General features: G+C 53.1%; 4 protein-coding genes across 4 annotated transcripts; all 4 read left to right on the top strand.

Annotated features, from left to right (window-relative positions):
- The first annotated feature begins 1,039 nt into the window (after window positions 1-1,039).
- On the top strand, window positions 1,040-5,556 carry LOC104567194 (stomatin-like protein 2, mitochondrial). Its single transcript, XM_088520581.1, has 9 exons — window positions 1,040-1,153; window positions 1,222-1,321; window positions 2,012-2,070; window positions 2,408-2,509; window positions 3,087-3,221; window positions 3,890-4,034; window positions 4,338-4,417; window positions 4,624-4,752; window positions 5,420-5,556. Exons 1-9 carry the CDS (start codon window positions 1,124-1,126, stop codon window positions 5,549-5,551), a joined length of 912 nt encoding a protein of 303 aa, XP_088376707.1. The 5' UTR covers window positions 1,040-1,123; the 3' UTR covers window positions 5,552-5,556.
- An 863-nt stretch (window positions 5,557-6,419) lies between these two features.
- LOC104567193 (GPI ethanolamine phosphate transferase 3, catalytic subunit) lies at window positions 6,420-16,705 on the top strand. Its single transcript, XM_088520583.1, has 10 exons — window positions 6,420-6,912; window positions 7,948-8,091; window positions 8,595-8,718; window positions 9,301-9,460; window positions 9,931-10,104; window positions 12,251-13,823; window positions 14,358-14,561; window positions 14,802-15,004; window positions 15,732-15,802; window positions 16,475-16,705. The coding sequence occupies exons 1-10, from the start codon at window positions 6,420-6,422 to the stop codon at window positions 16,593-16,595; spliced, it is 3,267 nt and encodes a 1,088-aa protein (XP_088376709.1). The 3' UTR covers window positions 16,596-16,705.
- A 7,535-nt stretch (window positions 16,706-24,240) lies between these two features.
- Window positions 24,241-32,833, top strand: LOC104567192 (FA complementation group G). Its single transcript, XM_088520580.1, has 13 exons — window positions 24,241-24,300; window positions 24,999-25,130; window positions 25,655-25,848; window positions 26,724-26,877; window positions 28,059-28,189; window positions 28,325-28,471; window positions 29,062-29,222; window positions 29,451-29,517; window positions 29,980-30,317; window positions 30,435-30,490; window positions 31,208-31,345; window positions 32,062-32,194; window positions 32,562-32,833. Exons 1-13 carry the CDS (start codon window positions 24,294-24,296, stop codon window positions 32,665-32,667), a joined length of 1,764 nt encoding a protein of 587 aa, XP_088376706.1. The 5' UTR covers window positions 24,241-24,293; the 3' UTR covers window positions 32,668-32,833.
- A 2,457-nt stretch (window positions 32,834-35,290) lies between these two features.
- LOC104567191 (transitional endoplasmic reticulum ATPase-like) lies at window positions 35,291-56,656 on the top strand. Its single transcript, XM_088520574.1, has 17 exons — window positions 35,291-35,328; window positions 40,147-40,258; window positions 40,627-40,799; window positions 42,952-43,094; window positions 45,175-45,305; window positions 46,532-46,663; window positions 47,097-47,199; window positions 48,808-48,941; window positions 49,186-49,321; window positions 50,398-50,510; window positions 51,146-51,310; window positions 51,419-51,541; window positions 52,464-52,676; window positions 53,850-54,158; window positions 55,219-55,374; window positions 55,692-55,846; window positions 56,208-56,656. Exons 1-17 carry the CDS (start codon window positions 35,312-35,314, stop codon window positions 56,311-56,313), a joined length of 2,421 nt encoding a protein of 806 aa, XP_088376700.1. The 5' UTR covers window positions 35,291-35,311; the 3' UTR covers window positions 56,314-56,656.
- The last annotated feature ends 2,967 nt before the right edge of the window (window positions 56,657-59,623 follow it).

The following is a 59,623-nucleotide window of genomic DNA, read 5'->3' as shown; positions in this document are numbered from 1 at the left end:
GGAGGGTGCTGATCTTCTCCCCTGGCCCTCCTGGCTAGGCAGGCCCTGGATGATGTCCCCAGGCAGGGGCAGGCACTGCGACACTGTCGGCTATGTGTCACCCTCTCCTCCCTGTCCCTAAATTGGGGGGGTGTCCCCTGCCTCGGGGCTGTGTTAAAAGCTGGGGGGAGGCTGGGCAGCCCCTGCTTGGGGCGGCTTGGACTTGCCCTGTCACCCTGTCTGGGCCAGGCTCGTCCCAAGAAGTCGGGGCTGGGAGGGCTGGGGCTGTCGCGCAGAGGGCTGGGACAGTCCCTGGAAAGGCAGGGGCAGCACTTCCATGAAGGGCAGCTGGAGGCTGCAGGAGAAGGTGGAGATCACCACGGGCTCTCGGCCTGGCGCTGCCCGTGTATGTGTGGGTGAATCCTATTGCCCTTTCAGCTGCCAGGAACGTCCTTGGGGCAAGGACAGGCCAAGAGGGGGATCCAGGGTGGGCAGAGGAGGCCAGGCAGGGCTGGCAGAGCAGGGGCATGAGAGGGAGCAGCAGGATTTGAACCATCACCCTGGGGCTGGAGGGGAAGGGGGCTCCAGGCTCGAGAGAGGGGGACAGGGTGGAGGAGAGGCAGGTGCCAAGGAAAAGCAGCCTCGGAGGCCCTGGCCTTTCCCTCGAGGATCCCGGTGGGGCAGCCCCATCCCGGCTGCCCCCGGGACAGGGAGCGGGGCCGGGTCCCGGGCGCGGGCAGCGGGTCGCGTGCTCGTTTCTCGCTCAATAAACGCTGCTTTGGACACCGAGCCCCGCCTCTGCGCCCGCCTCTGCGCCCGCCTCTGCGCCCGCCTCCGCGCGCGGAAGCGCCGGCCGGGGCCGCCCCCGAGCGCCGGGCCCTTCCCCGCGGCTTCCGGCGGCGGCGGCGCGGGGCGATGCTGGCGCGGGCGGCGCGCGGGGCGACGCGGGGGCTGCCGCAGGTGCGGGCGGCGGCCGGAGCGGGGCGGCCGGAGCGGGGCTCCCCGCGCCGCCTCACGCGCCTCCTCTCCCCCGCAGCGCTGCCAGGGGCCGGCGCGGCCCGCGCCGCGGCGCGGCGCCTCGGGCCTGCCCGTCAACGTGGGCGTGCTCTTCGTGCCGCAGCAGGAGGCCTGGGTCGTGGAGCGCATGGGCCGCTTCCACCGCATCCTGGAGCCCGTAAGGAGCCGCGGCGCCCGCGCGCGCGTGGGGAGCCGACCCGCGCTTAACCGCTGCTCTCCCGCCAGGGCCTGAACTTCCTCATCCCGCTGCTCGACCGGATCCGCTACGTGCAAAGCCTCAAGGAAATTGTCATCAACGTCCCCGAGCAGTCCGCCGTCACGCTGGGTAAGGAAAAGCCCTGGCCCGCGCCTCCCCTCCTGCTCCGCGGAGAGCCAGAGGCAGCGCAGGGAAGAGCGGCACTGTCCAGGGAAGAGCGGCACTGTCCAGGGAAGAGCGTTGCTATCCCGGCATTGTACCCTCAGCCCCAGCCCTGGGGTCTGCGCTGGTGGCCCTGTGCCTATGGGGTCCCTTTTGCCCTCACCCCGGCAGCTGCTGCCTCCTTTTGCTGGGGTGAATAGAGCTGTGCAGGAAGCCGTGTGCCAGATCTGAAATGTTTTCCTGCCCTGAACCAGGAAAAGCATGTTCTCAGTTTCCATACATGTAAAAACTTCAAGTGTGTTTAATTGTTAGCTCTGTTTTAGTTCTAGTATTAAGGCTTTTGCTCTTCATATGTGTTTGTTTCTTTAATTTTTTAAACCATTTGCGGTATAAAATGTCTTGATCTAGAAACTTGAGACTTCATGCACTAAAAATATCAAAATGAGATATTTTGCAAACAACGATAGGGTCATTTTTACGAAGCCGTTCATACAAGGAGGTCTGTTTGAGCGGCCTCTTCAGTGTGTGCCACGCTGCTGACACTGGGAAGGAAGGGGATGGCCCTGGCCAGCTCTGCTAATCTGTTGGGGAGGAGGGTGTTTGCCTCTGCTTTTCCTTACTGCTCTAGTGACAGGATGTGCCTTTCTTTCCCGGCAGATAACGTCACCCTGCAGATCGATGGCGTGCTCTATCTGCGGGTCATGGACCCTTACAAGGTACCGTCGCTGTCCTGCTGAGTCCTGGACTGGGGGCACGAGGCGACTTTCAGCCCCCAGGAGTCCGGGGCTGCTCTGGCCGCCTTGGGCCCAGCACACAAAGCTCTCCTGGCCCCCTCTGCTGTGCGCTGCGAGGCAGGGGCCAAGCACCCCGCTCCCCGCGGTCCCTCTGCGAGAGGGAAGAGGGAAAGGCAGATCTCGGCCAGGGTTCTGCTTTTCCTGAGGGGGGTGTCTATGGTAGCATTTTGTCTTAGTGCTCTTGGTGAATTCTGCCTCTTTCGGAATCTGTTTCAGCAACTCCACGTTTTTTTTTGTTTTTTCTGCTCCTGCTGTGCAGGCCAGTTATGGGGTGGAGGATCCTGAGTACGCGGTGACCCAGTTGGCCCAGACTACCATGAGATCTGAACTGGGCAAACTCTCCCTCGACAGAGTCTTCCGGGTGAGCTGGGGAGAGGGATCGCAGAGCTGCCAGCATCCAGCAGCATCTCCTGGGCTCTGCGGGGCTTGTGCAGGCAGTCCGATGCACTTAACAGCCAAACTGCCTTTTCTTGGAGCGCTCCTGGCATCCTTTTCTGTCAGCCTTTGGACCTGGGTCTTGCTTTGGTGATTTTCTTTGATGGGAGGTGGTTTTACTCTTAGTCAGAAAAGATGATGGGTGATGTGCACCTGGATGCAGCTGTTTGGCTGCGGGACTCTGCCCCAGGCCCAGGGATTAGTGTCCTAGCTCCCCGAGCTCAGCCCCTTGTGCTGCGTTTGCTGGAGAGAAGCAGGAGCTGTTTGCCCTCCTGGGAAATGTTTGTACGCAGATGTTCACCAGGTGTTTGCTTCTCACCAATTGCATCTTTGGGCAGTGCTGCACTAGGGAGAATGTGACCCCTGCTCACATGAGCCTCAGGAAGGGTTGGCCCTGCCCTGTGTCTGTGGAGTTGGAGTTTTCTGACTGACCTTGGCCCATGAAGGGAGGAGTCTGACTGTTTCCTCTCTTTCCCCGGTGTTATTTCTGTTGTGTCTTGCAGGAGCGCGAATCTCTCAACGCCAGCATTGTGGATGCCATCAACCAGGCTTCAGACTGCTGGGGCATCCGGTGCCTGCGCTACGAGATCAAGGACATCCACGTGCCCCCTCGTGTGAAGGAATCCATGCAGATGCAGGTTTGGTGGTTTGGGGCAGGCCGGAACGAGAGCGAAGCCTCCTGTCCCATGCAGCATGGCTGGTCTCCTTCCAGAGTGTCAGCACGGGGCCCTCCTGCTGTGAGGGGAGCTGTGGGCTCTTTGACTGCAAACAAGTGATCATTACTATCCTTATTTATGCAGCGATGGCCCGTACCTCACACTCAGAGGCCTGCCAGCTCGCCCTGAAATCCCTAGGGCTCTAATGGGAAGCAAATCCCAGTGCTCTGAGGGTCTCCCTTGGGAAAACCTGGGAGCCAGACCCCAGGGCAAGTGTTGTGCTTGAGCTGCCAGCCTTGCTGGAAGGAGCTGGGGGGAAGGCCAAACCAAAAGCAGTTTCTTCTTGCTGTGAGCTGGTGGTGCCAGCACTGCTATGGGAAGCACCCTGCAGTCAGTCACCGTGGCTGACAGGAGGCAGGAGACACCCCTCAGCGTGGCAGGTTGTGGTCTGGGCTCCTCACTGCAGCGAGCAGAGCCCGAGAAGGAGATCCAGCCTGCACAGGCTCGCTCAGCGCTTCCTGTCCGCACTCTTGTCCCTTGCTCTGCCCTGCTTACCAAGGCAGGGCCATGGGAGCGCGTCCTTGCTGTGCTTGCACCGCGGATGTCCCCGGACTGGCCATGGCAAATGGACATCCAACCTGTGTTTGCAGGTGGAGGCAGAGCGACGGAAGCGGGCGACAGTGCTGGAGTCGGAGGGCACCCGGGAATCTGCCATCAACGTGGCCGAGGGGCAGAAGCAGGCCCAGATCCTGGCGTCGGAAGCTCAAAAGGCCGAACAGATCAACAAAGCTGCTGGTAGAGCCTCAGTGTAGAACGTGCCACAGGCTCCAGGGCCTGAGGGCCCTGTAGCCCTCGAGTGAGGGCGGTTGCTCTCTGGCAGCAGATTGTGTCACTGTGTGCTCTGCAAGCTGCGTTCTGCCCCGACTGCTGTGGCCTCCCTGCCAGGGCCCTGGGTCCAGATTCCAGCTGCTGGTGCTGCCCTGCAGGCTACGGCGGCAGGAGGGGGTTGCGGGGAGGATCCTTGTGCTGCTCTTCGAGAAGGGGAGACTTTGGGGGAGCGAAGCGGCGCTTCTGACACGTGCTTTGCTGTGCTTCCAGGAGAAGCCAACGCCATGCTGGTCAAGGCCCGGGCGAAGGCTGAGGCTATTCAGCTCCTGGCAGCTGCTCTGGCGCAGCAGGTGGGTGCAGGGAGTCCCACGTCCTTGGGGCAGCCAAAATATTGGTGCTAGTGAAGGGAGGGGTGGACGCGAAGCTGGGGCAGCGCCCAGCTTTCCCTGGTACCCTCCTTGCCAGCGTTTTTGGCAGCAAGGAGCTGTGCAGCCCTGAAGGCAGGTGCCGGGCACAGGTGTTGGCACATCCTCCCTGACGAGCCCTCTGTCCCCAGCACGGCAGCGCAGCCGCCTCTCTCTCTGTGGCCGAGCAGTACGTGAGCGCCTTCTCCAAACTGGCCAAGGACTCCAACACGGTCCTGCTGCCAGCCAGCACCGGCGACGTCACCAACATGGTTGCGCAGGTCAGTCTGCTCAGAGGAACCGCCTCCTTTCCCAGCGGTAGCTGGAGCCTGAGGGATGTGGAGGGCACAGTCCAGCAGCCCTGAGCTGCTGTGGAGCAGGTGGTAGTGCTGTTAGATAGTGAAGAGGAGGAATTTGGCCCAGATAATTAATTAATTTCCCAGCTGTGGGCTGGAATGTGTTTCACAGCCCTTGGACAACAGGCAGGTCTCTGCTCCGGCAATCTGAGGCTGGGCCTGAGAGCTGGTTGTGGCGATAGCAGACAGCTGGTTGTGGCGATAGCAGACAGGACCCTTCCCTCCAACCCAAGATAAGATGGCTGGAGGACAAGGCTGACTTTCTAGCTGTTTCTTTTGGATGTACATTTGCTGCTATCTTGTCCATCTCCCTGCCCCGAACAAGGGTTCAGGTCACCTCCTGAAGGCACCTTGGTGCTGTGGCAGGACGTGCTCTCAGTGGGGCTTTCTCACATTGCAACATAGCACGGAAACATCGAGGCCTTGAACACAGGCCCTTTAGAGGCTGTTGTGTCCCTGTCGTGTGCCTGTGTTGTCACAGTCCTGCTGCGTGTCCTGTCCCATCCCTGCCATTCCGCATGGCCCTCTCCAGAGGCAGGCTGCTCCCCTGTGCTTCTCCTCTCTTCCCTGATGGCTCTTTGACTTCCCGCAGGCGCTGGGCATCTACAGCACGCTGACCAAGCCGCAAGCCCTGAAGACCCAGGACGAGAAGCCTCCAGCCCCCAAGGACCCGCAGGTGCCCAGCACGGAGGTGCCGAAGGCGGAGCAGGGGAACTCCAGCTAGCAGGGCTGAAGGGACACTGGACGTGCTGCTGTGGCAGCCCCAGGAAGGGCATCTGGGCTCAGTGCCTGCCCAACTGCAGGGGATCCTGTTCTGCTGCTGCTTTCTCCAGTCAGACACTTTTCTTCCTCTTTTTGGTTCTTATTTTGTATGGGGATTTAATCATGTAATAAAGGTGATGGGTACTGGGGATACAGCATGTCCTCATGGCACTTGGGAACGGGACCTGCCCGTGGGCAAAATGCACAGGGTGAGACTGGATCCATCCTAATCCTGCCAGGGCTGCACAGGGAGAGGATCCCTAGTGGGGAGGGGGGCTCCTGGTTGCCTCCCAGTGTGTTCCCGCACATCCTGGCCGGTGCCCTCAGCTCCTGCTGCTGTCGCTCAGAGAAGCCGCAGGGACCGCTTCGCCTGTCAGTTATTTCTGTCCGGGGGCGCTGGGGCCGCTCCAGGCGGGAGCAGCTCGCTTGGACCGGGCCTGGCCCGTTGCCCGCCGCTCGGAGCAGCGCGGCCCCCCCGCCGCATGGGGGCGCCGCTGGGGACGGCAACGGCGGCCGGGAGGAACCGGGAGCGGGGCCCGCCCCGCCGCGCGCCTCCCGGCCGGCAGGGGGCGCCGCCGCGCGCGCCGCTTCCGGGCCGGGGAGGCGGCTCGCGCCGGGCCGCGGCGGCCGCAGGTAGCGCGGGCGGCGGCCGCGGAGGGGCCGGGGCGGCGGGGCCCGCGCGGGGGACGGCGGCGAAGGGGCCCCGGGGGGCGCCGCGGCCTGGCAGGGGGCGCTCCGGGGGTGGCGGGGCGCTCTGTGGGGCGGGGACGGCGCTCCGGGCGCGCCGGGGCAGGTGGCTGCGTGCCGAGCCCGGCCCTGCTCCCCGCAGGATGCAGCGCTGGCCCGTGCTGCTCTTCCTGGCCTGGGTCTCGCTGCTCTTCTTGGCCGGGCTCGGGCTCTTCATGAGCGGCTTCCTGCTCACGCGCATCGAGCTCGCGCACAGCAGCTCCTGCGCGGACGCGCTCGCGCCGCCGCCGTGGGACGGGCAGAGCCTCCCGCCGCGCTCCTGCTGGCTGCCCCGGCGCTTCGCCAAGGCCGTGCTCGTCCTCATCGACGCCCTCCGCTTCGAGTTCGCCTCCTTCGACCCGGCCAACGCGAGCCCGCTGCCCTACCAGAACAAGCTGAGCTTCCTGCACCACCTGGCGGCCTCGCAGCCCCGCCACGGCCGCCTGTACCGCTTCCGAGCCGACCCTCCCACGGCCACCATGCAGCGCATCAAGGGCCTCACCACCGGCTCGCTGCCCACCTTCATCGACGTGGGCAGCAACTTCGCCACCTACGCCATCCAGGAGGACAACCTGCTGGCGCAGCTGGTGCAGAACGGTGCGTATGCGCGCCGGGGGCCTCCAGCACCAGTCGGCGTTTGAGTGGGAGCTTTGCTTTTCTCTTTCCCTGGAAAGGGGACTATTTGCAACATCCCCGCCCTTTCAAGCAATTATTTGAAAATAATTACCATGCAGCTGGAGCATGGGTAGAATTTCCTCAAAGATGATGAGAAAACAGGTAGTAATGGCCGTGCTAGTAGTGACTGGCACAAGGCGAGCACCAGGAGTGGCTCTAGGAGGCCAAGGGCATTGCGGGTCGGTCGTGTTTGCGTTCCAGGGAGCAGCGCAGGGGAAGGTGGTGGCGCCAGGTACGGTGGTGGTGCTTGCAGCCGCTGGATTACTCCTTCGTCTCGTTTGCTGTGTGATCCGGCTCTGCGTGCGTGTGTTTGGAGAACGCAGCCTTCAGGAGCATCTGTAAGGAGAGGGGGACAGGGCGCAGTTCTTCCTGCCGGGGCTCTACGTGGTACAACCACCTGGGTTGGGGTGACACTACTGAGTTGTCAGCACCTCACATGCGAGGGGAAGAAGAGCAAATGCAGTAAATGATCCGTGGTGGAAAATGCTGGAAGGAGGTTCCGTGCTGTGGCAGCAGCTGCAGAGGAAACGGTTCCTGCTCCCAGGCTGCGGAGACTCTCTGGAAGCCCGGAGGGGGTGGCTGGTGTGGGATAGGGGAAAGCAGAGCAAGGGCAATTGGAAATATCAGCACTTTTCCCTTCTCTGCATTTGAAAAGGCACCACTGCTGTGGTCAAATTTTGAGCCTAGGACTCAAAGCTTCTGCTCAGCCACTCTCTGTCCATAGACCTCTTTTGTCTAGTGTTTTACAGTAGGATTGTGAGGCCTTTGGTGGGGACATTCAGACATGCTAACAACCAGTGGGAGATTTTAATTTTTGGTCACTCGGAGTGTGGACTGGAAAACAGCCAGTGCTCCAGCCCCTCTCCTGAACCTGCTGAGACTCTTTGCATTAGTTTGGCTAAGAGCATGACTCTGTTGTGCTCCTTGCTCCCGTTAATTCCTTCCTTGCTTCCCCAGGAAGAAGAGTGGTCTTCATGGGAGATGATACTTGGGAAGGACTCTTCCCCAAGAAGTTTTTCCGCTCCTATTTCTTCCCTTCTTTTAATGTGAAGGATCTTCATACTGTTGATGATGGGATCCTACAGCATCTCTATCCAACTGGTAAGTAGCTCTTTCCCCAGGGATCGGCTGAATCTTTATGTTGCGCTGAGGTCCTAGTGCAAGAGTTTGAAGTAGAAATGAAGAGGTTTGGGGTGTGGGTGGTTGTTTTTTTTGTTTTGTTTTTTGTTTCTCTGGAACGGCAGTGGACGCTCTTACCTGTTTGTTTGTTTGTGGCTGTAGCCCATGGACTACAGTGCTCTAGCTGGATTTCCCCCTCTTTTGGGAGTTAGAAACCATTTCTCTAAACACCCTTCTTTCATTTGGGAGAAGGCCTGGCTTGGTGGAATTCATCCACAGCTTAGGCTTCTATAGCCTTAGAAATGCACTGCTGGGGTGGAGCAGAAGGGCCATCTCTTCCTTCAAGCTTAACCTTGGATCAGTGGCTGCCTGGGCAGCCCCAGGGCCTTCTGGAGCAGCTACTGGATTTGGGAGACCCAGGCACCCAGCAGGATATTTGAGGCTCCCGATCTTGGGGAGAGGGTGAAGTTGCTCTTGTTCCGCAGTGGATGGTGGCGAATGGGACCTGCTCATTGCTCATTTCCTTGGTGTGGACCACTGTGGGCACAAACATGGACCTGACCATCCTGAAATGGCTAAGAAGCTCGTCCAGATGAATGAGATGCTCAGGTGATCATTGTGGTTGTGGTTGCCTCTGCTGGTGCCCAGGCTGGTGGGGGGTTCCTGGAGCATTTACAGGTACAGAAAGCAACAGGGAATGCTCCTACTTTGACAGCTGGTGCAAGGAATGGTCCTGAGCAGCAGCACAGCTGTGCCACAGGGCAATGTCAGTGCATGAATGTCCACGGGGGAACCGCAAACTCCCAAAAGATCAGCCTGGAACTTGTTCCTGCTGGAAATATCCCTCTGAATTGTATTTTGTATAGGCAAAAATAATAGCTGCCATTTGTGGGGGATCTGGGCAAGAACAATCTACTCTAAGAGCTGTGGCTGTTCAGTTTGTTTCTGAAACACGTGTTGCCCTGGGACTTGGGCATTCATTCTGCTGGATGCATCCACAGGGGCTTTTGTCAGTTTGAGTGGGGAAAAAAGGCAGATTCCTGCTTCCCTTGTTGTGGCTCTGCAGCAGCATGTAGTTTTGCTCACCTGCTTGTGCCAGCTTCACCTCCATGGTGCATGCAGGCTTGGTGGATGTCTTGTCCTCTCCCACCTCCCAGAGGCCTGGGGCTGACCTTCTTATCTTGGCAACAGGTCCTTGGTAGATCATCTGGGAAATGACACCCTGCTTCTGGTGGCTGGGGACCATGGCATGACGGACACTGGAGACCATGGTGGGGACAGCGAGAAAGAAGTGAATGCAGCACTGTTTGTGTACAGCAAAACACCCCTATTTGGCACTGCCCCTCCTGAGGTGAGAGGATGTTGGTCCTTGGAGGGAATTTAGCTCATTGCCCGAGGTGACCTCCAGGGAGAAAACTGCATTGTGGGGATACAGAGAATGATGGAGAGACTGAAGGCCAGGGAATCTGTTACCCTCCCGGAGGTGGGGGTAAAGTCGGGCACAGAGTACAGGTATTGTAAGTTTAAAAGACAGGAATATGACCAGTATCAGCTTGTTTCAAGCAAAATCCAACTTATAGGAAAAAAAATCACAAAAATCAGACTGCAGCTGGGATGGATGCCGGTTCTGTTGGACCATTTCACTTCTTCAGTGAATCTCCATGCCTTGTCTTGCTGCAGGGGCCGAGTGCGTGGCAGGGCAGGCAACTCCCCCTGCCTCCAGGGAGGAGTGGGATGTGGCCAGGGTGCCGTCCGTGCCCTTCCCAATGGCCTGGGTGTAAAGCCGTTCCTGAGCATCCCGTTCCTCCCATGTCTGTCCAGGAGCCCGAGGCCGTTCCCCAGGTGAACCTGGTGCCCACCGTGGCCTTGCTGCTGGGAGTGCCCATCCCCTACAGCAGCATCGGCGAGGTGATGGCCGAGCTCTTCTCCGGGGACGGCGACTCCGTGTCCGCAGCCTTGCAGCAGCTCTCGGTCTATCACGTCAACGCCAAGCAGGTACGACCAGGCTCCCACCGAGCTCTCGTGTGGGTGGGTGAGACCCAGAAGGCTGAGACCTGCTGGCAGCCACGGGGCAGTGCCAAGGGCTGGCCTGTGGGGTCCTGGCTCTTCTGGGAATTCGCTGTCTGCTGGTTCTCACATAGGGGCTCTCGGACAAGCTCTGTGACGCTGGTTGATGGCAATGCTAGGTAGGACCTACTGCAGGCCTGTGTGCTGAACGAGAGGGCAAGGGGAGATTGAAACCAAACTTTTTAAGTTTGTTTAGTTTCTTCTGTTCAATGGGGATGAGACAGTTATCTTCATGGGGAACTTAATTAAGAGTTTCTTCCTTGTGCAGTTTGCTCCAGCAGAAGGCAGCACTGGTCTCCAAAAGAGATCTGGGAGATCCAGTTTCGTACTTGGTGATGAGCTGTGGTTCAGGAAATCACTGGCCTGGGCACCCATGTGTATTTCTGGATAAGGATTGGCCCCAGCTGGTCAGAGGTGGGTTTGGTTATTTGGGAAGGCAGGTTCCTCAAAGCTCAGGAAGATTATGGGCAAGTTTCATTAGTGGAGATTCAAGAGTAAAAAGTTTTGATTCTGCTTCAGAATTTCTGCTTCAGAAATGTTTTTAGCTGAAAACTGTTCCAACACAGTGACAGAAGGAAAACAGCAATGAAGGATTAAATAAAACAAACACTAAGTAATAGCAGAGAATAAATCGGGATGATAGACTGGGATCAGCTTGTGCCAAGTGCTGCAGAATATACAACCCCACAGCTGAATGTCATTTGGATGGCTGGAAGGGCCAAGATTTTTGAGTGATTTGGAATACACTAGGCATGAAAGAAGCCCGAACAATGGAGCAAAGCCATGTGCAGGTCTGCCTGGTTTTGGGGAGCACTGCCTGGTGCCACGCCAGGCTTGTCACAGCAGATCTGCTGCACGTCCTTTGCGTTATAGAGCCTGTTTCTCAGGTAAGACCCTGCCTGCCTTTGAGAGACCTCTGCATTGCTAGAATCATGCTCCTGGCCCCAAAATAACTCCTTCAGCCCCCAGGCAGCTCCCTGCTGTACCCGGGGGCTGTGCAAAGAAGAAGCCAAACCAGTGTGGGCCCTGTTTTGGGTCCAGTAGCTTGGATACAACCTGTGATGTGTAGGTTGGGCGTTACTGGGGCAAGGTAGTGAAGAGCAGAAGACCATATGATTGCTGGTGCGAAGGCAGACGTATTCACCATCTCTGCTGGGTATTTATAGAGGAAAAGGGTGCTTTGTCATTTAAGGATGATGCCAGTGTACTCTCCTGTCTATTAGTCACCACAAATATTGATTATCATGTGTTAGAAGTTAATGTCATCCAGCCCTGCGGGTTTGAATGTTTGCACTTAGTCATCTGAGGAGGTTTCTGGCTTGGTGGCCTTGGTTTTGAATGCAGCATGGCAGCGGGCTCGTGCCAGCCTGAGGGAGAGCTAGAGGGTCTGTCTGGTGCATGGGCTGATTCTGCCTGCGCTCTGAGGCGGCGGGAAGGCACATGGACGTGTAAGGTTTGTGCTGGTGTACGTTGCTAGATGTTTGTGCAGGTGCTGGGCTCTGGTAGTGCCCGTTGCAACATCACGGCTCTGTTCCTGCTGACTTGAAGCAGAGGCAGAATTAGCTTTTCTCAGCTTATGGCACAGTGGGTTAATGCACCCGTGTTCAAAAATAGAGAACAGTCTGGTTTGATCACCTGAAAGCTGTTTAATTTGCTGTATGTCCTCAGAAAAATAAGGAAAAGACTAACAGAGGATTCAGATTAACAGCTAGTAATGACTTAAACTTCTTAGAGAAGTTTCCCTCATTGTTACTCAAGACTCTGCCAAAACCCCTTAGCAATGGGTACTGTTAACAAAAATGCCCCCAGCAAGTTAAGAACTGGGTATCTGAGAAATGTGGATGTATTTGTCAGGGTGGATACGTCAAGGTGAGTTCCCTTAGCCAGAGCTCTACTTCTTGCTGGCCACACGTTGTGTTTGGCTGCTCAGCCCAGGCCACACTGCCAGGGACAGGGCAGGGCTTGGCACATCAGGGCTGCCTCCGTGCTGAAGGGCTCTGCAGGGCGAGGGGCAGTGAAGTTCCTTTCTCAGCGGCCCCAGTGCTGCCGTCTCATCTTGTCCCCTGTCCTGTAGGTGGACCGATTCCTGCGCTCCTACTCGCTGGTGGCCCAGGACCTGCCGGCGGAGCAGCTGCAGCACCTGCAGGGGATCTTCTCCAGCGCCGTGGAGGAGCACGCTCAGCTCTTGGCCCGCGTGCGAGAGGCAAAGCCGGTGTCTCCGGAGCTGGAGGCCAGGCTGGGCGACCTGCTGGGTCGCTTCCAGCGCTACCTGCGGGAGGCACGGGCTGTGTGCGCCCGGAGCTGGGCCCGCTTCCACCCGCTGCGGATGGCGGCGGGCTGCGCCCTCATTGCTGCTTCCTGCCTGCTCTGCTACGTCACCTCGGGGCTGCCCACGGCGTCGGACTCCTTCTATCGCAGCTGCCTCCTGTACCCGCTGCTCTGGGGCCTGATTGCGGCCGTGCTGCTTGGGCTGGCCTGTACGTTCATCCAGGAGGGGCTGGATCTCCTCCTGGTGTCGTCATGGGCAGCTGCAGTTTCTCAGGTGGCCTTTTTCTGGTGCTGGTGGGGCCGGCAGCCCAAGCGAGCCCATTTAGCAAGTAGCCATCCCCCCTTGGCCAGCATTGGCCTGAGGCAGCATCTGCAAGCATGGCTGGGGATGGCCTTTCCTATGGGGATCCTCCTCTTCCGCTGCGGAGCCATGTTCTCCGATAGCTTCGTGGTGGCCGAAGCCCGGGTTGCCCCATTCCTGCTGGCCTCACTGGTCGTGTTGCTGGTGGGGAAACTCCACTGGGACGGTCGCTTGACGGTTCCTGAAGGCCCCAAGCAGCAGCTCCTCGGTTTTTCCTCTTACCGTAGGGAGAGCTGGCCCCTGCTGTACTTCGTGGCCGCGCTTCTGCTCTGCGTGCGCCTCTCCGCTGTTTTCCACCAGTGCCGTGAGGAAATCCCCCAGTGCCGGCCCTCCCTGTTCCTCGCCCCCCTCGCCAGCCTGCGCAACGCGCGGGCCAAGAACCTCTTCTACCTCGTGTGCGTGGCCTCGCTCGTGGGGCTGGTGTGCGCCGTGCGGCGCTGGCTGCGCCACCACGGCAACCTCAACAGCGCCGGCCCCGCCGTGCTCTTCGTGCGCTGGGGCTTCCCGCTGGTCGCCGTCTTCATCGCCTGCTACTGGGCCGTGGCCTCCAGCACCGAGGACTCGCTGGGCAAGCTGCAGGAGCTGGTGCACGTGGCGCTCGTTGCCTTTCCATGGGCCGTCTACGGGCTCGTGGCCGTGGGGCTGTTGCTCTTGCTGTGCAACCCCGTGACAGTGTTTGCGAAGGACACGCGGGAGTCGGCGGGGCCCATTGTCACCCCGTACCTGGGTGTTGCTGGCTCGGAAGCAGAATTCCTGCACGTCATCCCTCAGATCTACAAGAGGATGCAGGAGTCTCTGAAAAGCCGCCTGGAGCGGGGCAGCTGCAAGGCCACGGTGGCGGCCTACGGGCTGGGCAGCGTGTACTCGGCAGCCTTGGTCATAGCGCTGACCCTGCTGGGCTTCCTCTTGCTGCTGCTGCACAGCGAGCGGCTCAGTCTCGCCTTCCTGCTCCTCTTCCTGGAGGCCTTCGTGCTGCTGCACATCCACGCCCGTGCCAGGAGCCTTGCTGGAGACGCGGGTGAGTTGGGGCTCAGCAGAGCATGCTCTGGGTCTGCCTTGGGCTGTGGCCTGGGCTGTGTCTCCAGTGGCCTCTTCCTTTCTCCATTGGAAGTGGGAGGGGGCAGTCTCTGCTCCCAAGGAATGGGATGCACTGATCGCTCCTGTGTTTACAAGAGCTGCTTAAATCCCCTAAAAATGCCTATGCAGCAGGGATGCAGTGTGGGAGGGGAGCCCCTTGTGTCAGGAAAGGGACTTTTTCACCCAAATCCGCTTGGGAGGAAGAGGAGTCCGGTGCGTCAGGGAAGGGATTTTTTATTCACCCATTTCCTCTCCCTACACTGTGAGAAGCCACTGAACCTCAGTGCTGCTGACAGGGCCCTGGGAGCAGGGCAGAGCGTGGAGGGGATGTCTGACTACCTGCCATTCCCTGTGCTGGGAGCCTGCTAGGTTGTGTGGGAAGGGAAACTGGGAAGAAAGACAATGTGCTGTTTTAGACTGTGGATCTCTTTGTTTCCTCAGTGCTGATCTCTCTGTGTCTCTCTCTGTCTTTCAGAGCCTTTTTTGGTGCCCTGGTATGCAGTCCTCTCCTGGCTCCTTGCTGCTTCCCAGTTCTTCTATTCCACAGGCCACCAGCCCATCTTCCCAGCCATCCATTGGAATGCAGCCTTTGTGGGCTTCCACCTCGACCACAGCACTAACATCCTGCCTGCTGTCCTGGTGGGCGCCAACACGTTTGCCTCCCACATCCTCTTTGCAGGTAAATCAATTTATTCCCGGGCCACTAAGCCTAGGCTGGCAGAGCTCCCACCTTGTTTTTGGCCAGCCCAAGAGCAACATTTTTACTGTCCACTCCTGTGGCCACTGTTGCCTGCAGGCTCCGTGAAACTGGGTTAAACTGGAATGGAGTATGTGCTTCCTGCATGCCCAGAGCGCAGTGTCTGAGCACTCCTCACCCTCGGGCTCCCTGTAACTCCCTGTGCCTTTGTCCTCGAGGCAGTTGGCTGCCCTCTGCTCCTGCTCTGGCCCTTTGTGTGTGAGACGCCCAGCGCACAGAGGAAGAAGTCCAGGAAGGAGCCCCGGGAGGAGCTGCTGGAAGAAGAGGAGCACATGATGGAGATGAGGCTGCGGGAGGCCCCGGAGAGGTTCTCTGCAGCTCTGCTGCAGCTGGGACTGAAGTACCTCTTCATCCTGGGCATGCAGGTATGGGCAGAGGCAGATGGGAAGGACTGCTCAAGAGGAGAGGGGTGGTCAGAGCCCAGGGCACCTCGACATAATGAGGACTCAGCCAGAGCAGAGAGAGGGCCAGGGCTGACGTGTCTGGGTGCAGGTGGAAGGGCAGCTGCACAGATCCTCTCCTCAGCAACACCTTTGCTTCAGGAAAGGTTCCAAGTGAAAGCAGTGGTGCAGATTAGGCTGCCTTTCAGATCCATCTTTGCAGAGTGGGGGCATCTGCTCAGAAGCTGCAGAATTGTAATCCTGCTTCCCCTCTTCCCGACCTTGCACTAGCTGACTCATCTGACTAGCTGACATTTGCACTAGCTGACTCATCTGACCCATATTGTGATGGTGTAGATAGCTAAACAGCAGAAAACTTATCTCATGAAAGATGTGAATAGCTCTCAGGGAGTTAGCCCATCAAATCATCTCTCTGAGTGGTCATTCCATAACCAGTAAAGGGGAAGGGGCAAGCCCTTACAGCAGGAGGGCACCAGTGCTCCTCTCAGTGAGCTCAGGGCAGCTTAGCTGTTTTGTCTTTCCCCATTTGAAGCCACAGTGGAAGAAAATCCTCTTTGTGTTGCCTGTTTCTGATGTGTACAGTTCTAGCCCTTCAGGTGTGCGTGGCTTAGTACTCTTCAGATGTGCATCCGTTGCCCAGGAGGTCTCTCCAGAGTCATTTGTAACTTGTTTTTCCTTGTCTTTCCCACAGCTTCTGGCCTGTGTTTGTGCAGCTGTGATCCTCAGGAGGCACCTCATGGTCTGGAAAGTCTTTGCCCCAAAGTAAGTCCCAGGAGTTGCTCTGATGCTGGATTAGGGCTCTTATTCCCAAGCTGTCAATTAGTGTGCACAGACAGTAACGACAGAGGACCGTGGTCATTCATACTGACTTCTTACTTAGCAGAGGCCATAGGACTGTCCCATAAATTCCAGTTTCTAGCTGAGAACCTGGTCTTGAACTACTGTGTAGAAATTTCTCCTAATCATGGTTTCTGCAAAACATGCAGAGTTACTACATACCAGCTAAGCTGCCCAAGTAGGAATAGCCAAAGTATCCTGGGATCCCCAGACCGGCCAGGACGGTCCTGCCAGGCCAGAGCAGAGAGCAGGAAAATATTCAAGGCAGGGAGCAAATGCAGAGCTACCATCTCAGAAATGAGATGGCAGTAGGCATGGGCTAGCAGGGCCATGGGAAGTCCTTGGTGTCTTAAAGTTTTCCAGATTCCTCCTAAGTGTCTTCCTAGATGGTTTCTAGACCACCAGGGAACTTTAGGCCTGCTCGACTTCCAGGCTGCAGGCAGCATTCGTTGCTGGGTAAATGTTATTAGACTTTCGGATGTGGGGTGTTATCAGCCTCTTACTGTCAGGAAAGTCAGTCTGCTGGGAGTGAGGGCAAAACAACTTGTCCTTGCAGGAATGCTGGATGACCCCTCACCGTGTCTGTTGTGCCCCCAGGTTCCTCTTTGAAGCACTGGGTTTCGTGGTGAGCAGCATCTGCCTCCTGCTGGGGATCTCCTTGGTGATGCGTGTGGACTGTGCAGTCAGCACCTGGTTCACCCAGCTCCAGCTCAGGTAGCGTTGGAGATGTGGGGAACCTGACCTGCTCCTCGACCAAGGCTGTGGTTGTCTCCTTGCCTCCTGGGGCCTGGCGGGATCCTAGAGCCACCAGCAACGAGTGCCTGTTGACAGCAGTCAGGGGCCGTCCCCAGCGTGCAGCGGGGTGCCCGCTGTTCCCTGCTCTTGGCAGTGCTCTGCGGGATCGCCTTTCCCAGCAGCTGGGCTCCAGCTCCTGCTGGGCATTTGCGAACAGCAGAGCTGGCTGCTGCCGGAGGCCAAGACACAGGAGTCCTGAAGTGCCCCTCTGGAGCAGCACTAGCCAGGGGCTTTGCTGCTGCTTCCCTCACAGCTCTGCCCACCTGCAGCTGGAGGCCTCATGGCCAGCACACTGCCCGGGATGTTACCTTGCCTGTGCCAGGACAGGGACCTGCTGGACGGGACACCTTCCAGTGCCGAGGAGGGGAAGGAGGGCTACGACCCAGCTGTGTCACCAGGGCCTGCACCCACCATCTCTTATCCTTTCTTCCTGCGTGCTTAGTTTTCACGCTCGAATCCAAGTGCACGTGGTGGTGTGTACACTCGTTCATGGGGTCTCGGTGGCAGCCGCTCTGCTCCAGCTGTAGAGCCTGCTGGTTGCTCTGTGGTAACCTGTGTTCACTACCACATTCTTGGTCTTTCTCAACCCCTTTGTCTTGTGCGGTCTGAGACAGGCTCAGCTTCTTGGAAGGGGGACAGCATAGGCCTGTCTGGCTGAGAACCCCTGCACGGGGACTCGTCCTGCTGGCTCTCTGCACACACTGGGCTCTAGCAGCCCGGGCTCCTGTCTCTTCAGGAGCTTATGCTGGCTGTTGGTTGGGAATGGTCAAATTGCAGCAGGATGTAGTGATCATAGAATCATAGAATGCTTAAGGTTGGAAGGGACCTCTAGAGATCATCTAGTCCAACCCCCCTGCACACACAGGGTCACCTAGAGCACGTGGCACAGGACTGCGTCCAAGCGGGTTTGGAAGATCTCCAGAGAAGGAGACTCCACAACCTCTCTGGGCAGCCTGTTCCAGTGCTCTGTCACCCTCACTGTTAAAAAAATTTTCCTTAAGTTCCCCTGGAACTTTTGATGCTTTAGTTTCTGGCCATTTCCTTTAGTTCTGTCAGTGGCCACCACTGAAAAGAGGCCAGCACCATACTCCTCACTGCCTCCCTTGAGGTACTTATAGACACTGATCAGCTCCCCTCTCAGCCTTCTCTTCTCCAGGCTGAACAGGCCCAGCTCCCTCAGCCTCTCCTCATAGGGCAGATGTTCCAGGCCCCTGATCATCATTGTAGCCCTGCGCTGGACTCTCTCCAGCAGCTCCACATCCCTCTTGTACTGTGGAGCCCAGAACTGGACACAATACTCCAGATGTGGCCTCACCAGGGCTGAGTAGAGGGGCAGGATCACCTCCCTCGACCTGCTGGAGACGCTCTTCTTAATGCACCCCAGGATCCCATTGGCCTTCTTGGCCACAAGGGCACACTGCTGCCTCGTGGTCAACTTGTCGTCCACCATGACACCCAGGTCTCTCTCTGCAGAGCTGCTCTCCAGAAGGTCGGTCCCCAGCCTGTACTGGTGTCTGGAGTTATTCCTCCCCAGGTGCAGGACCTTGCACTTGGCCTTGTTGAATTGCATGAGGTTTTTCACCGCCCAGTTGTCCAGTCTGTCCAGGTCCCTCTGGATGGCAGCGCAGCCCTCTGGGGTATCAGCTACTCCTCCCAGTTTGGTATCATCAACAAACTTGCTGAGGGAGCACTCTGTGCCTTCATCCAGGTCATTGATGAATAAATTGAACAGGACTGGACCAAGGACTGACCCTGGGGGACCCCGCTAGCTACAGGCCTCCAACTAGACTCTGCACCGCTGATCACCACTCTCTGGGCCCTGCCATCCAGCCAGTTCCTAATCCACCTCACTGTCCACTCATCTATCCCACACTTCTAGAGCTTGCCCAGGGGGATATTGTGAGGGACGGTGTCAAAAGCCTTGGTGAAGTCGAGATAAGACAACATGCACCGCTCTCCCCTCATCTGTGCAGCTGGTCATTCCATCATAGAAGGCTATCAGGTTAGTCAAGCATGATTTCCTCGTGGTGAATCCATGCTGACTACTCTTGAGCACCTTCTTGTCCTCCGTGTGCCTGGAGACAACAGCCAGTATGAGCCGTTCCATCACTTTTCTGGGGACGAAGGTGAGACTGACTGGCCTGTTTTTGCCTGGGTCGTTCTTGCCTTTTTTGAAGACTGGTGTGACATTGGCCTTCTTCCAGTCCTCTGGCACCTCCCTGGTTCTCCAGGATCTTTCAAAGATGATGGAGAGTGGCTTAGCTATGACATCTATCAGCTCCTGCAGCCCTCTGGGGTGCATCCCATCAGGACCCATGGATTTGTGGGTATTAAGTTTCCTTAGGTGCTCTCTGACCCAAATCTCCTCTACCCAAGGTGAGTCTTCTTCTTTCCAGGCTTCTTCTCTTGTCCCTAGAGCCTGGGACTCTAAAGGGCTGCCCTTGGTACACACTGAAGCAAAGAAGGCATTCAGCAACTCTGCTTTTTCTGTGTTCTTCGTAACCAGGGTGCCCATTCCGTTCACCAGCGGACCCACATTTTCCCTGATCTTCCTTTTGCTGTTAATATATTTGAAGAAGTTTTTCTTGTTATTTTTATCCCTTGCCAGATTGCTTTCCAAACGTGCCTTTGCTTTCCTTGTCGCATCTCTGCATTCCCTGGCTATGTTCTTCCCAGGAGGCCTGTCCTTTTTCCGCATTCTGTACACCGCTGCCTTCTGCTTGAGCATTGCCACAAGCTCCCTGCTCACCCACGCAGGTCTCCTGTCCCCTTTGCCTGACTTCTTACACACAGGGATGCACTGCTGCTGGGGGTGAGGGAAGTGCCGCTTGAAAACTAACCAGCTCTCTTGGGCCCCCCTTCCTTCTAGAGCTCTAGCCCATGGAATTCTTCTGAGGAGGTCTCTGAAGAGGCTAAAGTTGGCCCTCCTGAAGTCCATGGTTGCAAGGCTACTTACAGCTCCTCCTTGTTGGATCCTGAACTCCACCAACTCATGGTCACTGCAGCCGAGGCTACCTCCTACCCTCACATCTCCTACAAGTCCATCTCTACTTGTTAGCACAAGGTCCAGTAGCCCACCTCTCCTTGTTGGCTCCTCCATAACCTGCATCAAAAAGTTATCGTCAGTGCTCTGCAGGGACCTCCAGGACTGTTTGTGCCTTGCAGTGTTGCCCTTCCAGTTGATGTCAGGTCCATGAGAACCAGGGCCTGTGACTGTGAGGCAATATCCAGCTGCCTATAGAAGGCCTCATCAATCTCCTCATCCTGGTCAGGTGGCCTGTAGCAGACACCCCCCACAGTGTCTCCCACATTAACCTGCCCTTTAACCCTTACCCACAAGCTCTCAATCACTCATCATCCACCCCCACGTTGAGCTCCATGCATTCCAGTTGCTCTCTCACATAAAGAGCAACTCCACCACCTCGCCTTCCCAGCCTGTCCTTCCTAAAGAGCACATAGCCTTCCATGGCAGCGCTCCAGTCGTGTGAGGTATCCCACCATGTCTCTGTGATTCCAATGAGATCATGATGCTGGGACCGCACACAGATCTCCAGTTTGTCCTGCTTATTCCCCATGCTTTGTGTATTGGTGTACAGGCATTTCAGGGAAGTAGTTGAGCCTGCAGGTCGCCCAGGAGGGGTGAAAGAGGACCCTCTATAATCGTATCCTGTCCTCACTTCCCCACTACCATACTGTGATGGAGCATTTGACCCATTCCCATACTGACCCATGTCAGCAGGAAGGAGAAGGCCAGAGTAGCTGTCCTAACTCTGCAGGAGTAGGTTTGTTGTGGGCACTGATGCCTGAGGACAGCTGTTTGAAAGCCCTTAGGAGGGAAGAACTTTTCTTCAAGGTGGCTTAACCCTTTGGTATTTGTGCCTGGAGTTATGTCCCCTTGAAGGGAGCCCTGTCATTGCAGATTGCAGCATTTCTGATCCCATAGATGATGCTTCTCTCCCTCTGGATCTTGGTGTTCTGCATGGGATTCAGTACTGCAAGGGAATTATCCTAATTCTGATCGTGACTGCTTGCAGTCAGGAGGGGTTGTGTTTCTTTCTTCATGCGCAGAGGTAGAGGATGGTGACCACAGTTCTTGGCCACATTCCTGTCAAATTTCCCCTGCCGTTTTGATGGTGTTGGAGTTCCTTGTTCCCTACCCTGAACCACTCTTTGGCATTATTTGGTGCTATGAAACTTTTCATCTCTTTTCCTGGGGGAAGGCAAATTACCTGCACTGCGTATTAGAGCCACTCTCTGCTCTGACAGACCTAAGCACCATATGCTTAGGACTACTGCTTCGATTTATGTTCCCAGTCCCCGTTGGATTTTTAATGCATGGTCTCTGAGTGTCCCTGTTTGAGTTTCTTGTTGCAGGTCTCTTCCTCGTCTCCGTCACCAGAATTGGGGAAGGCTGTGGAAAGTGTCTCTTAAAGGCAGGTTTATTTTTGTGTTTAGCCCCTGCGGGTGGGTAACATTAGCCCAGGTGCTGGGTGCTGTTCAAGGGAGCCTTAAACTGCTCCAACCTTCAGCTTCCAGGGCTTGACCACTTCATGATCCACTGGCTGTGCTCTCCCACCACTGCCTTGCATCTCCCCTGCCCCGTGGACCCCTCTTGCTTCTTTTAGCTGATGAAAGCAGGACTTAGTTTGCAGCTGGCTCCCTGCCCGGTTCTGTGAGCAGCGGTGCTGGTGTAAGGAAGTGGGTAGGAGCGTGTAGTTGGGCACTGTGCTGAGAAAGAATGTGGTAGCCTACGCTTGGCTTAGGCAATCCTACCTTTAAAATGGTAGTGTGCTCTAAAATGGGTTGTGTGCTCTATTTTGGGTCTGTTTAGTGGCCAGATGGTTCTCAGGTACTGAGTGGGGCCGTGCTGATGAGTGAGGGAAGCACTTGTATGTAGAGAAGGGACGTGCGCTGAATTTTGATTTAACATGCAAAGAGAAGTCCAAGTAACACCCGCTGCCAACCCCTAAGACTGTGGCCCAAATAGGCCTTGTTGTAACCTCACAACCTGGTCAGGAATTTGCTGCTTGAATGTGTTTGTGCTGGCAGAAATCCTTACTATCACTAATACTGTGATGCTGGCCCGTGACGTTGCTGCTGCTGCCACCCAGGCCCCTGGGCGCCGTTCTCTTCTGTCCGGGTCTAGCTGCTCTTTACATGGCTGCTGTCGTGCCGAAGAGCCTCCGGGCACCCCTTGTGTGTGGTCAGAGCACTTGGCCAGCACTCAGGCATCCTTTTCCCGGGTCTCCGGTCTCCCTCTGGAGACATTCCAGGCTGGCTGTGGGTTCGTAAAGCCCAGGGATGCTGGGGCAAAACAGAGAAGAGAGCTCTACCTCTGTGAAAACACGCACACATCTCACCAGAGACTTATGAGGCAGTGTTGAGTCCCCACTGCAGATTATAAATTCTGACTTTTAAAATCAAAATTAGCACTCTTTTTTTTAACCATTTCCTGCTCTAGTACATCTGGACCCAGATTGAAAAGCTACAGGCTTCTCTGGGGGACTTCAAACACTCGTTCTGCCTACTGATGCCTAAGTCTCCTCTCTGGAAATAAGGTAGTCTCGTCCGCCCAGTGCCACCATGGGGATCTAGCGATGCAGGTCGCTTCTTCAGCTGAATTTGTTACCACTGCAGTCATGCCAAGGAGCAAGGACTGGCTCCTCATTGCGCTCGCTGCTCTGCCAAGGAGCCTAGCTGCTACACCAAAGAACTTAGATCCAAGACGACAAACTGTCCAAGGGCTGGGGATGCTCTTTCTTTCTTTCTTTCTTTCTTCGACATTTTTAGTCTTCAGCAGCCATCCCTGAACTGCCTTCAAGCCACTTGACTGCTGTTCTTCTGGATGTGCCGGGGTGATCCTGAAGTGGCCACCAGAACCTGCTGGCTCTCCCTTGGCACCCTGGTGAGAGCTGCGCACTCGGACACAGTCCTGGCCTCCCTTCTCTCCCTGCTCCCAACCACCTTCCCAGGGCTTCACTGCTCCCTGAGCAAATCCAGGTTGGATGCCCTTGAAGGTGGTTGGAGAGTAGGCCAGGACTCTGGGGCAAGATCCAGTCTCTCAGGCTTCTCTCTTGGTGTCACGGTTCCAAGACAAACCAGCCCTGGAGGCAGATGCTCCAGGTGGTTTATTTCCAGTCTGTGTCTCCTTTGGGTACACATGACACAGGAGGTGGCACCCTCAATGTGCTCAGTGGAGAGGTTTCCATCCCGCGCTCCTCAACAGCCGCTGCCCCTCCTGCGAGCGTCGTGTCTGCGCTCCTCGACAGCGGCTCCCACCAGCCAGCAAGGAGAGAAATCTCCCCCGGGGTCCTTCCTGTGCCAGGCCGGGGCCGGGACACTACGCACCTGGCGTGGGGGAGCGTTGGAAGCGTTTGTGTCTTGCTTGCACTGCCTGGAAAACGTCCCCAGAAGCCCATGACCACTGTGAAGGGCTGGGGCTCCTGGAGGCTGTTGCTGCCACCTGTGAGGCAATGCCAAGAGATGCCACTGCTTCAGGCCATCAACGTGGTGTGTCTCAGTCCCCGGCCGTTAGCATCTGATTGCTTGTCCTTTGCTTCATCCTGTCTATTCTTCCCTGGTTGTTTCATTTATTTACTCCAAGGAACTGTCATGTTCTTAGCGTTCGTGGCTCCCCTTCCTCTTGGGAGCAGTGCGGGCAGTGGTCGGGAACAGGCTGCTCTGTCTTCCTAGGGCTGACTTGACTTGCTACCCGCATTGCAATAAGATTGTTTTTTATTTTATCAACCTCTCTGTGCCTCGGTACCCGCTTTGGGAATAAAAAAGGTAAAAAAGGGGGGAAGGACCCAGTTCTTGAAAGCAGTTTGAGAGCTTTGCATGCGAAGTGCTCTTAAAGGTGCTAAGCTCTCCTGTGTATCTGGTTAACGCTTTCATTCCCCCGTCAGCAATGAAACCCACACGGTGGAAGTGATTCTTGAGTTTCTGCTCCCGGTGGAGCCTCTCTTTTCCTTAAAAATAAATGAATAAACAACCAAACACTGAACAAGTTCGTAACGTTTATTCATCTGACAGCAAGGGACGGGCAAGCTTCGGTCTGCACAGCTGCAACACCCCTCGCTGCAAACACCCGGTGAGAGCCGGAGCGGACAGACTTTATGTGGGGAGCTGGAGGGGGCCGGCTAGGCCCGCGGTGTCGCTGTCGCCTGCAAGTCCTGCTGCTTCGCCCAACGAGGCCTTTCGGCCCCCCTCGGCCACCGCCTCGCCTGCTGCCGCGCGCTTGTCCGTCGCCTTAGCGACCGCCGCTTCCCGCCCGCCCCGGGGGCCAATAGTAGCGGCGCGGCGGCGAGCGACAGCCAATCAGCGATGAGAGGGCGGGAAGGCGGGAGGAGCGCGGCGCGGCGCGGCGCGGCGGCGCCATGAAGCGGCGTCGCGGCCAGGAGGCCCCCGGGCCCGGCTGCCTCCGCGCCTGGGCGGCCGAGAGCGACGCCCTGGCCGCGCAGTGGCGGGTGCGGCGGGGCGCGCTGCCCCTCGTCCCCCGGGGCGCCGGGGCGGGAGGCGGAGGGCGCGCGGGGCCCGGCGCTCAGTGTGTCCCTTGCAGGGCGGGCGCGGCGGCGCGGCGGCGCGGCGGCAGCGAGACACCTCTGCGGAGCTGCTGCGGAGGATGCGCGGTGAGTGGCGGCCGCGGGGGCTCGCCTGCCCTCCGCTGCCTGGGGAGTGGGGCAGGCCCAGCCCTGGCCTCATCCTTTTGCCGCGGGTTGTGGCCGAGCTTGGGGTGTTTGGAAGACAGGAGGCGATCCCAGTTCGGCAGGGAATGGCAGCCGCTGGGAAGCTGCTGGAGTGGGCTGGCTGCCACCCCCTTGCTCTGAGAGGCCGGGAAGGGCATTCCCTGCAGCAACAGCAGTATAGGGGAAAACAGACTGGAGAAAGATGCTTCATGGAGCCATAAATAATAAAGCAGAGCTGCTGACTACCTGGGTTATCCTATGGCTGCAGTTGGGGAGTCAAAACGTGGGAAATCTCTGGAGAAGGATGGATCTGTAGTTGGAGGAGCACAGCCTGCTGATGCTGTATTGGAAGACTGAAAGAGTTCTGGTGCCTGGAGAACTGCAGGATGCAGATACCAAGCCAGGTGGGAAGACACGAGGGATACAGAGGATGGGATCAGTAGTATCAGCCTCTGGAGAAGTAACAGGACTGTGTAGTGCAGTCCCTGAGCTAAAACCCCACCACCACGAAAGCAAAAGCCTTGGCAGGAATATTCTACTGTCACCACAGGGTGATGAAGCCATAGCATGATAGTGGTTTGTGGAGTTTTGTCTAGCCATGCACCTAGCTCAGTCCATTCTTGTGTTGGTTTTGATTACAGGACTGCCAGCTGCCCTCGCCACTTTGCCTCTGGAGCTCACGGTTCTCTATAACTCCCTGATTTTTGCTGTGGGAACATCTAACTGTGGCATTAATGGAGAAGCAGAAGAAATACGACAGGGGCTGCTCAGAGGTGAGGAGGACGTTCCCTCTGCTTTGAATATGTCAAATGACTGGCCAGGGGATGAGAAGCCTGTGTAAAACAAAGGCTGGCTCTGTAGAGAATGGCTGGAGCATGGAGCAACCCGAGGACATGGGTGATATGTACATGCTGCAGGCCATGCGGATGAGCCAAAGGTTTTAAATGATAGAAATGAGTTTTCAAGGCATAAAACACCAAGCTTCTAACAAAGTTTTTGTTAATTATAATGTGCTGGTTTCAAAGGAAACTTGCTGTGAGTCAGACCTGCAGTGTTAGTGCTTGCCTGCTTTTGGGCTAGGGGCCTTAGGAGGGTGTCAGTGATGGCAGTGAGCAGTGCCGCCTGATGTGGGTTAGTGCACTAACTGTGCCAGCTCCTGTGAGACCGGGCAAGCTCTGAAACCCTCTCCCATCCTTCGCTAGGGAGAGCCTCTGCTTGCTTGAGGCTTCCTCCTGCTCTTGGGGGTATGTCTGTTCCAGGGCACAGACCTGTTGCCTCACGGTTGTTTCTTTTCCAGTCCTGGAGGCCTGCGGGGCCGCTGGGCAGGATCTCAGCACTGAGAAGCTGTGGCAGAAGGTGCTGCAGGAGGTGACTGTTGAAGAGCTGCAGGCGCCTTTGCACCGACTGGGTGCCCTACAAGGAGCGTGGTGGCTGGCGACCAACCGCCTGGGAAGCGTCACCAGCCTCTTCCGACTCCTGAGCAGTGCTGAGGTGACCAGGCAGCTGCAGGATGTGTCTTTCCTTCACCTTGGGGGGCAAAGTCAGCTCTTCCTCCCCCCCGCGCTGGTTTTTGCAGCTTGATCTGCTCCGTAGCTGGTGCTTGATGCTTTTCTGGATGGCCTAAAGTTTAGCACTGAGCCAAATTGTCTGGGCATCTTGTGCCTTCTGCCTTAGGACAGTATCTGAAATACTTGTTCATGTCAGGAGACCTATCTGGCCTGTGGCTAAGGGGCTACTATTTTAGCTTTACTCCTGTCACTGGGGGTTTCCCAGCAGTCTCAATGTGCACCCCAGCTATATCTGTGCAGATCAAAATAACCACCTGCAGGTTTGGTAAAGGACACAGAGCTGGCAGAAATGCTGTGTTTGTCATAAAACCTTCTCCAAAATGCTGCTGTGGCACTTGGAGACTCAAACCCCTCGGTGCTTCCCATTCAGCATGAGTAATCCTGTCCTGGCGGCCCTGCTTAGCCTAGCAGGTCCCAGAATAGCTCCTGCCTGCCGGGGCCATCAGCCAGCAGGCGCCAGCGAGGCGGGTGACTTGGCTGGAAGGGGGCTGCAAGCAGAGCTGCAGCCTCTGCAGGGAGCAAGCTCTGAACAGCATGACTTAGAGCAACCTTTGCTGCTCATCAGCAGGACCAGCTTCCATGGGGGCTGCTCTGCCAGAGGTCCCAAAAGGGCCCCTCGGTCTCAAGTGGGAGCTGTTGCCCAGCAAGAGGAAGGAATTATTCCCCCAAGCAGGTTGTAGTTAGGGTGAGGGGGATGATAGGACATAGCTCCCCAACGTGCTGGCAAAGAGCTTCCCTGCCCCCCTGCTTCCCTCTGTCCTAGCACTGATATTCCCCCCTCTCTCTCTGTGTTTGCAGGACCCAGGGAGAGCTCCCTGCAGCAAAGGAAAGACCCAACTGCTCTCCCTGCTCAGGGCATGGAAAGTACCTGCTGAGGGGGCCTCTGTGTCCCTAGTTCAGAGCGCCCAAGACTTGAAGGAGATACTGTTCACAGCGGCTGCCTTCCTGCAGGGTTTGTGTGGAGGGGACCCATCCCTTCCTCCTGCCCCAGGGCCCTTTTCCCCTGCTGTTATCCCAGTTTTCTTCCCAACCTCGGGATTCCCTTGGGAAATGACCAGGCTGAGCCTTTGGGTGTGCGGGCCTCAGTCTTGCATCTCCAAAGAGTTCCTTTGCTTTTTCCCTAGCTGAGCCTCTGCTTTGCCACAGGGCTTCTTCCACCTCTCTTTGGCTTTAGGTAGATGACTGGGTCCAGCGCGTATCCTGCTAGAACTGGAAGGCTGATGAGGGGTTTCTGAGGATTTTTCTTCCTTCTGTCTGTCTGCTGGTGCCTGCCTGGTTGCAGATGTGCAGGTCCTGCTGGACTGTAGTGCTGTGGGAGCCAAGCAGAGCTGCTGTCCAGCCGTGCAGCCTCGTGGGGCAGCATGTGCTTGATCTCATCTCCGGCTGTTGCATTCTGTCTGTCACACATTTTTTTCTCGCTTGTTGTCTTGCTGCACCTGTAGCTCCTGGGGCAGCCAGTGCTGCCTCACTGTGTTCAGGCTGGCCCTGGGGCTTTCTCTGGATAGGGAAAGTTGGAGTTTCTCATGCACAGACCTCTCGAAAACCTCTAGGGTGGCGATAACACTTCCAGCGAGGAGGCAGCACATTGAATGTAGATGTGACTTAGGCATGTGAGGGTGTTTTCAAATGGAAGCTTGAAATACAGATTGAAAGAAAATCAAATAGCGTTTACAATAAATATTAATAAATTAATATCCCAGAGCATCTTGCTGAGTAATGGCCTGGATGTGCTGGAATGTTTTTTACCACGTTTCTGTGCGTGCTTCCTCGCTTGCACTGTCTCTGCTGATCATGTATGTGCGCTGGGGCTTGCTTATCACCTTCCTGTGCTCTCTGCCTGGGCAGAGGTTGGCATCTCGGTATCCAGGGCACGGAGGCTGCGTTTCTTTCTGTGAGAAACTTCCAAAGGGCAGGTTTTGCTTTTCCAGGAGTGCTGAATAAAAGATGGCAGCTTGGGCCGGTCCTGCCCTGTGCTGCTGGTGTAGAGGGGCTCCTGGGAGAAGGGAAGGAAAAGGGTGGATTGGGCACAGCACAGGCTGACCTGTGGGCCTGCTCCCTTTGCAGACTTTGCAGCAGGGCTGGGGTCTACACAGACTTGTTTGTAGGCCAGGACGTGTGTTGGATCTCTCGTAGGGCTTCAAGAGCTGGAGGCTGGAAACCTCCCTGTGGCCCTCTCCCTCCTCCAAGAGGCTGCAGGCGGATTCTGCTCCAAGAGGCTCCTGGCTCAGATCTACACCTGCCTCAGCTGCTGCGCTCAGCGAATGGTAACGGCCAAGCCTCTCCCTTGCCAGCAAGGAGAGGGGAAACAGCCTCAGTGTGCAGAGGGATCCATACTCTGGCAAACTACAAAGATGTCAGCAAGATGTCTTTGCAATGTGCATCTCCTGCCATTTTCCTAGGGCAAGCCTCAGACAGCCCTTCAGCACCTCAAGCGGGCCCTCCAGGTGGACTTCCAGTGCCTTCCTGCCCTGTCCCATGCCGCAGCAGTGTACCGCGAACTGGGGGAGGTGGATGCAGAGCTGCAGGCCCTGGCTGTGCTCTGTGAGGTTTGTCTGCTGCCCCCAGTTTTGCAGAGGGGTGGCTTCGGGGTCATTTTTTGAGCTTGGTCAGGACCCCCTGCCTAGCACCTGGCTGTTTGCTGAGGCAGCGCTTTTGAATTGGAGCTCATGTTCTTGATGGCTTGCGAGTGTACGCTTTGGTGTTGGAGGACATCAGTGTCTTAAAGTGTTTAGTAAAGAGGCCTTTAAAGGACATGTTGTGTCTGTGAGAACTGTGTGTTCGTTGTGGCAGCCTTGTTCCGCCTTGCAGGAGCAGTAAACACCAAGTTAGATCGTCTGCCTTTCGAAATTCCCTAACCCAAACAGAGCCAAGAGGGATCTCTGTTGATGCTAACAGCACAAGAGCTGATCTAACTAGGTCCATGGCTGTGAGGAGAGTTGCTGTTCCAGGCAGTACAGAGCACCTGGAACTGAAAGCCTGAGGTTCTGTGTGCTCGGGATGGCCTCAGAGATTTCCTGATGCTACGTGGAGAGCAAAAGTCTGCCTGTCTCTGTGATCTTGCTTGCTCTTCCTGGAGGTGGCTGTGCCCTAGTAAGTGAGATCTGTATCTACCAAAGTCTCTGTTCCTGTTTTGCAGGCTCTGGAAAGAAACCCTCCAGCAGCTGCTTCCCCTGCTCCCTGTTGTCTAATCCAAACAGAGCACCTTGTCCACACACCAGCTCTGGCTTCTCTCCTCCGCCACCAACACCTGTCCGAAGTGAAGTACCTGCTGGCACAGAGGTGTCTTGAGGACGGGAGGTAACGGAGCTGCCTCTTGTCTTCTCACAACAAGCTGCTCCTTTGTGATCTGCAGTTTTATTTGTGCTCCAGTTCAGTGTTGCTGTTACAGGTCTGCTAGACATGGGCAGCACAGACAGAGCAAGTGCAGGGAGGGGAGGGCCTGCAGGCTGGTGACTCAGGTTCCACTTGGTTCCTGGCACTTTGTGGGGTCCCCTGCTCCTTCCATGTGTCCTGTCCCTGTTGCAGAGTGGCTGATGCTGTGGAACATTACCTGGATTTTCTGTTGCTGCTTCAGGATGGGCTGCAGCAGCAGGTGGGTGTCTTGAAGAGCTGGCCTGCTGCCTTGAGAGATAAGGTTTGGATCCCCACTTGAAGGACTGGTATCAGGCTTCATACCTGGACTCCCAGTTTTGCTGTGTAGCTTGAGACATGAAGGAAATGAGTAGTTAGCGGCACGGGGCCAGTGAGAGCTGTGAGCTGACTCCTCTGACCTGTGGCACATCTGCCTCAGGGTTGGCACTACTGGAGAAACATTTTCCCATTATCTTCTGAAGCAGCTGTTGGCCCAGTTTTGGATGTCCTTCACTTCAGGACTAGGGCTTTGCCTCCCTGGCTCTGCTGAGCGTTTGCTGCTCCACAGCTTTTGCCTCCAGCAGGCTGCAGTTTCTAAGGGAGTGGGTCTGAAATTTGCTGAGTGCCACCTGTGTGTTCCCAGCAAGCGTGGGGCTGCACTGGGAATTGTGCAGTGCAGTGTCTGAGCACTTTTCCATGCCAGGTCCCCCTGGATGGAGGATCAGCTCTGCCCAGGCTGCCAGAAGTGTTCCTGGAAGCTGCATCTGCCCTGCACCAGGCAGACAGGCCTCAGGATGCCATAACCGTGTGCGAGGAGGTCGTGAGCCGCACAGCCAACCTCATCCCACATACACTGCGAGCCGAGGAGAGGCTGGAGCAGCTGGAGCGCCCATCCCCAGAGACACAGCTGGCTGGTGGGCCCCTGTCCCAGAAGAGGGAGAGTCTGTCTTGCCTTGTGTGGAGAACAGCTGCCTATCTGCACCAGGGCTGGGCCTGGGCCAAGCTGGGCGAGACCAAGGAGGCCGTAACGCAGTTCAGCAGGTCATGAAGATTTGAGTGCTGGGGCACCAGTGGATGACAGGGGCCAGCCTGACATGACGGCTAGTGTGACTGCTTGCAGCAGACAGCACTGAAGTTCCTCTGTCCTCCCTCCCTCAGGTGCCTTGGTGACCTCTTACGAGTCCAGCTTCATCAGCCTGGTGTTGAAACAGCAGGTATGACAGGGCCTGGCTCTGCCTGGATCTGAGGATTTTGGCATCGGTGAGAACAGGAGCAAGGCTCCAGGCTCAGTATCACCTCTGGCAGGGGGTGCCTGTCACAGTGTGCTGAGCCCCATGTCCCACTGGAGCCTCTGAAGGGACCCGCTGGTTTGGTCAGAGCTGGGCCCTCAGCCCTGCCTTGTCCGCATGCGCTGGATGACAGCTAAGTGGGCTTTGAACAGGGAAGCTCCCTGAATCCATGATCCAGGGAATAGATTTAAGCCAGTTGTGCTGCTCCTGGTGTTTTAAGGATTTTTCTCCACCCCTCTGGTCTTTCTTGGCAAATGTATTTCTTACCATGGAGGTGCTGTGGACACCGTGAGCACCAGTCTCTTAGGACAAGCACATCCATCCCCACTGCCGATGGGCAGCCAAGCCCGGGCCAGGCTGACACTGCTCTCTGTTCTCACCCTCTACCACCTCCTGGCCTATCCTCTTCCAGAAGGTCCCTTGTTCCTTGATAGTCTCTTGTAATGTTATTGCCATCATTTTGGGATGTGCCTGGGAACCAGCAAAGAGGCCGGGCTCAGGCACTGGCTGATCATGGAGGAGCAGGGCAGCTGGAAGATGAACCAGGCCAGGCAAATATTTGGCTCATCTTGACTGCTAACCTGCCTTTGCCTCACTGGGAATGTCATCTCCAGGGTGTGAGTCTTTGTCTTTCCATGCTAGGGAGTGTCCTACCAGAAGTGAAGCTGCTCCAGAAGATCAGGTTGCTGTCCCTTATTGGGCGAGGTACCCAATTCCTGGAGCTGGGGAAGCACAGGGAAGCCTTGCTGGATTTCCAGTACAGCCTGCAGATCTCACCAGGTGAGCAGCTCATTTTTGAGGAACAGAGAGGATAGCCACAAGTTGGGTTTCCTTTTTTTTTCTCTCTCTCCAGGGCTGCTTTGCTATTTTCAGTAGGAAGGTCTCATGTTTCAGACCTTACATTCAAATGACAAAGACTACAGCAGGAGCTGGATAGCTGGTATCTTGCTTCATCCTAGGAGGCTGCATGTCCTTGCCTGTCAGCCTGGAGGCTGTGGCATATTGGGAGAGAGGAGAGTGCAGCTGCATCTGAGGAAGAATAAGAAATGCCCGGAGCTGCTTTCCAGGGTGAATCTGTAGCCGTTGGATGCTACAGTAGCACTGACACTGTGGGTCTGTGGGGTTTGGTGGGACCATTGGCAGTCAGGGCTGCTCTCCGAACGCCATCCCAGTCGCGTCTGAGGCTTTTTTCCCCACACCCAGCCAGGGCCTTGCTTTGGGGTGCAGACCTGCTGGAAAAGCAAACCCTGGCCCATGTCTAAACAGAGGAGCAGCTGCCTATGCCACAGGACTGATGGCATGTGTCCGGGCTGCTAGGCTAGGTTAATTAGAGCCTATGATGTAGTCAGGAAGGTCTCCTCCCTGTGACCTGCTCCTCATGCTCAGCTCCCTCATCTGGCTTTTCCGCTTCCCTTGCGACAGCCCGCAACGCACAGCAGCACTGGGAAGCTGCTCCTCCCCTGCTCAGGGCTGAACTTCCCCCTTGTGTCTTGCAGGTGACCCTGCTGCTGCCTCCTACCTGGTGCAGGCCCTGTGGAAACTGGACCGGAAGCAGGAGGCTGCCATGCACTGGCAGAAGCTCTTGGAGAGCCCCGCTGAGGAAAAGGCGCAGCAGGAAGAGCTGGGAAGGTGTGTGGCGAGGCAGGTGCAATCACTGCTGGGCACCCGAGAAAGCCCCATGACCCTCAGCTTGTGTTTTAAACTATTTGGATGGTTTAGCTAGCGCAGCTCCTGCCAGCCTGGGGCTGCAGCACAGCTGTGTCAGAGGAGCTTCCCCTCCTGCTGTTTCTGATATTTGGTGCTTAGCCGGGCTCTGCAGGGCTCGCTCGGGCACACGAGAACTGTCAGGGAGCCAAAGTCAACCCCACTCTGCAATAGCAAATGGGAGAACAAAGGCTGGGGACATTGCTGAGGACTGTGCAATGAAAAAGGAATGAACTGTGAGAGTCTGGCAAAGAAATGGTCCTTACTGCTGCAATACCCTTTTTTCTTTCAGGCCGTACCCTTTGTACTTGGTTTCGTGTCTGAAGCAGGCAACCTTCCCGCAGAATGAATCTCTTGCTGGAGACATACAGGATTATCTCCAGACCATGAACAGCTAACCCAGCATGGCATACCTGCTGAAACCTCCCTGCCTGCACCAGGATGACATGAAGCCTTAACGGCTTCTCCAAGACTCCAAATTCCTCTTGGATAAAGTTCAGTTCCTAAAGAACTGAAACAGAAGGAAGTTGCTTTAAAAGTTACTAATAAAAGCCTCAGATCTAATTTATAAGTTTTTCTATGATCTTTTTCCTGGAATGGTTCACAAAACCAAAGCATTGCAGGTTCAAAAAACAAAGCATTGCAGGGGGGACAGTGGCCTTGGCTCTGCTTGGAGCTGCTGTGAGCCTGTGGGTTGAGCAGGGAATCCCATGCTTCTCCGAAAGGAATATCCTTGCCATCTTGAAGTCACCACAGGCTATGCAGCTCTATCAACGGGGGCCAACTCTGCCTTCCCTGCCCCAGGGAGCTATGACATGGATTAGAGTGTCGCTCCTACCTGTGTTTTCTACCTTGGCGTTTCACGTGGTTGCTGTCAGCTGGAGCCCGGGAATGGTTTTGGCTGAAGCCCAGAGTGCTGAGGTCCTGCTCTGCCAACGTGCTGCACCAGGGCTTGCGAGCCAACGGAGGCAGCAGGATCGGGATCTGTCCCGGAGGAGCTGTCTGCTGCACAGCTCTCTCTGAGCCCCTGCTATGGCAGCGGGCTATGGTGAAGGGGCTCCTGCTCCTGCCCAGCATCTGCTGCAGCTCATCTGGGGACAGGAAGGTGCCTCAACTCCCATCAGCCAAGTCTGGCAGGCTACATCTCCCACAAGAAGGAACAAGGGACTGAGACCTGCAGAGTAAGGGGTGAGAACAGCAGGAGAAGAGTGATCTAGGAACAACTTGGAAGAAGACTTGGAGAGATCACTCTCAATAAAAGTGTGTTTCGGCCTACACCTCCTTAAGGGAAATATCCTGAAGACTGAGTTACAAAGTCACATGCTAGAGCGGGGATTGAGAAGCCTGCAAGAGCCTGGACGGCTCAGCTGTAGGCTCAATAGGGCCTGCGGCCCCAGAGGAGGAGCACCAGGAACGGGACGCGGAGGGAAGCGTGTCAAGGCCCCACACGTGCATGCCCAGGGCCCTGACACGGCGCGTGTCACCCGTAAGCGTGGCACGAGTTGGGCTGGGATATCCGGGCTTGGGGACGACGCCTGGAGCCTCGGGACAGGGGTGCCTCTTGTAAGTGCTTTTCTTCAGTTCTGCTCTGCAACCTTCCCTCACTTTAAAAGGAAGGGTAGGAGGGAGGGCACGAAGGATTAAGTACGAGCCAGACCTGCATCAAGAAGGAAACAAGGGAGCGACTGTCAGTGTAGGCTGCTGGAGAGCAGCTGTCAATTGCATCTCTTTTCCTCCTCTGATGTAACTGCCACCAAAAACTGGGAATAAACCTCTTAACACCAAAGTAGTATTAAAACCAGACATTCACTTTATTGCAGCGCTGGGTGCACAGGGGATTGCTCCAACCTATTGCGCACACCCTAAGGTGCGTTTGTTAAAATGTTTATTTCTCTATCATCTATATATGCATTAAACTCAAGGAATGATCATACATATGCATTCTATTTCCCCAAACTAATTACAGTCTACCCCATGCGCATGCGCTCTCTGTCCCTTTGGTGGTCTCAGGTGGATTTTTGAGACCCGCTGGTGGTCGTCTCGCCATGTCCACTCGATGACCTCCTGGAACTCACTTCCAAACATGGCCCCATTTTGATTCAGAGGCCCTACTGCCCAGTCCCAGACAGTTCCTTGAAGATGCGGCAGTCCTTATCTTTGTCTTCAACCACACTTTGCTGTTTTGTCCATATCATCTCATGATGTCCCAGGAACATCTGCTGTTTTGTCTGCATTTTCTAGCAACAACAGCGAAAATATGTCCTTGGGTGCCTTTTCTCCTGGGTTTTCTCACAGCATTACGGGAGGGAGTCAGTAGGAGCCGGGAGCTGCAGGAAAAGGAGTGGGCAAAGGGGCTGGAGAGGACCTCACCGCTGCGCTCCCCGGTTCCGTCCGCATCCGCGTGCTCGGAGCACGTCCTCGTCCTCCTCCTCCTCCTCGTTCCCGTTCCCGTTCCCGTTCCCGTTCCTGTTCCCGTTCTCGCTCCCGTGTCCCGCCCCGCGGCTGAGCCCTGTTGCGCTCAACGCACTGGTGGGCCCCCCCGGGCCGTCAATCAGCCGCCTTCCCGCCTCCCCATTGGCTGCGCTGCTCCTTTCTCCTTCCTCGGACACAGGCCAATGGCGTGGCGACTTTGGCTGGCCCGCGGGGCGGGCCATCCGCGCAATTTTCCCATTGGTCGATTTTTTCCATTGGCTACCGGCGCCGCGTTGCCGGGTAGAACCCCCGCGGCAGAGGCGCTGTGATTGGCTCCTGCGCTTTTCGCTTGGCTCGCGACGATTGGGCGGGCAGAAGAAGGGGGGGGCGGAGGGAAAGCGCTCCCCCCCCGCCTCGCCTTCTCCACGGCCTTCGCCTCCCGATTGGCTGAGCCGCCTGCAGGGTGGATTTTCCCATTGGCCGCCGCACGCTGTTGCTAGGCAGGCTTGCCCGCGCGCCGGGCGGAGCTCCCCCCCTTCCGATGAGTCGGCGCTGAGGCCCCAGTGAGCGCGAAGCGTCCGCCGCCGCCGCCAGCCCTGAGGAGCCGCCGCCGCCCCTCGCCTCCGCGCCATGGCCTCGGCATCCGAGTAAGTGCGGCCCGCCCTGCCGCTCGCCGCCCTGCAGGCCGCGGCCTGGGCCTGCGCTTGGGCCGCGGCGGCGGTGCCGGGCCCGAGCCGGGCCGGGCCGGGCCTCCCTCCGCGCCCGCAGCGCCGCGCCGGGCCCGCGGATCCCGCTGTGTCATGCAGGCCCCGGGGAGGCGGGGCCGCGCCGCGGCGGGGGATGGGGCGCTCCCCGCGGGGGCCTCCGGGCCGGGGCCTCCCCGCCGAGTGTCGAGTCATGGCGGAGGTGGGGGGAGCCGCGGCCTGGCCGGGCCCCGGGGCCGCCCGCCGTCCCCGCGCCCGCCCGGCGGCACCAGGCCGCGGCCGCGGGCAGCGCTTTGTCTGCGGGCCCCGGCCCGCCGGGAGGGCAGGGGCCGGCGGGGCCGTGTCCCCGTTCGCTCCCGCAGGCCCAGGCGGTGACTCGGCGCGCGGAGGGGCAGACATGTTGTGCCGGGCGGCAGCTGAGGCAGCTGCTGTATTTTTTCTCGCCTCACGCCGCTCTCCTTTCCAGGCCCGGAGATCGTCTTTCACGTGCTTCAAAAACATGAGTTGGCCGATAGTGGCCTCTCCGCTCCCGTCCGTGTGCGCAGGCCGCTTCCCTGGCCCTCGACAGCAGTAAAAATCGAGCCTGAGAATAGTTTTCCAGACCAGTAATACTTGAAGTGACTTGTTGGGCTTGTACCTGTGCTCGTTTTCCATAGTGCCCTATGTTTACCTTTTCTTTTCTTTTGGCAACTCTTGAAATTCAGACCAGTTCGCTCCTACTGAGTCAACCTCAACCAGATGCACCAAGAATTTAATGTCCATGGCAGAGCTTGTGTTGGAAGCGGTGGTCTCATCCCTGAGGTGTCAACAAAAGTTACTCTATGACAGGGAAAAAAACCCGTTTGGGATTTTGGGGTCGGTGCCATCGGCAGCCATTTTACTGAAGGGAGCGCGAGCTCGGTGTGTAACAGCACAGGGGCGAGCGGAGCATGGCCCTCTGTGGGGGTTTGTGCTTTCCCCCACGTACTGGCCTGGAAAAGGGTTTGAGAACTGGACATCTCGGGTGCTAGGTACGAGCTCGCGGTTAGATCCTCCTGGACTGTTCCGGTAGGTAGAGTCCTCTTTTATTTGCTTTAATGAGAAAACACTTTATGTTGTGTTTTTTTTTTTTTTTTTTTTTTTTTTTCAGAAATACCTGCCTGCCAAAAATAGTTCTGCTTGTAACATGGCAGTTCAGGATTAAGTCAGTAAGAAACTGTTGGCAGGTTTGTCTTGGAAGTGATTTCATGAGGAAGTCAATTAAGAAGTCCCACTGACAAACACAAGTTGTGGCCGTTCACTTTCATTAGGGAAGCTGAAATCATGTCGTGTGTGTATGACTTTTTTTTTTCTGTATATTTAGCACAGACTACCCATAAAAATGTAGTTTCCTGGTTTATGTGGAGATCTAGAGACTGATAGTACAGAAAAACCACTAATCACAAATTACTTTATGTCCTCATTCATTCCTACTGTCCAGCCCAGCCTTTGGACTCTTATAGTATGTGGAACCAGGGATTCTCTGACACAAGGAAATGATCACAGGATGTAAGTTGTAGAAAATAATCCTGTTTTTCTCCTGGTCGCTACTGTCAAAGGGCCTACAGGACTATTTTACTTAAGAAGGAAGCTAAGCATGGGAACTAGGAAGGGGTTGTTGTTGGTCTTTAAGGCTAGCTCTCATTCTCTTCAGTTTTACGGACAGCAGGATCTTAGGTGCAAGTTTGGCCTTTAATTGGACTGGGGATTTTGTCCTCACTTCTGGCTTCTGTTGAGCAGCAGTCTTGAAGCAGGCTATGAATTTCTTTTTAACCCTTAGGTGGCTCTGAATGTGCGTTTTGTGTTTGATTTGTTGAATGGGTGGAAGAAATCAGGGACAGGGAAAGTAAAGTGTGTGATGGAACTTAACCAAACACTCAAGTAGGTAGAAGAGATGATGATGTAAAGGATTTGGACCAGAGTCTCTCTGACAGAAATAGATGAAAACTCATTGGAGAGCTTTAAAAAATAGCTGGGTTAGCTGTCTGCTGTGGCCCTTCACTGAAGCTTTGTATCATGCACAGGAAGGATGGCCAAAGAAATCCACTCTTCATGTGCTTTCCGGGTTGTGTTTTCAGTTCAGCCTCTTCTTCCCTCAGGTTAGAAGCTAGAGCCTGGGTGAGGGTGGCTGAGATACACAAACATGTTTTGCTCCATCCTGTCACTTACAGTAAGGGGATCCCCCTGGAGAGAGTAAATAAGGACAAATTGTGATAATATTTTATTATTGCTCCTGAAAGACTAGCTAGTGCTTGACTATTAAAGTCCCTATTCTCCTCTTATGACAAATAACATCACGTTCCCAGGTAGCTGGCATGTAATTTTTTTTTAACATCTGTGTTTCTTTGGCTGCAGAACTATCAAATGAGTTAATTGAAGTTCATCCTGTTCATTTAGATGCTTACGTATTGTTCCTTGGCAACTTTTATGCCGTATTTAAGTTCATTCAAGTTCTTAAGTTGTTTGAAGTGCAGTAATATGCTGAAAACATAAATATAGACTTCACTTCTTACTTGAGGAATTCTGCAGATTCACAGTTCTTCGATGTTAAAATTACTTTATTTCCCCTAACATTTAGTGGAACCAAATACACCTCTGCTGTATTGCTGTATTTTGAAAGCTATTTGAACTGTTTTTCCACTTCTATACCAGTTACGGTTTAGAAAATTCTGGTCTACAAGTTTTCACATGGTGCCGTATTCCTCTTCTGTTTATTTTTGTTTTGGTTCCTCAGCCAGTTTTTAGGGTCTGGGATAATCTCTGCATCCTCAGGGGCAGCCACTCAGTCGCAATGGCAGTTTGTGTAGCCAAAGTCTGGTAGCAGTTTCTGTCTGAAAAGGCTTTGGGATGCACCGCCCCTGTGCTGGGATGATTGACATTCTGACTTTGAACAGGCAAGACAGGAGTTTAGTTTCTCTCCGGTGTCCCCTGATTCCCATCTAGCTGTAGTTAACTCCCAGTGTCCAGGAGCAACTGCTGTTGCAAGGACCTTCCTTATAGGTAGCTTTTTACTTTTATCTGCTGTACCCCCTACAACATCTGTAAGCCTGGTAATTTATTGGTTCAAAATGCCATATAGCTCTGCCAATTTTTGAAGGGAGTTTCTGACCACCTGAGGCTCTGCAAAAGGATTTGGGTTGAAGATGGAATTCATAAGCTCTGTTGTAGGTGCATCCAGTGGCCTTCCTTTTGTCCTTTGGGTTTAAGGAATGTGCATGGGTACGGTCTGTACGGTTCACATACCCATAGAAATGGATGCACATTAATTTGTTACCTGTTGCAGCTTCCTTTTAAGAGAGGAAAAAAGGAGGGCAGTTTTGGAAAGGTAGGTTTGGTAACTGATTGTTCTGTTCCCTTAAAATTATGTTGCCTCTCACTTGCAACATGTTACCTATGTTACTAGGGCTTGTTGTGAGCCTTGGAGACGCTTTTGAAGCAATCTGACTGCCCTAAATGCCTGCTTGTTGTTGTTCCTCTTTAAGTGTCCAAGACGAGAGGCAGTATCACATAGTCTGTCTTGGCAAAAGCTCAATTTTGAGGCTGTCACAGGGACAGGTAACACCGTGTTGGATGTATGTCATCCCTTGCTGCTTGCTGAAATGATGTATTTTTAAAGACATAGTGAACATAACCGCTGCTGCCACAGGCTTCATTCCACTGCTGGCATGCTCCTACCTGCTTCTTCCACCTCTTCTTGTCAAGGTTTGATCCCTTATGGTTATTTTGTGCCTAAAAGAGCTATGTGAAGCCAAAGTGCGCAACCAGCAGCTTTGCCTGAAAGGCTTTCACAGTTTGCCAATGCTTGCCACTTCCTTAGGACAAAGGAAGATTTTCATTGTTTTTGTCAAAATCAAGCCAAACTGTGCATCATTTTCTGTTGTGACCTTAGACCTTGGTACTTCAGCACTACTTTGAGAAAACAGTCTGGTATCTAACAAGGGAAGTAAAAGTCTTGTTTTGCTCTTGCACTTGGCTAGTGTGCAACTTTGAAGAGCTTCTCAGGAACTGATGGATTCAAATTCTTCCTTCTTTTATCAAATAAGTCTTTTGGTGTGTTCGACTTGGAAGGAAATGAGATAATTATCTTTCCTATATTTTCTTGCCCTTTACTTTTCTCCTTTTGGTCAAGGTAAATGAATTGGCTGCTGTGGTTTACTGAGCTAGAGCTGCAATGACTTCTGTGCAGGTTTTACAGCAATATCCCCAAATCCTCTTGTTTTTCATGAGCACTTGACTATTTCTACTGGATTGCTAGGTTTAACTAATAGATCTCGACAGACTAAATTCTTACAACTCCTCCTGTCTGGGGAGCTGCAGCATTGTGCTTTAATTCCCCTATTTATCTGGGATTTGACACCAAATAGACTTAAACTCTTGTTATGGTTACAATGGCAGGGGTTACATGTGATTTCAGATGAGTCTGGCTAATTCTTTTAGGCAGAACATCTTACAGTCAGCAACATCTCACTGACCACTTCTTTTCACGAGCAGCTTCATGGCTATTTCCGTTTGAGGCTAGTAAAGTAGTTAGTATTTACTCTCAGAAAACATTTTCTTTTGAACTCCTGGAACTGTTATCCACGAAGAATATTCTCCTTTGTCTTACCAAAGGCTGTAGTTCCCAAAAGACCAGATAACAAAGACATTAGGACCAAAACAGGGGGTCTCAGGAGGGAAGAGGGAGAAGCAGTGTCTAAGACTCCCCGTATAGCCCTAACTCCTATGTTCTTTTTTCTCCTCCAGTTCTAAAGCAGATGACTTATCGACTGCCATTCTGAAGCAGAAGAACAGGCCCAATCGGTTAATTGTTGATGAAGCCATCAATGAAGACAACAGTGTTGTGTCGCTGTCCCAGGTGCGTCAGCTGTCGAAGCAAAACCTTAAATGTGGCTAACATGCAAACTGCTGCTGTTGTGTGTTACCTTGGAACATAACTTGGCGACATGAATCTAAGTGTTTGTATAAAAAGCTACAGCAGTTACAAGTGAGGGAGATGGTTATTTGTTTTCTAACACTGTTTCATGAAAAAATGTGCTCTGATTCTGAACTTCTGATTCTGATTTCTAAACTTGAAACTTTATTCTGCCTTCAGGACTCTCTCTTGTCCAGTGCAGTAGGATCTTTCACTTTCAAGATGTAATTCTCAAAAGTCAAGTAGCTCTCCTCAGATACTTGAATTTTTGCTTTGTCAAAAGCTTGTGCTAATGTCGTTGTTGTTTACAGGCAAAAATGGATGAATTGCAGCTGTTCAGAGGAGACACTGTCCTGCTAAAAGGCAAGAAGAGGAGAGAAGCAGTCTGTATTGTCCTGTCAGATGATACCTGCTCAGATGAGAAGATTCGCATGAATAGGGTTGTTCGTAACAACCTGAGAGTGCGCCTAGGGGATGTGATCAGGTGAAGATGAGTTTGCCGACAGTTGCCTATCCCTGGGTTGCCCAAGTAATTTTTGCACAGGGTCTGAACTGATTCAGTGAGTAACAGAAACAGGAAATAATGCTGTGTCTTCCAGATAGGCTTTTGTGTGTGTTGTGTCTTGCATCACGGATTGAATGTAGTTTACTTTTGTATGTGTCGCACGCGTACATATTTAGATTAATGCTAAAAAAAGATACTATTTTTTCCTGTAAATCACTTCAGCACTTTCACAAACCTAAATTCTATCACTAAATCAAGTAATTGAATTATTTAACAATTGGCACATTCTCCTTCCCAAATTTACATTTTCAGATGAACTCACAAATTTTTCGTGTCTGTTAAAACTGAAAACATAAAAAGGATTAAGCAGTATTGTGACTGATCTTAAAATGCCTTTACCTCAAGCACCCAACTGCCCTGTGACGAGCAGAAGTTAAAACTTGCTAGAAATGAGTGACAAAGCCAGGTAGCAAGCAGTCAAATACCAAGACAAAATATCCCCCAAAGAATTTATGTATTCCAATTTCTGTTATAAAGTTATTAATACAGGTAATTACTAATTGCAAAAGTATCATAGGAATTTTGTTTTGGAACACTTGCAGGCAGTAGTGGGAAAAGACTGAAGGACACATCTTAAATCAACAGGAATGTTCTTCATGGGAGACAGGCTTTGTTCTGTGTGGAAGCTGGGTGTAATTGACTTGTGAGCGTTCCTTACATGTGGAAATTCTGTTTCATAGAAGACTTTCCCTCTGAATATTTTACTAATCTGAAATCTTCCATATGTTTTGGGAAAATTGGTGCCCAGAATTCCTAGGGTGAAATGAAGAAAAATCTTTAAATGCAAAATACATTTCATGTGAGCTTTATAGAGCAGATGAATGAGGCTGTTGCGCCTCTATTTCTACCACTAGAAAATTCCAGTTTTAAACACTAGTGTACCTGGAATAGAATAGTGTTTTGAGACAGACTGGCTATGTTTGTGGGTTTAAAATAAAGGTAGATTCTTACTTTAAACTGCTGTGAACTGGTTACTGTCAGACTCATTGAACTGGTTACTGTTGGAGTCATTTCTAGTGTGACATTTCTAGTGTGCTCTCCTCTGCTGGGACTGTGTAGTGGTTCAGAGCCTTCCAGGTGTGATACCAATTTCCTTAACTGTATTACAAGGGTCAGGTATCTTTTGTACCCCCATACCCTCAAGATTTTCCTTGCTGATATCTAATTACTTACTGTATTTATTTCCATGGCTTGTCCTCTGCCAAAACACAGGCTCGTGCTTTAATCACTTTGTGCTTGTGATCTCTCAGCTGTTTTCCTTATGAAGTGGTCTGTCTTTTCTTACCGTCCTTTGCTCTCAGGAGAGAATGTGCTAAAAAGCTCTCTTAAAAGTGTCTAACAAAGTAATGTATGAGAAGGAGCACACTTGGTTGTAGTTCTCTGCAAACTTTTTTTTTGGCTGGCAAAGCTGGTTTGAGGTTTTTGCCTCCTTGCAGCAATTTGCTACTCTGAAATATTGCTACAATAATTTGCTGTCCCACACTGTAATATAATAACTGAAGTGTTTTTAATAGGAAAGGAGGAAGGGGAGCCTTTGCAAAGTGAGATTGACAGGTATCTTAACTGCAAGCTGCTTACCAATGACTGGTACTGAAAGCCTTTGCTCATAAGCAGGGGCAGCAGGGGGGCTATTATAGAAGAGAGAGATGAAGAAGAATTTCTCCCAGCTTCCTATCTCTAACAATTGGTCCAACAAAAGCTTCTTGTAGAAACAAAAGGTCGCTGGTGACTTTCCCAACTGTTCAGGATGCATTAAGCTGTTTGGGATGCATTAGTCAACTTGTAAACGTTGTCCTGGTGGGGAGAGGGAGGCTGCAGAAGAACTGGATGTAGGAAAAGGAGTATGAATCTCCAGCAGTTGTGGAGAGTGCTGAGGGGAATGAAGGAAAATGTAGAGCATGAAGACTAGTTCTGCCACAGGGATGTGTGCTGCCTTGGATCTCAAACGGGCAGGAGGTCTTACCAAGGCTTTGGAGGGTCCTTGCTCGTTGGGAAGAGATATCCCATGTCCTTCCCAGCTGAGGTGCCAGACCAGTGTGATGCAGCTAACTAGAGTTTTCTTCTGTTGCAGCATCCAGCCTTGCCCAGATGTGAAGTATGGCAAACGTATCCATGTGCTGCCGATTGATGACACAGTTGAGGGGATTACAGGAAATCTGTTTGAGGTCTACCTCAAACCGTACTTCTTGGAAGCATACAGACCCATCAGGAAAGGTAATGGCACCTGCTGCAGAGTTCCTTGTGACACTGGTTCTGGTCTAGTCCTAGACTGGTTAAAGAGAAGCTCTGGAGCCGTGCACAGCTCTCTGTGTAGCATGACACTGGTGTCTGCAGAACAGGACTCTGCTGGTGCTGGTTTAATTTCTCCTGGCCTTCAGAGAAAATGATGGTATCTGCTGCTGATATGGCATCCTGACGGTTCTCCTGTTTTTGTTTGTTTGTTTTGTTTTGTTTTTTTGTTTTGTTTTGTTCTTGTTGTTCCTTTGACTGTTTTTGTAACATAGGATGGGAGAGTGTCATAAAAGGCTCAGGCAGAATGCAAAACAAAATCTGGGTGTTTGCCTCTGTCAGTTGTTCAGATATACCGGCTGGCACCCTGAGTAAGCCCTTGTAGCCAAGAAGGCCAGTGGGATCCAGGAGTGCATTAAGAGCGTCTCCAGCAGGTCGAGGGAGGTGATCCTGCTCCTCTACTCAGCCCTGGTGAGGCTGCGTCTGGAGTACTGTGTCCAGTTCTGGGCTCCACAGTACAAGAGGGATGTGGAGCTGCTGGAGAGAGTCCAGCGCAGGGCTACAGGGATCATCAGGGGCCTGGAACACCTGCCCTATGAGGAGAGGCTGAGGGAACTGGGACTGTTCAGCCTGGAGAAGAGAAGGCTGAGAGGGGATCTAATCAGTGTCTATAAGTACCTCAAGGGAGGCTGTGAGGATGATGGGGCTGGTCTCTTTTCAGTGGTGGTCACTGACAGAACTAGAGGTAGTGGCCAGAAACTAAAGCATCAAAAGTTCCACAGGAACTTAAGGAAAAATTTCTTAACAGTGAGGGTGACAGAGCCCTGGAACAGGCTGCCCAGAGAGGTTGTGGAGTCTCCTTCTCTGGCGATCTTCAAAACCCGCTTGGATGCAGTCCTGTGCCACGTGCTCTAGGTGACCCTGTGTGTGCAGGGGGGTTGGACTAGATGACCTCTAGAGGTCCCTTCCAACCTTAAGCGTTTTATGATTCTATGATTCACTTCCTGAGTGTAATTCAATTAATAACTAGGAGTGTGTAGGATAGCCAGGTGTGCTTTTTAGAGTTGTGCTTGTAGCACTTCTACTGGAACAAATAGATCCTAACAAAGTATAATTAGGAGTTGAAGTTCTCAAACTGCTTTAGCCCAAAAGAGCCAGGAGATGAAGAGTGCAGCAGACAGAAGACTAGGACATCCAGGGCTGAACTTCCCTTTACCTGGCTTCATGCAGGCTGGAACAGCTGCCTGGAAGTCGTATCTTTGATACAATGGTAACAAAAGCATAGAGTTGTTAGAGTGCCCTTCTGTCAAGGGAGACAGCCAGCAGTTACCTCCTACCAGCACAGGGCACTGGAATTCACATGAGATGGTTTGGGATTTTATTTTATTAATGGCAACTTATGATTTCAGTCTTGGCTTTGGTTTCTCCTATCTCACTTGTGACTTTCATTTGAGATTTCATTTTCTACTGTGTCTCTGCTGCCCACTGGAAGCAGGCAGCTCTCCTTTAATTCAGTAGCTGCTTATTAAAGGAGACAGAGAAAATAGAGACGTTGGCACTTTAGCCTTGGCCCATATACTTAGTTCCTTTATTAAGGCTGCCTGCTTGCCAGTCTGTGACCAGGTAGATGACTCAAACTCAATTGCAATACAACTTGAAAATTTTTGTTTTCTTAAGCTCTACCTGAACTATTTTTAGGATTTTTTTTATCTCCTTTAAAAAAAAAAGAGAAGTTGCAAAAGAGTTAAATTGAAAATGCATGGAAGCTGGGCTTGATTCCTTGCCTTCAACATTGTTTGGTATCAAGGCAGAGAATTCTATTCTCTTCTTTGCTGTTTGTTTTGTTCTGGATGAAATTTGAGAACTTCACCCATTACAGAGCCACACAGTGCTCTGGTAGTCACTGTGTGTGCAGCTTTTTAATAAAGCACAGACTAGTGGTAGAACACCAGCAGCATATGCTTGCGTAACCTACTTTCTGTCTTCTGAGACTGCTGGTAGTGCAAAGTTTGACATTTCACAGATGCCAGTTGCAGCAGGTCACTGAAATGTGGCATTTTTACAGGCGACATCTTCTTGGTGCGTGGAGGGATGCGTGCAGTGGAGTTCAAAGTGGTGGAGACAGATCCAAGTCCTTACTGCATAGTGGCTCCGGACACTGTGATCCACTGCGAGGGAGAGCCCATCAAGCGAGAGGTGAGCGAATCCTGCTGTGCAGCTCCCCACCAAATCCACTTCATCCCCCAAAAATGCCTGTTTCTGTGATAGCCCTGGAGAGGGCAGTGTTTGCAGTTCCTGGTTTGGCGTTTTGCTTGTTGAATGTGATGATTAGAAACCTTTGGTTTCAGGATATGAGCTCTTGAAGTTAGGTGGAGAAGCGTGGTTCCACTGTCCTGATCTCAGGTGCTGAGATAATATTAATGCTTAGGTTTTCTGAGGTGATGTGATGGTTTGCCCACAGCAGGTTTTGCATCTGCTTTGAGATAGCTGATGATGGACTTGGATGCATCTTTTAATTCAGAAGTTCCCTTCCGCCATAATAATAAGAATTTGTGGTGCTACTAAGTTTCAATCCTTCAGAAAAGAAAGTGATTTTTCAAGGGAAATTCCCGTTAGATATAAGAGAAAAATATTTTCATTGAAGGATTGTCAAACCCTGGAGTAGGGTCTGGAGAGAGCAGCCTTTGGCCCTGGTGACATCAGACAGTTCCAGGTTTGTAGGGCTTGGACAGAAATCCCTGAGGTCCCTCCGTAGGTGATTTTATGATTTTAGTGTGGCCTAATAGTTTGCAGTAGATATTCTATAATTCTATGATTTGCAAAGCTGTGAAATCAATGGGTGTCGTAGAGCTGTTTTGGGAATATTAGTTAAAGTTTGGTTTTATGTGTGTGCTTGGATCTTAATCTTAGCTACTGTATTCAAGAGGAAAACACTGTGAATGAGAACTGTATGGTAGCTAGGACCATTTGAGCAGTTAGACTAAAGTATTCTTATTCCTTAAACCATAACTGATAATTCCTATTGAGTTTCACTGCACATTTTTAACTTTGTTAGGAATGTTGAGGGTCACACAGCTTGTCTTGGACTAACAGCTCTAGGGAACAGGCCTCTCGGCACACACCATCATTAAGGAGGGTGGGCTTCATTCAGTCTTGTAAAAGCCTGGAGCTGGATGCATGCCACTAGTCCCCACTGTATGTCTGGGAAAATAGAGTTAAGAGTGCTGAATACTGCAGGAAGACTCAAAAATTGGAATTGCAGAGTAGCAAGTAAATGGTAACAGGCAAAACTTACGGCTTATCCCCTTTCTAAACCAACACTTTGTAATTCTGCGCTACTCTCTAGAGATTCCAGGCTTCTGTGTTCTGGGAGGGATTATTGTTGTTTCCCTCGAATATTTAATATGTTTCCTTCCTGGTAGGATGAGGAAGAGTCACTGAACGAAGTGGGCTACGATGACATTGGTGGCTGCCGGAAGCAGCTGGCTCAGATCAAAGAGATGGTGGAACTTCCCCTGCGACACCCTGCGCTTTTCAAGGCAATAGGGGTGAAGGTAAAGTGTCCTGTGGGCACCCTGTGAGTGAGTCATCTGGCCTTTGCTCGAGGCTGTTGGTGTAGGAGGATTATGAGGTAATGGGGGGATAGGAATAAATAACCCATGGTTATTTTTCCCCCCCTTCCCTTTTTTTTTTTTTCTGATATTAAGAAGCTATTGCCTTTGATGCTTTAGACACGGAACAAAATGCTAGAAATGTGTGAAGCAGAGTGATGCTTTGAATCAGCACTGTCAGTTATTGGCAAGCTGCTTGTTTCTGTGTCATGCAAACTGGGAAGGATGTTGATAGTAATACTGGAATGGCAGCCGTTACATGAGCTGACATCAGAATTTTGGGTTTGCCTTATCAAACACTCTCCAGTTTCACTGTGAAGCTACTTACGCACTCAGATATTAATTCACCTCCTAAATCCCTTGGCTTTGTCCTCAGCCTCCCCGTGGGATTCTGCTGTACGGACCTCCTGGCACTGGTAAAACACTGATTGCCCGAGCAGTGGCCAACGAAACTGGGGCTTTTTTCTTCCTGATTAACGGTAAGTTTTGTGGCTTTTTTTGGCCACGAATCTTTGGCTAAATTTGCTTTGGACTTATCCATGTAGCTCATGATAATGAATGGAGCTGATAAGACTTTGAGACATGCTGTCTCCTTGAGGCACCTTTGTAATGCAGTGACCTGGAGTCTGTCTGCCTGGGTGTTGTAGAGAGAGTTAGGACTGAATTGGTGAAATTATTCTATGTATATGGGTGAAGAACCCTCTTCTATAACTACCAGCTTGTTTCATTTGCACGAGGTGATGGTCTCTACTGGAGTTTATTTCCCTCAAATAAAGCACAAGAGCTGCTCTGCTTCTCCTAATATTGATTGGGAGGAACCTCCCTCAAAGCTGTAATGAGTGCCTTGGTGCTAGTTGCAAGTGAGGGAACCTTGTATCACCCTTGCAGAAAATAAGATAAATGCTGGGTTATGGCTAGTAAGGACCAGATTCCAAATACTCCTCGCTGCTTTTCTGTCTTCTTTTATAGTCAGTGCTGAAATGATTTTGCTGCAGTCAGGATATACCTACACTTTCTTTCTAATTTCAGTTACATAGGCCTCTGTTTCGATTGTATAGACCTGCTGGGGCGAAAGCAGAGGAGTGTATTACACATTGCAGGGGTGATCTCAAGGTGCAGGATGCAAGTGGGCTGTTTTTAAGCGTATGCAGTCCTTGAAATATGCTTCCTAAGTATGCAGAAGGGACCACTGCATGCTAACGAGCCAGCCTTTTCTTTAGAGACTTGCCCTTCTGTGATATAATAAAAATAATTATGTCAGAATTAGTGATGTATTCCTTATCTGCTAGTCTCAAACCTGGAGCCACAGGCAGTGTTGTAGCACAGGGCTAGGATGAATTGGTGAGTTACTTTTAATGCAAGACTCTCAGGACAGGCCTGCTGCAGTGGTTCTGCAGCTAGCTGAAGTCAGCTGCAGTCATCTGTGCTTTCTTGAGGGTCAGATTATTTTTCTTGGATCTTTTAGAAGATACTTTTTTTTCATTACCGCTCCTATCATCATGGGAGAAAAAATCTCTAAGTCTGCACTTGTGTTCAGCACTTGTAGGAGATCTCAGGAACTGTTTCCCTTCCTTTCGTGTCTGATATGTTCGTAGAGGATCCCTTTTGTTATTCTCTGAGGAAAAAAACTTTTTAAAATACTTGTAAATATTGATAGACTGTTATAGAGGGGGAATATATAACCACATAGTGCAAGTTAGAAACAAGGTCAGTGTCTTGCAGCTTTATCCTTCCCAAAAGTTCATCACTATGAACTTGGTTGCTTCTCTTGAAAGCCAGGACAAGCATTAACGGTGTGTGGTGGCATTGCAGAGGAGCTCACTTCAGTGTGAAACAGAGTAGGGAAAAAGGCATCTAAAGGTAGGTCACTGTCTAGCACTGAATTCTGATGGAATAAATGAGAACACCAGAATGATTTTAATGCATCCTATCCTTACATGTACAGATACTGTTTTAGTGAGAATTTGCTTGTTGGTGTTTGCTTTGACTTAAGATATAGACACTCCCATGTGCTCTTTTTACTTAAAAAAATAATAATAATAATAATAATATGCAACTGTATGCTGAATTCATGCTCTACTTTGCAGGTCCTGAGATCATGAGCAAGCTGGCTGGTGAGTCTGAGAGCAACCTGAGGAAAGCCTTTGAAGAAGCAGAAAAGAATGCTCCTGCCATTATCTTCATTGATGAACTGGATGCCATTGCTCCAAAGAGAGAGAAGGTAAAGAAAGTGCTGTGGCCTTAGGTCCTTTTTGGGAATGGCTGATGTGGACCTCAGCCTTTGAGCATAAGGATAAAGCAGAGTTTATCTTAGCCGTTCAGTCAGACTTGGGCAGACTCAGCACCTGGGGTGATGTAGATCAGTATGTTTCACGATAGCTTGTGGTTGTGACATCCATCTGTTGTGGTGTGGTGATAGCTGTTGTGCTGTGCTGTAGTTCTACTGTTGCTTTGCCTCTCCACAGACACATGGAGAAGTGGAACGTCGCATAGTGTCCCAGCTGTTGACTCTAATGGATGGATTGAAACAGAGGGCGCATGTGATTGTCATGGCAGCTACCAACAGACCTAACAGCATTGACCCAGCACTCAGGCGATTTGGTAACCAGAATTACTGTCTTTTGTGTGTATTTGATGCTTTCTTACAGGTTATGCTGGGGGCCTTGAAAACATTCAGCAGAAATTAATGTTAAACAGCTTCATACACTGTTGACTTGTCTTTCCACAGCTTGTTTGGAGTTTATTTCTAGACTTTCAGAGACTTTCAGCCTTCGGTGTTAATTTCTGTGCTTTATTAAGTCAGTTCTTGTAGAAATAGTGAAATACTTTGACATCAAACAGTGTGCTCGCATCTGTTGCATGAGGCTGTCCAAGACGCACTGAAGGAGTAACTGGCTACCTAATGGGTATTTATGCCTCAAGTTGCAGTGGGCTCTGAAGTGTCCAACTTCTCAAACTATATTTCTCAGACATAAAAGTAACTTGAGGTCCAGGTTTTCAGACCATCACAATGTGAGTGAATGTGTGAGCAGTTTATAAAGAGTAAAAGAGCAGACCAGTCAAATGGCTTGCTAGTTAAATATATAACTAGTCATTTGACCATTTGAAAACACAAATATGACTAGAGGCAAATGGCAGGTACTGTACATAATACTGCAGTAACACATAGGCTTCCTTTCACCCCCCAAGTTATTGGGGCTGTTTGTGCTTTTTGCCACTTTGGTACTGCTCAGAGGACTGTATAAAGTTCTGAAAAATCTGTGTCTCAGTATTTGCAGACACTTAATTGTGCTGAAGATGAAAAGGTGGAAATGAACAAAAAATGTCTCATGGTATGTTGGTTGTGGGAAGCTAATTTTCTCATAAATGAGACTTGAAAACAATTACTGAACCAATGACTCTGTGTTTTGTACTCTTGGGCTCTAGTTGAGCCCATAGTCTCAGTTTTCCTAAGTGTCTAAGTACTTTCTTCCTTCTCTGATCTCACTTTGCTAATTTGCTGATACACACTGCAGAGAAACTCAAATCTCTGTCATTTTCTGGATTTATAATGTCTGTGATTTGTCATTATCTGGTTCAGCAGCACAAAGGCAGCAACTGCAGCCCCTTTAGTTCAGAGTCAGCAGCTTAACATGTGCTTAATGTGTATTTAATGTGTGCTTAATTTGTCTTCCCAGGTCGTTTTGACAGAGAGGTAGATATTGGTATCCCAGATGCCACTGGGCGCCTGGAGATCCTGCAGATCCACACAAAAAATATGAAACTGGCTGATGATGTGGACCTGGAACAGGTGAGTAACTTGCAGTTGGGAAAGTTTGTCCGGCAAACAGAAGCTCCTTATGCTGTGTTTTGTAGTAGAAGTGTTATGCTTTGATCGTGGAAAAGAAGCAGTTCGTTTAAGAGGGCATGAAACTGGTGAACGTGTGGTTTCTGGGCTTCCTTCAACCAGTTTAAGTCACCAAAAGTCCTCATGCACTGGTTAAAATAGCATTTCTCAGTGAAACAAGCATCTGTCTAGCCTGGAAGTGCCTTGGCACTGCCTTTCTGGGTTTTTTTTGCTTGTCTTCTCATTAATAAATAAATAAAAAGCAAGTCTGAAAAAAGCTACAGAGTTAGGTGTGCATCATGGTGAGACTGGAGCACACATAAAGTGGACGATTCCTGTCATCTCTGTCCTGAATTAAGTTCTTCAGTCCTCCGGGGATAGTCTTTCTGTACCCTGTATGAATTCCACTTGCAGCTTTGTTCTCGGATACAACAGAGGTGTCTCTGCTCGTAAATGGGTGGTAGCATTTGTCTTTAATCAGAGCACTGATCTTCCTGTCCCCCAGGGTTTATTATACCCTTGAGTGAGTGACCAGAAGACGAGTTGCCCTTGCAGATCGCTTGTGTCCCTGTGAATCATGGCTGATGCTCTGCTTTCAGGTGGCAAATGAGACCCATGGCCATGTTGGTGCTGACTTGGCTGCTCTTTGCTCAGAAGCTGCTCTTCAGGCTATCAGAAAGAAGATGGATCTCATAGACCTAGAAGATGAAACCATTGACGCCGAGGTGATGAACTCTTTGGCTGTGACCATGGATGACTTCAGGGTAAGGAAGGAGAGCTGCTGTTTTTTAGGTGTAATGCCCAATTGCATGTCTGGAACACAGCACCACAGCATGTCAGAACTCATGTAATGCCTTCTCTTCCCATGGTAGTGGGCTCTGAGCCAGAGCAATCCTTCTGCTCTTCGGGAGACTGTGGTGGAGGTGCCCCAGGTTACTTGGGAAGATATTGGTGGTCTAGAAGATGTAAAGAGAGAACTCCAGGAGCTTGTACAGGTGAGAGCTTCTCACACATCTTTGCCCAGTTAGGCTATAATAATAAAAAGCAGAACCTTTTAAGATTCCTGTTTGGGTTAGGAATAGGGTAATTTCAGAGTTCTGATGGTATTTGCTGGCCATGGAGTGAAAATTCCCTGGTGTCTGCTCTCAGTGAATAGGGCAGGGTGCCGGTGCAGGAAGGTAACGTCCAGCTGTTGTCGGTTGGATCTGCACTGACCTCCTTCACAGGCGTTCCGCTACACGCAGGAGTGGTTGGAACAGTGCTCTTGCTGCTTTGCATGGAGCCCATCAGTGGGGACACTGCAAAGAGTTCTGTTAAGTAGTTTTAGAAAGTGAATGCAGCTTTTTCTAGAGACCCTGTGAAGGGCTTTCCATCAGTGTTAACACGAGTGAGAAGCATTTGGGAAGCCTTCCATGAAGGGAGAGGCTGGGGCATACTGTCAAGAATGATTTGCTTAAAGTTTCAGTTACTGCTGTAGAAACACCCTATCTATGAATAAAATAATCTCTTCTTTCTTAGTCAGTCCAATTTTCTGGTATTAAAACTATCACCTAGCTCTGACCTTGTTGCTGGGGATACGTGCCCACCTCAAAGACACCTTGGCTGTCTCTGGGGAGCAGAGCTGAATAGATGAGATAATTAGCTGTTCCCTTTCCCTTCTGCAGGGTAGAGTGAAGCTGCTCAGCAGGGGTTAAGTGTGCTAGGAAACTACTGAAAATGATAGTTGGTAAATTGAATGTTTAAAGCAGCTTTACAATTCACCTGTGGTACTTTTCAAGGCAGTACTCATTTGAGTACTACAGTAGCTCCCAGAGGCAGAATTTTGTATTTAACCCATCATAAATCTTGGGCATTTGTTCGGGTACAGGGCAAGGTGCAATTATTTTCGGCTCATTCCAAGACCCTTCTTTCTTTCAGTATCCTGTGGAGCACCCAGACAAGTTCCTCAAATTTGGCATGACTCCATCCAAAGGGGTTCTGTTCTATGGGCCCCCTGGCTGTGGGAAGACACTGCTGGCCAAAGCCATTGCCAATGAATGCCAGGCAAACTTCATTTCCATCAAGGGGCCGGAGCTGCTCACCATGTGGTTTGGCGAGTCCGAAGCCAACGTGCGCGAGATCTTTGACAAGGTGAGCGCCCTTTCTGTTCCCCGTGCTCTGTTTGTGCCCATATGCCCCAGAAGATGACTCTGCTGAGACTAACTTACTGGCCTTGTTCCTGTTTGTTCTCTAGTGTTTCCTGATCTCTTCTGTGACTGCACACTGCTTTCCTGATGTTAAGAAATTAATCCTTTTGGCAACATAACTCTAAAAAGTTTTCTTCCTTCGACTTTTTGCATTGTTGTTAAATATTTAAGTGTTTTAGCAGTGGGGTGAGATTAGGATGGGGCAGCTATCCTCCAAATCCCTGAAAATGTGTCCTGAAACCTCATGAGCCATCACCTTTTGCAGACCTGCAAAATGTCCTAAAAATTATTGTACTGCAATAAACTTGTCTTGAGGAGGAGTGCACTCCCACTGCCTGCTCCTGTTCCAGAAGGTACCTGTGTGGATCAGCTTGGGAATCTTTATTCTTATGACCAGAAAAGATGCTATGAGAGGAAAGTTGGAAGGAGAAAGAATAATTTGTTTGGAAGGGAGCTTCAGAGGCCATCCAGTCCCACTGTTTGGCCAGAGCTGGGATAACCTGGAAGTTAGGTCAGGATCTTGTATAGTTTAGTTTTGAGCATGTGCTAAGGATGGAGAATCCTCTACCTGTTTTGACTGGTGTACATGTGTTTGAGATTCTTCTTTGTGAAAAATTCTTTCTTTCTGTATTTCTAACTGGAATTTCCCTTGCAGTAGTTTGTGCCAGTTGCATCTCATCCTCTCACTGCACCTGGAAGAAGAATCTGGCTCCCTCTTTCCCATAACCACCCATTAGGTAGTTGAAGGCAGTGACTGGATCCCCCCTCGCTTTTGATGTGTCTGTCTTGATCACTGATACTTGCCTGCTTAAACAGCCAACTGACAGCCCTAGATCTTGCAGGGGCAGCTCTGGTCCAGGCGAAGTGGCTTTGGCTCTGCCTCTAGGTGCTGGAGTTACCACCTTTCTGTTTGGTTCACAGTGCTCCCCGTTTTGGGGAAACACAGGACTTTGTAAGGCAGGATGTTATTCCAGAGCAGCTTCTCCAAACTGTCCATGAGGTAGCAGCACTCTAGTACTCCTTGGAGCTGCTTTTATAGCAGGCTTAGTGTGAGATGGGTGTCCTTCTCATTTGGTGGTACTTCTGTGCAGGAATTGTGCGTCTTTGCTCCTTGCAGGCTCGCCAAGCTGCCCCTTGTGTGCTCTTCTTCGATGAGCTGGACTCCATTGCAAAGGCCCGAGGTGGGAACATCGGAGACGGCGGCGGTGCTGCAGACCGTGTCATTAACCAGATTCTGACAGAGATGGACGGCATGTCCACCAAGAAGAACGTCTTCATCATCGGTGCCACCAACAGGCCGGACATCATTGACCCGGCCATCCTGCGCCCCGGCCGCCTGGATCAGCTCATCTACATCCCCCTGCCTGACGAGAAGTCCCGGGTGGCTATTCTGAAAGCCAACCTGAGGAAATCACCGGTTGCCAAGGTAGGAGCTGTGCCCTGGCTGTGGTTGACTTGAGGTTGGTGCGTGTTTCAAATGCTCCCCACAAGCCTGTGACAAAGCAAAGGGCTGGTGATCAATCCACGCAGTACAGAGCTGGGAATCTTTCAGCCTGAATGATGGAAGTGAAGAGATGGGAGGGAGGCTTGAGCTGTAAATCTGGATAGTGGTGAAACCGGGTGACAGTGACACACAGTTACTGTGTGTGCCCACACATGAAGTAGCACAGCAAGTCTTAATCATGTAGTAGAGTTCTCCTGGTGCGGGAACCGGAAAGCCTTGACCTGGTGTGTTATGGAAGATTCTTGTACTTTAAAATAAAAGTAGAGGTTGAAAGCAGGGAAGGAAAATAGAAGCTGAAGAGAAATCATCACCCTAAATAGGTAATAATAGGAGCTTTATCACGGGCCAGAGCCATGTCCCTTTCCTGGGGAACAGATGAGAACACATCTGACAGTGCTGTTAATCAGAGAAGAGCAGAATGTCAGGCCAGAGCTCAGGCTCTTTTATGTCAGACTTACCTTTTCAGGCACTGTCAGGGAGGAAAGCTTGAAAGGAGGTCATGGCACTAGTGCATCGGTTGAAGGAGGAGGGTTGTTGGTCCTGTTTCTGTGTTGTGTCCCTTCGTCCACACGCCTGTGCCCTGTGCTTCTCTCTGAGGTGTTGCTGCTTGGGGTGGCAGAAGGACCTCTCGCTGGTGGTACAAAGTGCGCCTGCAGGTACCTCCTGAGCTAGCGACTCCGGGGCACTAGAGCCTGCCGCTGTTTCCCGTGGCACGTGGGTGCGTAGCACCCTGAGCCCAGCTCGCTTCCCCTTGAACACGAGCAGTGCAGAGGCACTCGTGGCTCTTAACGGAGTCTTCTTGAACACGTGAGGAGTGTGGCCTGCTGCTGTGTGGAGTGACAAGGGCCTTCAAAGCTCATTTTCTAAAATAGGGCGGCATTAAGGTGATACCTTGGTAGCACGGGGACGTAAAGGCACCTCTTTGTCACCTGGGAATGTAAGGTAAAAAGGACAAACCTCCTGGATTTTATTTTTTCCCTAGGATGTCGACCTGGATTTCCTAGCTAAGATGACCAACGGCTTCTCAGGAGCTGACCTGACAGAGATTTGCCAGCGTGCCTGCAAACTGGCCATCCGCGAGTCCATCGAGAGCGAGATCCGGCGAGAGCGCGAGAGGCAAACCAACCCTTCTGCCATGGTGAGTGCAGCTCCGCGAGCCCGCAGGGGCAGCCACCCCCGTGCCAGCAGGCTCCGGGGGGGCTCCTGGTGCAGAGCGCTGAGCTGCAGCACTTGGGCCTCCTCTGTGGAGGGCCCCGCTCGGGTGCCTCGTTGTTGGCCTCGCTCAGAAGGAGCAGCGGCTCCTTCAGCGGCTGTGACGCAGTGTGCGCTGCAGCGTCCTGCCCAGCCCCTGCCTCGGCTGCCCTCGGAGCATCCTGGCCCCGAGGGAGGCTGTGGGCAGGTGCCTGGCTGCAGAGCTCAGGAAAGCGGCTCACCTGGCCCCTCTGTCCCACACAGGAAGTGGAGGAGGACGACCCGGTTCCCGAGATCCGTAGAGATCACTTTGAGGAGGCCATGCGCTTTGCTCGCCGCTCCGTCAGCGACAACGACATCAGGAAATACGAGATGTTTGCACAGACCCTTCAGCAGAGCCGTGGCTTCGGCAGCTTCAGGTAGCCGGGCGGGATGGAGAGAGGGCAGCCTGGCTCGGCCTTGAGAGCAGCGTGTGGAGGGCAGTTCCCCAGCTGGATGCTGCGGAGCAGTCGCCTCTCCCATCGCTTTTCCCCTTCTCGTTGCCCCGAGCTGTGCTGCAGGCCACTCGTGGCCTTCAGGAGCACTAACGGAGCAGCCACCAGTGTTGAGGAGCCCTTTCCCTTTAATCACGTGGCAGCGATGCAAACCTTTAGCGTGACCTGCCCAATCCCCCTAGTCTGCCCTAGCGGGTGCCTGAGTGCCAGTGGGGAGGGAGGGAAGCGCGCCGAGCTGCGAGGAGGCGTCTGAACAGCATCTCTTCTCTCCCCCTCTGCACTGCAGGTTCCCATCGGGTAACCAGGGAGGCGCCGGTCCCAGCCAAGGCACGGGAGGTGGCAGCGGGGGCAACGTGTACAGTGAAGACAACGATGACGATCTCTATGGTTAACTCGCTGTCCTCGGTGGACCAAACTCCAAATCAGGCCACGTTGTACAGGGAAAATCCAATGTTCAGTGGACTCTCGGCTTCTTCATTCCTCAGTCAGAACCAGTGTAGCTGCGTGTCAGACTTTGTACAGGGAATGTTTTCTGCAAACACAAATCCACACCGATGTTCAGTTGGGAGGCAGACAGTGCATTAACCAGGAGGGAAACCGACTTAATTTCTGAGAAATTTCTGTTCTAGTTTATGTGGCAGAATCAGCAGCTTTAGCAAAGGGTACAACGCTAGCCTGTATAAAAAACCCCCACAAAAATAATAAAAAAAAAAATAAAAATCCCACAAAACTCTAGCCAGGCCCTGGCCGTTCCTTTGTGAAAGCTCTCTGGTTAATGAGACTGTTCTTCATTCTTAGCTTTTTAGGTTCATGTTAACCCAAGAAAGGTACTTGCTTGGCAGCCTGTTTCCCCTCCTGTATTTGGCAGCAGGTCCCAGAGAGGAGAGCACTGCTGCCTGGGGCAGGTACCTCGTGATCCTTCTCCAACAGAGCCATGAGCTGCCCTGTCTCCTGCCTCTTTGGCTGCTGCGGAGCAGCGTAGCCCAAATTCCTCCGTGCCCTTTGAGCCTGGTGCCCTCCCCAGGGGGCTGTTGGACTCCTGCAGGTGGGTACCCTACTCCAGCAACGGCAGTTTCTTCTATCCTGCCTGAGTACAGAGCATGAGGGTGCTGGGGCTGCGCCTGGCTCCGCTACGGCACAGCCTGAGCGGGGCTGGGAAGAGCGGAGCCTCCTGGGGTGGCAGTTTGATGATCCTCAGGCTCTGCTGAAAGATCAGGGTCCCGTTCAGCCGAAACAATTCTCCTGAGTCCTTGGGTTCCTGATGAAGGATTTCTGCTGACCTCCTTGCCTTCCCCTCTGGCTGCCCCTGTGCAAACCAGGTTTTGATGGTGGTTTTTGTACCTCCTCTTTCCTCAGTTTCTTCATACTTCTCTGTTTTGTGAAATGTGCCACAGCTGTGCGTCTTGGTGCTGTGCAGGAGAGAAGCCTGTATCTGATGGCTCGTGGTTGCGCTGTCCCCCTTGCCTGGGGCCAGCGCTGTCCTGAATCCCTGGGGACAGGCAGGGGCCCTGGGTGCCTGTGCTTGTGCCTCCCATTTGTGGGGTAACACGGGGGGAGGGTTGAGGGCCAGCAGGAGCCAGTGTGCCCAGCGCTGCGTCGCTGCTGTGAACGGCACTGCAGCGATGATGGTGGCTTCCCCTGGGCACTTGCTGCTCGTCCTTGCCAGCGCGTGTGAACCCAGCACGTGAGCCCGTCCTCCACAGCGAGCTGGGCACGGGGTGCCCATGTGGCCCTGCAGAGCCGCTTGGCCAAGCCTGACCTGGCCTCTCCTTCCTGCAAGCCGAGTGCCTTGTGCTTGGGGAGGGTCCTGTCTGACTGGGCTCTGCATTACGCGCCTTGGGGCTGTGTTAGGGGTACTGGGTTTGTGCAAGTGGGCAGGGGGAGATCTGCTGTAATGGAGGGACTAACGGGCAAAAGGGAGCCCCTAAGCAGGAAGCAGTGGGGCTGCTCCTGAGAGCAAGGGGCAGCTGTGCTCTGAGCCGAGGGGCCTGGCTGGGAGGTGCCCTGTTGGACTGGGGAAGGGCTCTGTGAACTGAGGCCTCATGAGAGCTGCAGCGTGAGGGGGCAAGGAGAGCGCCCTGGTGCCTCTGGAGGCCCCTCCTGCGCAGCAGCCTCATCCCTACATGAAGTGCCCAGGGCCTGGGCTGTGCGGATGAGTAGATGGAGATGGGCTCCATGGAAGCAGCTAAACCTGTAGGGAGGACTAGGGGGAGTGGGAGAGGGAAGTCTCCCGCTTGCAGGAGGAGGGAAGCAGCAGGGCACGAGGGCTCCTTCCCTGGGCCTGGGTTGGGGAGCGAGCGGGAGAAATGCCAAAAGCCTGAGGAAACGTGTGAAGCGCCACAGCTCCCCCAGAGCTGCCTGTGGGATGTGGGGCTCCCTGGTTTTAGGGGCTGCCCGAGGTGCTGCTGGGGAGTTCTTGCCCTGTCCTCACACCATGAAGTCACGTGAGAAAAAGCTGCCCGTTTGTGCGGGCAGGGTCAGCGCTGCTGCTCCGCTCTCTGCACGTGCCTGCAGCTGCGAGGGGCTCCCGAACCCCCTGGGAAGCGGCGGTTTTCCCTGCGGCAGGAGCGCAGCTGGAGGTGCTCGAACCAGCTCTGCCTCCTCTGTGCAGCCAGCAGGGACCTGGCAGCCTCCATGGCTGCTGGGGCTGCTCTTGCTCGTGCGTGAGGCGCCGTCAGGCCACGTGTGCGTGAGAGCTGTGAGGCACCTCCTCAGTGGTGTGAGAGGCACCTCCAGGCCGCGCGAGTCAAGGCCTCAGGGGCTGAGAAGAGGGAGGGAGAGCAGAGGCCCTGGGACACCGGCGTCCTGCCAGCCGGGCTGTGGCAGCTCTGGCCCCTCTCGAACCTGCGCACCGGCTCGCTCTGCCTCTGGCCGCTGCTGGTTTCTTGCTCCCTGTCCCGGGGGAGCTCGACCAGCCCTCCCTGTGCTCTGTGGTGCTGCCTGCGCATCAGCCCCTGCTCGAGCAGTCCTGAGCGGGACCGGGGAGGGAAGTAGGGGGGGAGCAGCGTGTGGAACCCATGGACGGGGAGCCCTCATATCCGTTTCCCAGCCTGCCTGAGGAGGGCGACGGCTTCTGCACAGGGCAGTGTCTGAGGGAGCCCCTGACTCCTTCCCCTGCCCGTTCCTGCAGGGGCTGCTCTAGCCGCGGGCAGCTGTGCCCAGCCCTGGCATCGCGGCAGCCTTCAGCACCTGCCTGCACCACGCGGCCCCAGAGAGACAGTCCTGGGCCCAGCCCTACAGCCTCAGAGCCCTACAGCCTACAGAGCATGCTCTATTTAAAATTTTTATTCTGCTAATTTTATTAATAATTTCTTCTGGTGTGCAGCTCCAGGAGAGGCCAGCAGTTGTTTTAGGTTTAACCTGTTTGCTTTCAGCTGGCCAAGGGGGAAATAAATGGCTACGTGTGTCTATGCAGCTCCCCTCGACTTGTTTCCCGCTCAAGAGCAGCATAAAGGGGCAGCGCAGCCCCAGCAGCCCCCAAGGCCCAGCGCAGCCGCTGGCGGGGCTCCACAGCCTGAGGCTGGGGATTAGGGGCTGGTTTGTGGCTCAGGGCCTTGGGGCCCTGCTGCAGCACTCTGAAAATCCCCGGGACCGGCACTCACCTGCCAGCAGAGGGCAGGCGGCGGCCGCGCTCCTGTCCCCACACCCAGGCTGGACCTCGTGCAGCCGCCCTGTGCGCGTCCCTGTCCCGTGGATATCCCT

The sequence above is a fragment of the Tinamus guttatus genome, unplaced genomic scaffold (assembly GCF_059628265.1).
Source record: "Tinamus guttatus ecotype Peru unplaced genomic scaffold, ASM5962826v1 Tinamus_guttatus_pri_ptg000092l, whole genome shotgun sequence".
Taxonomy (NCBI): Eukaryota; Metazoa; Chordata; class Aves; order Tinamiformes; family Tinamidae; genus Tinamus; species Tinamus guttatus.
The sequence above is the reverse complement of the archived record's forward strand: the minus strand, read 5'-3'. Positions and strand labels throughout refer to the sequence as shown.

Bases quoted from the DNA above. Each gene is read 5' to 3' on its own strand.
- LOC104567191 (XM_088520574.1), top strand. The intron at 40,259-40,626 runs GTGCGTCAGCTG...TGTTGTTTACAG, and splicing joins GTGTTGTGTCGCTGTCCCAG to GCAAAAATGGATGAATTGCA. The intron at 40,800-42,951 runs GTGAAGATGAGT...CTTCTGTTGCAG, and splicing joins CGCCTAGGGGATGTGATCAG to CATCCAGCCTTGCCCAGATG.
- LOC104567192 (XM_088520580.1), top strand. The intron at 28,190-28,324 runs GTAACGGCCAAG...CCATTTTCCTAG, and splicing joins GCTGCTGCGCTCAGCGAATG to GGCAAGCCTCAGACAGCCCT. The intron at 29,223-29,450 runs GTAACGGAGCTG...TCCCTGTTGCAG, and splicing joins AGGTGTCTTGAGGACGGGAG to AGTGGCTGATGCTGTGGAAC.
- LOC104567193 (XM_088520583.1), top strand. From the start codon at position 6,420: ATGCAGCGCTGGCCCGTGCTGCTCTTCCTGGCCTGGGTCTCGCTGCTC. The intron at 10,105-12,250 runs GTACGACCAGGC...CCTGTCCTGTAG, and splicing joins ATCACGTCAACGCCAAGCAG to GTGGACCGATTCCTGCGCTC. The intron at 13,824-14,357 runs GTGAGTTGGGGC...TCTGTCTTTCAG, and splicing joins GAGCCTTGCTGGAGACGCGG to AGCCTTTTTTGGTGCCCTGG.
- LOC104567194 (XM_088520581.1), top strand. From the start codon at position 1,124: ATGGGCCGCTTCCACCGCATCCTGGAGCCC. The intron at 3,222-3,889 runs GTTTGGTGGTTT...CTGTGTTTGCAG, and splicing joins AGGAATCCATGCAGATGCAG to GTGGAGGCAGAGCGACGGAA. The intron at 4,418-4,623 runs GTGGGTGCAGGG...CTCTGTCCCCAG, and splicing joins CAGCTGCTCTGGCGCAGCAG to CACGGCAGCGCAGCCGCCTC.